The sequence below is a fragment of the Mytilus trossulus genome, chromosome 2 (assembly GCF_036588685.1).
Source record: "Mytilus trossulus isolate FHL-02 chromosome 2, PNRI_Mtr1.1.1.hap1, whole genome shotgun sequence".
Taxonomy (NCBI): domain Eukaryota; kingdom Metazoa; phylum Mollusca; class Bivalvia; order Mytilida; family Mytilidae; genus Mytilus; species Mytilus trossulus.
In genome coordinates, this window is record NC_086374.1 from 3,816,425 (window position 1) to 3,875,380 (window position 58,956).

The window sequence follows — 58,956 nt, forward strand, 5'->3', positions numbered from 1 at the left end:
TACATTTATTTACAGTGTACTAGACTAAGTATGTGTAGAGATGTCACGAGTACCTGGTAGATACATTTTTAGTTAGACAAGAGACCAACAACCAATCCAATTTTTCATGAAATCCGATATATCATCCGATTTTACCTTTATTGAGAACCTGAGATCATCCTGGTGGGTTTTATTGAGTTAAGGGTTGATCATGATTTATCTCCCGCTCTTTGTTGACATTGGTTGTAATTGCTCTACTTCTGATTTTTAATTGTCTGCTTGGCATCTTATATATTTTTTAAAATCAAATATTAAAGATATATAACACTTGCCATATCTAGTGCCAGTATTTTGGTGTTAACCTTTATCAGGAATGCTTTGAGTAACATTGGGAACACAGATCAGTATAATTGTTAAGATATATTATTTATTCAAATGTTCTCTTATATCCTTGAGGCATCGTCCCCTGGTATCAACTGCATTCAAGTTACCTATGATGCTTCCTTGTTTGCTTTTGATACAGGTAGGAAAGAGACATTTACACACATTTTACATGCCTATGGCCCATAAGGTATCGCCCCCTGGTGTCAGCTGCCTTTAGGAAACCATAATGCTTTCCTATTTGCTGCTGACACAGGATGAGTCATGGACATGTTTAATTTCTACTTTCTTTTTGGCTAATTATTATATATTTAATTGATCCAACTTTTTGTGTACTATACATATGTGGATATCTATTTTTCTTTTTTTTCTTTTTGGGCTACTTGTTTGTTATCTATATCAACCACACTTGCAATAAAATGCATTAGTATTAAAAAAAAACATACTAGATTCTTTATCTGCGTATTCTTTAAGAACTTAAATAGTTCTCGTTAAACTTTTTTTTTTTTTTATCTCATTGTTTGTATTGTATTAATTATTGATGTTGTAATGTTTTATGCCCTTTGGGGCCCATAATTGGAAAATAAAATATCTTATCTTATCTTATAACCAAACAGACATCTACAGAATGCTGAAAATTCAGTAATAAATACCAAGATTTAATGGATAACAAGTTTACAACATATAATTCAGTATCCTGTTATTTGTATTTTCGAGCCTGAGGTTCAGGCTCATTTTGATGGTAAACTCTACAATGATTATTTTTATTTTACCAATAATTTGATCCTTCCACTAGATATTTTACATATTTTGTAGTAAATCTTTTCATTGGTACAAAAATGTAGCAATAGCTCAACTTTGTTTTTACATTGGTATCATTTTGTCAGTAGTTTTGACTATTTGACCTATAGCTGCTATACATTGTGTTGCCTATTCTGCTAATTGGAATCTGGTTCATTCAGTTAGAATCTTATTGTATTGTATTTCTCTGAGTGATCAGAACTTGAAATTCTGTTGACCATGCAGCTGAAAATAACCTATTACATATTCTCCCAATAGCTATTTTAACTGTTTGATCTTGTAGTTTAATGCATTTCCAGTAAACTATATACAGTGTAACCTGCCTAATTCGACACCTTAGTATTCCAACATCCTGCTTTAACCGACACATTTTCATGGTCCCAAAATAGGCCTATCCCTACAGAGAAACCTGAGTATTCCAACACCTTGCTCAATCTGACATTTTTTTCTGGTCCCCAGTGTGTCAGATTAGACAAGTTCCACTGTACAGATAAATAAACCAAACAAAACATTATAAAACAGTGATTTATTGTCTTTGCATCAAATAACAATATTTAACAAGATCACATTTTTTTTTAAAGTCAGTGGATGGAATTTAATGCAGACAAATCTATCCATGTTCTTTACTTTATGGTAAATTGCACAACTGAAACCAGATGCTTCGCAGGGCGTAGCTTTATACGACCGCAGAGGTTGAACCCTGAACGGTTGGGGCAAGTATGGACACAACATTCAAGCTGGATTCAGCTCTAAATTTGGATTGTGATTAAATAGTTGACACAGCATAGGTTTCTGACACAGAATGAATGTGTTCTAATGAACTTAAAATTTTTGTTTTCTCTTAGAGCAATTCACTATGCTGTTCAATATTAATCCTCTCAAAATAATGTTTGAAGAAATTTTCTTTTTATTTATGAAATTTCAAATGAGAAAAATTGAACCCAATTTTTTAATCACATCCCCTTTCCCTTATTCCAAAACTAATCTCAATTAAAATATTCTAATGGAGTTTGCAACAATAACTACTCATTTAAATACATCATAAAATAAACTGTAAATAAAATGTAAAAAAACTGCTTGTTATCACTGAATGGTAAAGATTATTTAAATTTATCAGTTGGTAGTAAAAAGTGAATATACATTGTATATTGTATATAACAAAGATTTAAGTTGATTCTGGACAAAGAAAGATAACTCCAATTAAAAAAAAATCTTGCAATAAGATATTTCTTGCTTACTATTTTGGACAAAGAAAGATAACTCTAATTAAAAAAATAAATTGCTATTTCACAATATTGTGAAATTAGATATTTCTTGCCATTGCACAATACTGTGCAATTGAAAAGACTTGCTATTCCACAATACTTAATATAATAATTTTAGATCCTGATTTGGACCAACTTGAAAACTGGGCCCATAATCAAAAATCTAAGTACATGTTTAGATTCAGCATATCAAAGAGGCCTAAGAATTTAATTTTTGTTAAAATCAAACTTAGTTTAATTTTGGACTCTTTGGACCTTAATGTAGGCCAATTTGAAAACGGGACCAAAAATGAAGAATCTACATACACAGTTAGATTTGGCATATCAAAGAACCCCATTTATTCAATTTTTGATGAAATCAAAAAAGTTTAATTTTGGACCCCGATTAGGGCCAACTTGAAAACTGGGCCAATAATAAAAAATCTAAGTTCATTTTTAGATTCAGCATATCAAAGAACCCCAAGGATTCAATTTTTGTTAAAATCAAACTAAGTTTAATTTTGGACCCTCTGGACCTTAATGTAGACCAATTTGAAAACGGGACCAAAAGTTAAGAATCTACATAAACAGTTAGATTCGGCATATCAAAGAACCCCAATTATTCAATTTTGATGAAATCAAACAAAGTTTAATTTTGGACCCTTTGGGCCCCTTTTTCCTAAACTGTTGGGACCAAAACTCCCAAAATCAATACCAACTTTCCTTTTATGGTCATTAACCTTGTGTTTAAATTTCATAGATTTCTATTTACTTATACTAACGTTATGGTGCGAAAACCAAGAAAAATGCTTATTTGGGTCCCTTTTTGGCCCCTAATTCCTAAACTGTTGGGACCTAAACTCCCAAAATCAATACCAATCTTCCTTTTGTGGTCATAAACATTATGTTTAAATTTCATTGATTTCTATTTACTTAAACTAAAGTTATTGTGCGAAAACCCAGAATAATGCTTATTTGGGCCCTTTTTTGGCCCCTAATTCCTTAACTGTTAAAACCAAAACTCCCAAAATCAATCCCAACCTTTCTTTTGTGGTCATCAACCTTGTGTCAAAATTTCATAGATTTCTATTAACTTAAACTAAAGTTGTAGTGCGAAAACCAAGAAAATGCTTATTTGGGCCCTTTTTGGCCCCTAATTCCTAAAATGTTGGGACCAAAACTCCCAAAATCAATACCAACCTTCCTTTTATGGTCATAAACCTTGTGTTAAAATTTCATAGATTTCTATTCACTTTTACTAAAGTTAGAGTGCGAAAACTAAAAGTATTCGGACGACGACGACGACGACAACGACGACGACGACGCCAACGTGATAGCAATATACGACGAAAATTTTTTCAAAATTTGCGGTCGTATAAAAAATGTATAAAAACTTCTTGATTCTGTGACTAAGTGACTGAGAAATGAGTTACGTTTCTTATAAAGGTAAGGAGTTATGGTATGATTAATTCCAGAGGACAACGGATGAGCATGATAACAACATAAGGTCTATGATTTCTTTGTAGCAAATTTCCTTTGGGGACACAAAATTGTCAAAAGTACTATTAGGTGAGCAAAAACTTACAGAAAAATAAATAACAGCATCATCAAATTATCTTTACAGTAGACCTCAACTAACTTTGGAGCAAGTGTACACATGGACTAAATAAGGAAAAGCACAACACCCTGTATTTTCAGAAGGCAACATTTGAAACCATCATATCTTTCCAATAACTTTACAGTTAATATATTAATTTTTAAAGGGTTCCAAACCAAGCTTAAAAGCAGAAAATAGTTTGAGATTGCTTAATTTTAAGCTATCTAAAAACATAAACTTGATTTAAAAAAAAAAGCTCAACAAGAGTAAAAGGGCATTGGGATAAATGTCAATAAGATATGAACCAAACAACAACAAAAACCAACAACAGACATCAAGAAATCAGGATTATTTAAATACAGTTTTACACCACTTTTTGTGTATTTTTTTCCAAATTAAAGGGTTTCATTCTTTTATTGTCTTGTATCTGGTAGAGTGGGGATAAAAAAACAATGATACAATAATAATGAAAAAGTCATAAACAAGAATGTGTCCATAGTACACGGATGCCCCACTTGCACTATCATTTTCTATGTTCAGTGGACCGTGAAAATTGGGATCAAAACTTTAATTTGGAATTAAAATTAATAAAATCATATCATACGGAACATGTGTACTAAGTTTCAAGCTGATGTAACTTTAACTTCATGAAAAACTACCTTGACCAAAAACTTTAACCTGAACTTTGCACTATCATTTTCTATGTTCAGTGGACCATGAAATTGGGGTCAAAACTATAACTTGGCATGAAAATTAGAAATATCATATCATGGGGAACATGTGTAATAAGTTTCAAGTAGATTGGACTTCAACTTCTTCAAAAACTACCTTGACCAAAAACTTTAACCTGAAGCGAACGGACCTACAGACAGACGGACAGACAGACGGACGAACGAACGAATGGATGCACAGACCAGAAAACATAATGCCCCTCTACTATCGTAGGTGGGGCATTAAATACACAACATATTTGAAAGATAATCATAAACTTGAAGTATTTGTTATAAATTAGAAGTCAGATTACTTTAGATCAGTTAGCACTTATTAGAAATCATTTTTTAAAGTAAACACTGATGCATGTCTAGTAAGATGGCTAAAACTATGAGTAATTAGAATATTTACAGTTCACACTGTGTGGCTACTAAAATTAAGCAAATAACTAATTATAATTTGCTTAAACCCATATCACAGATTACAGTAAACAACACAGTTGGGTGTAAATGTCTAATTCAATGGCTGTCCAACATTTGGACCATGAATTTGATTAAAGATTGAAAAAAATGTTGAAATCAGGTTGTATGGACAAAATGTAGTATCAATGAACTTATAACAATACTTATCAATGTTATGAGAGCTTTGTTCAATGCAATTATGCAATGAAATATTTTGACAAACACATTTATCTAATCACTGATATAAAGAGTCAACACATAAGTTAAATTAAGATATTCACACAACCATTTTTAAAGATGATTTTTTTTTAAATTGTTTCCATGAAATGTTCAATATTATGCTAAGCAAATAAGTGCACATTGTCTAAGTTAATGCCATTACAAAGAATGAATTTGAATACTTCATGTAAAAATATCATGACATATAACATTGTTAAGTAATACATGTATAAACTGTCTAATGAAATAATTAAATTCACAGAGTCTCACATGTCTTCCATCTTGCCAGTTACATATCTGATTTAATTGTCAATATTTTATCCAACCTTCAGTTCATAAATTATCTGTTTTTTAATCATAGAGGTGCCATAACTTATATAAAGATAAACATCAATGCAAGAAAGTCTTAATCAAGTTAAAATCTCCAATAACCAGATTTGGCTTTAAAAATGCAAACACTACAGAAATTATCATAAAGAACATTTTTTCCTGAGTTCATTGATGTCTTCTTTGCTGGCCATATCTCCTACATATTCTACTTTCTTCAATACTGTCTCTATATCTAAAAAGAACAAAGGTTATATGTAAAAGTTTAACACTGAAACTCTGCCCTAAAATGCTTTATCCAGAAATGATAATATAAAAAAATCTGGCACATTGGATTTATTAATATTATGAAAATGGGCAGAGACAACAAAGTGGTGATGGCAGGACTGACATGACAAAAATTTTATACCTTCTGCAAATTCCTTGTGTGCGAAATAATATATTATAGCAGTCAATGCACCCACTGACTACTGTGTTAATATCACATTCAGTAAAAGAACATTTTCATAGCATCACAGATCTAGTAAATTACCTTTCTTTTCTTCTTTAGACATGAACATGGCAATTGTATCAAATCTTGGAACCTTGCTCACGTTCATCAAAATCTGATAACTTGTTGACAGGTCATCTACAAAAGATTCAAAAACATTACGTTAAAATTATCAAACTTGCAAATTAAACATATATTTAATTATTTAACGCTGCCTTAGTATACTATGCCTAACAATTTATTTATGACTTTTACATTGTTAAAATTAATGGATTTCTATGAGGCTTATTCTATATAAATTATAAATTCTTTGACAAATTATAGCTTTCTTTCTGAAAAAGAGAAACCAACACAATGGCTAGGCTGTTGGAAAATGTCTCCAGTTCTGTATAAATAAGAACATTAAGTGTGTCACTGTGTAACAATGTGTCACTGTGTAACAGTTTGTCACTGTGGTACAAAAGTAAATATATGGTAAAAAACAAATATTCCCATAACAAAATGGTGGTAAAATGCAGTCAATTAAATATGATGGAAAACAATCCCACCAAATATTAGAGATTTCTGTAAAATTGTTTTCACAAGGTTATGCCTCACAATACTCCTAAAAAAAGTATGGTAGTCAAAGTCCCTTAACTCCAGTAAATTTGGTAAACTCAAAATTATTGTATGATTTTGGTTGACTAAAAATGATAGCAAACAATCCTAGCGTGAAGTGTGAGAGCTTAAGAGTTTACAAATAGATTTGAACAGTTTGCCTACCTGTTTTCTCCAAACTCCCCATTTCTGACACATAAAGAGTCACAACGATGGCTCACACTTATTATTTACTTCTAGTTAAAGAAATCAATATCACCCATTATTTCCTGACTCTCTACAATATATCTCTATTCTTACCTTCCCCAGTAAACTTTTCAGCCGCACATTTTGCTATTTTGCTCAGCATTCCTCCATCTAATTTGTTGCTGATCACTGAAAGACAATGAAATCATTGCTGAATTACAAATTGTGCTAGAAATATGTTGTGTATTTTCAAACATAAACCTGTGTGTTAACTTTTATTTGTAGGAAGTGTCAATGGTTATGGCTGTAGGACCCTCAAACATCCTATGTGATGAAACATTAAAATTGGGGTGCACATCTTTACTTCCAATAGAGAAGACAGTTTCAAGTCTGGTTGAGTTCTGGTTTAACAAAATAAAATAAAAATTGATAACTGTTTAGAAAGAAAATATTTGATACCTTTAGGGAGTTCTGTTGGTGGAATCTGTCTCAAAAGATCAGCATATGGCTGTAAATCTGTCGACTGTTTTAATGAATTCCAGGCTGTTATGAATTCATATGGTGTTGCTTTCTCTAGCTTAGGAACAGACTGTGGCAATCCAAAGCTTGTTGGCTTGATTGTGGATGACTTTGTCCTACTAGAAGGCTGTGTTGATTTCTTATCCTTTTGTTTCTCTTTCAACTTTTCTGAATCTGTTTTTGTCCCTTGTGACTTTGTTTCATGAGGCTTTTTTTGTTCCTGTTTTGAGGAAGACCCCTGTTTTTCTGGCTGTTTTTGTTCCTGCTTTGAGGAAGACCCCTGTTTATCTGGCTGTTTTTGTTCCTGTTTAGAAGAAGACCCTTGTTTATCTGGCTGTTTTTCAACCTTTGTGTCTACCTTCGTGGAACTACTAGTTGATTTGGATACTTTAGGCTGCTCTGTTGGACCTGAAAGACAAGAACAATAAATAAATTGTATAAATATTTATATTCTATAATTAATGTAATTTGATTAATTAACTGTTGCCACCAAGATATGACCTATTTTTTTGTATAGAAATCCACAAATCACTCATATTAAAATGCAAAACAGCAGATATACAGCTTCAAGACCTATAAAATAATATGCTGAAATCTGTCAAGCCATTTTAAGTTGGATGCTGTTTGGCAACACAATAAATCTACAGATTGATATAATAAATGATTCTTTTATGCTTCATAGTCTGTTCATATCAAGGTAGCTGTGATCCTTTTGAGCGGATGCGACTGTTCATATAAAGGTCGCTGTGATCCTTTTTGAGCTGATGCGACAATCACCAACTAATCAATCATCAGTCTTGCCTTTTACAAACAAAGATAATTTACCTTTAATTGAGAATTTAAAAATGTCTTTAAAATCATCTTTATACTAATGCTAATAATAATAATTCAATATCTTATTTACGTCTCACCTTATGTATAAAATTACAGAATACATTTATAGAAGATACATTTTGTATACATATGCAAATCTGTACAGATTTATGAGAGACGATAATCAATTAAAACAATCGGTTTGTAGATAATAAATATTAAATGATATGTGAATAGACGTATTAATCTAACCCTCCTCCTCAGATTCTGAGTCTGTCTCCTCAATAACTATCCTCTTCCTTGGCTTGTTTTCTGCAGGTTTTCCCATCTCTTTCTTTAAGGAATTAAGTTCCTATAAGTTAAAAATAAGGGTTTAACAAATTTATCACAAAGTATCTCTTAAATATCATTTTGCAAGCTATTCATTTTTCCTTTAAGTCTTAAATCATAATTTATGTATTTTCTTCATTGCTTTCATCTCCTAAATATCTAAGCTATCAGTATTACTTTGCATGCGTGTCTACCAAAAAATTTCATCGCTAAAATATCATTCATGTTGTATAGTTTTTCCAAATATTTGCATCAATTTCCCTGTAATGACTGAATAATGCATTCAAAATTCCTTTAGCCCAGACAATGTTTGTGAATGTTGATCAGATTTTAGAAATCTGTTTTTATTCATTCATCTCTTTCCTGTTCTCAATAGAATTTTGATTCAATATAGTTTTAGCTTCTGTCATGAATATGTAGTATCTACCTCTCTCCATAAAGCCTTCACTAAATCCATTTCTTTTTTAGCTGCTGAATTTTTAGGATCTACTTTTAACAGCTGATTTAAATCTTCTAAACTGGCTTTGTGGGTCTTCAACATCTGAAATATATTTGATATATAAATTCCTATTATATGGAAACTTTTAATAACTGATTCATACCTACACAGGTTTTTACTACTTAATTTTGTTCTTGAAATGCATTTTTTATGATTCTTTTTTTAAATTGGTCCTTTATAGCTTCTATAGATATAGGAAGATGTGGTGTGAGTGCCAATGAGACAACTCTCCATCCAAATAACAATTTAAAAATTAAACCATTATAGGTTAAAGTACGGCCTTCAACACAGAGCCTTGGCTCACACCGAACAACAAGCTATAAAGGGCCCCAAAATTACTAGTGTAAAACCATTCAAACCGGAAAACCAACGGTCTAATGTCTTTATTAAATCTAAATAATTAAAACTTTGATTTAGAACATCTGAATCATACTACATGTATAAGCAACTGTCAATGTCTAATAGATTTCTGTACATTATTTGGAAAGTTTACTGATCCTATAGTTCTCAAATCTGGATTTTTTTTCTGTAATTTTCAAATATACATAAAACATTTACTAAATTTTATCATTAGTATAAGGACATCATTTGTAAATATAGCTCAACATGCAGACTTCTTATACGTTCAGGTATTTCACACCCACAAAGGTGTCAGTACTCACCTCAAAAACTAACAAAACCTTTGAATAGACTTATTAAGAAGGGATATAGTTACGATGCTGTTGTCAGGTCATTAAAGATTGCATTTTTTGGCGTTAATATTGATTCACTTATAGGGTCTTTGCATCAGAACTAAACACATTTATTAAAAAAACAGTTGTTGGCATGACACGGGTTATGTTCTTCTCAGATATGTTATGATGGTATGATACTAAACCCCTAACGGGAAGGATTGTGCCTGATGTTCATATGATGAAATCATAATCTTTCAGTCAGTTTAATTGAAGTCTGGAGCTGGCATGTCAGTTAACTGCCAGTGGTCTGTTGTTATTTATATATTATTGTCATTTTCTTTATTTTCTTTGATTACATCTTCTTTCATCAGGCATTGACCTCTCTTGAACTGAATTTTAATGTGCGTATTGTTATGCGTTTACTTTTCTACATTGGCTAGAGGTATAGGGGGAGGTTTGAGATCTCACAAACATGTTTAACCCCGCCACATTTTTGCGCCTGTCCCAAGTCAGGAGCCTCTGGCCTTTGTTAGTCTTGTATTATTTTAATTTTAGTTTCTTGTGTACAATTTGGAAATTAGTATGGAGTTCATTATCACTGAACTAGTATATTTTTGTTTAGGGGCCAGCAGAAGGACGCCTCCGGGTGCGGGAATTTCTCTTTACATTGAAGACCTGTTGGTGACCTTCTGCTGTTGTTTTTTCTATGGTCAGGTTGTTGTCTCTTTGGCACATTCCCCATTTCCATTCTCAATTTTATATTCCATTAGGGATCACTCTTTCATAGTTTCAATCATTTAACATTGAGATGCAAGTTCTCAATGCATACAACATTTTATAAAAAACACATATACTTTCTAAAATTAAGATTCTTGTTAGCTACTTTCTGGTAATCCTACCTTTCTAGCCTGAGCTCTCCTAAACAAAACTTTCACATTATCTTTATCAAGTGTAATCGTACCTTTCTAGCCTGAGCTCTTCTAAACAAAGCTTTCACATTATCTTTATCAAGTGACAATGCTGTTGTACAATCTGTTTCTGCTTCTGTTGGCTAAAAAACATAAATATTGTATCAGTAATCTATTTCTGCTTCTGTTGGCTAAAAAATAAATATCTTATCAGTGTAAAGCTACCAATTAAAACTCAACTTTGAATAACAAAAAAGATAAAGGTTAGGTTAACCCTATTAGATAGCTGTACATTTAAAAGAATATTCTTCAGAGCAAATAATTCTTGCCTTATTGATAACCACTGCCCAAGTAAAGGCTATGACGAGTCTGTATTGTTATATCTAAAGGCATTTGTATGAAGCAAAACTGATCATTCCCTTCCATAGAAAAGTTATTCCTAGAACAGTGAGTGTTTTAAAATTTCCAACCATTGGCAAACAGGAAGTGGCTGTGTAGCTGATATAAATATTGCTTACATACTACAGCTCAATATTATCAAGCTCCATACCAATATAAAATCATTCCCTTCCATAGAAGATAAGGTCTAACTGAAGATTTCTACATATAAGGTCTTACAGATTGGAGAATAGACTGAATATAGCAGTAACTAGACCTGCTTTTGCCATTGGAGTCACAGATAAAAAATACTTTAAATTTTAATAGCTTAAATTCATCTCCTTTATGTTAATTTTTATGTTTTCTTATAATATTAATTTTAACGTATATATCCTCATAAAGGTTTGCAATTTTCAATTTTCAATTGGACTAACAATCACCTTTAAAACCTACCTTTTGAAGTTTTAAATAACACAGAGATCTGTTTGTAAAACTGACAACCTTTTTTGGTAAAATCTCAATACATTTTGTATAACATGGCACAGCTTTCTGGTATTCACCCTTGAAAACAATACAAATGTTAATAATCTGTTATTGTTTAAGCTATATGTTAGTTTTAATGGAATTAACATCAATAAGCTTGAACTAATGAAATAGCTAACATCGGCATCTAGCATAGGAGTAAAGATCTATTTTCGGAGGAAACACATGAGTGAAATATCAGTATTTTGTTTAATGAACATGTATGCCCATTTTTCATCAGTTGACTTGAACCAGATATTTATTTATACATATAATGCTCCTGCTGACCAAATATACATCTTGATTTATTTAGTGTATTTGTATTCATTTGCTTAATATTTATTTGACTTTTAGGTGAATCTCATACTGGTATCTTAAAAATAAAATCTTTGTATAAAAATACCTTTTGGACATATAAATTACCCTCCGTCTTAAATTCTTCAAATTTCTCTTCTGGTGTTTTATCTTTCACCTTTTCTGTTGTTTTAACACTTTGAGATGAAGATGGAACACTGTTGTTGATTGGCTGACTAGATGCTGATGTTGTGACAGATGTTTTGATAGGTTGAGAGGATATAGTGATTGGTACTGAACTGTCTATTATTTCTGGAATTTCCCATGATTGAACAGAAGAAACCCTGGGTAATTTTTCTCTCCATTTTGAACCATCAACTTCTATCAAATGTTTTGAACACCTTCATCAATAAAATAAGTTATCCAAGAAATTGCAAACAATACTTATTTGATATAATAATATAGATAAAATTGAGAAAGGAAATGGTGAATGTGTCAAAGCGACAACAACCCGACCATAGAGCAGGATTTTGTCCCAAGTAGAATTTTATATTGCATGAGCTTGTGAGTTCAATATATGATCTACGAGGGACAATATTCATGCAATAACCCATTTATTGTATAGCAATATAATATTTTAAAGTAAAAATTTGTTTAAACTAAGATTTTGTCATTGATGACGTCATGAATTTTGAATATTTATTGCACGCTAATTTTTGGTTACTCTCTGTAGGAAATATTATATTGCTATGCAATACTATCATTTATTGCTCAGAACATTCTCATAATAAAATTTACATATTATCATTTATTCAAGCAAAACTAAGACAAATTTTTGGATGAAATGGTGTAGTGTTCAAATTCAATCTGGATACAGCATGTCAATTTTGGAGTGCTGATGTGTAATTAAAAGGACATGTGAACACATATATTTAGGAGATAACTGTATTGTATTTTAAGCTTGGCCTTCATAAAACATAGATTTTACTGTCAAAAATTGAGTTTACCTAGTGACGCGGAGTGGAGATAGGTAAATGGATATTTGCGACAGTAAAATCAAGTTTTACGAAGGCCAAGCTTAAAATACAATACAGTTATCTCTTTTCTAATGCCACATATTAAAATTAATGTCATTTAATAAATATTTTGGCTTAAAAATGGCATAAATGAAAAAGTCTGCGAAACTGTTGCATTGTCTTTAGCATCTAAACAATGTGACGACATGTGTTTACTCTGGATGTCAAACATGAATACTAAATGTATTTTTACTTTTCGTACGCTTCAGAATGGTTTCAATAAAGACAAAAAGAAGATTGTGAGGCTCAAAATGTGAATATCTTCTTTATTTTTTGAGAAATAACATATCACCAAAAAAATCAGATTTCAAAATGGTGGCTTTCTTAGATACGTACTCGTAGAACCTAAACCCTCAAAATATTTATCAATGTCCAATGAAAATTATTGTTACAAACTGATTGCATTAGAATGGACCATTGTATGTATACCTCGTGTATTATGATACTTCTCCACTTTAGACAGTTAGAAATTCCAATTAATAAAATGTCAATAGGAGGGGAAATATTATATTGAACCAGATTCAGTTGTGCAATCTTTTTCTGAAATGATTTCTAGACAATACAAACACAATTTTTCACTTTCTATTTCAATGAGATGTGTTCTTTATGTGTGACGCTATCAAGCATGCTCATCATTATCATGATGTTATAATAGAAAATTCAAAGAATAGCAAGAAAAATTATATGTCATAATTGAAATTGAGATTAAACAAAACCCACATTATAGATACCAAAATAATCAATGGGCCAACAAAGTATGATGTATCGTCTAAAAATGAGAGAAAAATAATATGCTTTAAGCATATTCTCGCACATTGGAAATCTTTAAAGATAAAAAGATCTGCCGATAATTTTTCCCAAAATAGAACATTCTGTGTTTCCTAGGTGACACCAAAATTTGACTTTTATTATTCAGTACTGATTGTATACTAAACTGATCAACAAAAGGTGCAACATACCTGGCAGACCCCTGAAGTGCCATGTCCACTGAAGAGTCTATACTAAGAACATGTTTATAATCAGCATAAGCTAGTCGATATCTACAAAACAAACATATAACATGAATTTAAATAATGTTACACTATGTTGCATAGAAAACATATAGTTTGCTTCTGAGGCTTACTCCTTGAAAAAAAAGACTTGGTCTTGGGGACACATATGTCCCAGCTATAGCTTTGCTCTTGTCCAAGTTAAAAAGGGGTAAAACTCTTGTACAGTAAAGGCCTCACTGTCGAAATTCTAACTCTGTGTTCTTATCATTATGCATGAGTTTCATAAAATTTAGATGAGAAAAAACTTACAAGAATACAGAAACAAAATGAGGCTGACAGACAGAGGGAAGGACAGTCAAGTGATGTTTAACAAAAACACTTAACTTTTTTTTTACATTGAATTCAAATGGATTTGCAATAAATTTCAGGAGAAAAATCTAAAACAATTTACTATTCCTGTCAAGCCCTTTTATGGCATTGATGATAGTGTAATATTAAATAAAAGCCATTTATGGCTAAGTTAACTTGTTAAAATAACATTATTTCTCAGGAAAGATGTCAATACCTAAAATCAGAGGACAAAAAATGTTTCATTACTGTTATTACGAGAAGCTTTTTTCTTGAAATTATTTTTTGCTAATTAATAGATTTTTTTTAAAAGCAGAAAACAGGTTATACTGGTTTACCTTTCCAAAACTTCATATGCATTGGCTCTTCTAAGCAAAGGTTTGATTGAGTGAGGCACCAGATCTAATGCTGTTGTACAATCTCTAATAGCATGTGGGCAATCCCCTGTCTTCAAATAACAAGCTGCTCTGTTACTGTATATGAGAGAGATGTTAACTCTCTGATCAGTCTTCTCTGAAATTGGAAAAATAAGTTCTTAAGTCATTTTAAAGAGCGTGTATTCAAATGAACTTGAGAAATCATAGTCCGATAAATCATTTGGGCACTGAATAATTTTTGTTGTTGTCCTGAATGCTGTAAGACATATATTGTGCCCAAATGTGTTTTGAAAGGAAACAGTTGATTCTGGACAAAGTGAAATACACATTCATGGAAAAAAATTCTCTTGACAATGTGAACACATATTTTATGCTTACAACTTTGTAGTAATTATTAAAACAAAACAGCTTGAAAACTGCTGGAGATAAATATACATTGGTATTTCAAGAATTTAACAAAAGTTTAAATACTTCTTATGCATGCTTTCAATCATAAAGCAAATTAAAAGTAGACAGGGCACACATACCAGCAGAAAATTTGTATAGTGTTATCATTTTATATGATGTTTCTTTTGTTGATAAAATAAGGTTTTAACACAAAATATTTAAGATTAAATTTTTTAGACATGGTATTTTAAAATAGGATAGTTTATATTTCAAGAGTCATCTTTGAATCCAACACAAACCACATCTGTTAAACTTTTAAGCAGCAAAGTCTCTATGATATGGAAATATCACCTTTGAGTTCACTTATTGGTAGGGGAAACAAAATTAAACACTCTATTTTCTTATAAAATATCAAATTTTCCTATCACAAATATCTGAAAACCCCTGCTATATGCACATTTAATAACAGATTTGCTGAGTCATAACTGTATCAAATGAACAGATTCTTTAACTTCCTTGCTTAAAGCCATTTAAACTGGATGACATTTAAAACCATGTAAGGTAAAAAAAAATGTTGCCATCTTTTTCTTCAAATACTAAAATATCCCAAAACCTTGGAAGTTAGAAACATATGATTGTTGCATCTCAATATGCCTGGAACATATTAAACAGTTCTATAAAGAGACTTCACAGAAACATAAATTTAGTATGATTGCTAGTTTAGTTTTCATAATATCAGTCCAAGGGCAGTAACCATTACAAATGTTTAAATCTGTAAGGTCACAGTTCTTACCTTTTTCCATTTTTTGAATGGCCACATTGTATTTAAGAATAGCATCACCATATTGACCTGCACGGAAAAATGTATTTCCTGACTCCCTCAATTCTGCCACACCTTTGGATAAAGGTCCTTGTACAAATTTAGGTCTTTCTGTAATTACGTGTCCATTAGTTTCTTCTGTTTTAACAGTTTCTGAATTCCTATTTTTCCCACTGTTACTGGATTCTTTTTCCTTTTCCTTAGTCTCTCCCATTTCTGATTTACTTTCACTGCTATCAGCTGTGCTTTCTGTCTGTGTTAGGGGAAAATCCACTTTATTTTCAGTTTGAGTATTACTTCCTTGTCTGGTATTTTTAGGAAGTCTACTTTCATTTTGACTTTTATTTGTTTCAGACACAGCTGAAGTTTCTACAATATCTTCTTCTTTCCAAATATTTTTATCATTATTTTTAACAGATGCACTTTCTTTACTCTTGTTGTGTCCATTTTCAACACCTTTACCATGTTTGCTAACATCTTGCTTACTTTCACTTTTGATGCTTTTTTCACTGTCTACTAATTTCATATTGTCTGACTTTTCTTTTATAATTTCTGTTGTTTTTGGCTTTTGACCACCATCAAAATGACCATTTACAATTTTTTGGCCCTCTTTTGGTTTCTTATCAACAACAATTTCATCATCAGATTCTTCATCAACTTCTTCTATCACCATTCTTCTTCCCTGTTCCTTTCGTTTCCTCTTTTCTTCCTTATGTTTCTCTTCTTCAATAGCTAAATCTTCAATAAGATCCTGTCACAAAAGCAAATGATTGTTATCTAAATAAAATGATACTTCTAATTGATAATTTCTGTATTTTATTTTAGGAAAGCTGATATTGGAATAAGGGCATATGATACAGTGGCAGTAGCAGATTTTTACTCTCATACATTGCATTGGCAAGATCTCCAATAATATGAAGCTGAAATACCAAGAAAACCTTATAAATGATGTTATCAATTCAGATGCAAACTGGCTTTAAAATAAAATACATTTTACATTCACCATATAAAAGAATAAAGATAATTTAATTTTCAATGAATTCAAACAAAGTAAAATTTTGGACCTCAACATTGACCAATTTATAAACAGGGCCCAAAATCTTATATACAAAAATACCATTAGATTCAGCATATGAAAAAAAACAAGTATTCAAGGCTTTGAATTAAACCCCATTGAAATTGGTCAAGAAAAATTTGTAAGGGTACTGCAGAACCGAGTGTCTCAACTATTTTTGCTGTTAATCGCAGGCTCAACAAAAATGTGGGAAAAAATCAATAAAAATATTCCTCTTGATACTATCTTTTGATTGTAAAAAGCTTCTGTTCAAGTTTGGAAAAAATCCAGGATAGTTTATGAATCAAATAAATGTTTTAAATACTTTAACTGCAGACTGTATGTTATGTTAACTGGAAGATAAACTAAGTCTATTTATAAGTAAAATACAGATAAACAGGTACAAAATATTAACAAAATTTCCTTCTAGATACTAGCTTTTGTCCAAGTTTGGTACAGATTTAAAATAGTATAAGAAGGGTATTAATTTTTTTTTAAATTTAACCACAAAGTAAATGTGTTATTTCCTGGCAGAAATTCTAAGTCCATTTATAAGTAAAATACGGGAAAAATGGATTATTTTTTTTACAAAATTTACTTCTGGATACTATCTTATGATCATAAGCAAGCTTTTGTCCAAGTTTGGTACAAACCCAGGATAGATTAAGAAAGTTATTAAAATTTTAAAAACTTTAATCACAGAGTGAATATTTGTGGACGATGCCATCGATTGAATGTAGGATCGCGAAGACTCAATAAGGTATAAGAAATTAATGATTTTGACCTCTTTTTCTTAAACAGTTAACCCTATTCCCCAAAATCAATCCCAAAACCCTTCCTTTTTTGTTACGAAACTTTGTGGTACAACTTTAAAGAGATCCATACACTATTACTCAAGTTAATGTTTGAAACCAATGTCTTCAGATGACAGCAACGATGATGACACCACTGACAACATTGTAAAAAAAAACCACCGCAAAATTTGTATAATTTTTTTTCTCATTTATTTGTGTATAATTGGGAAATCCGGTCGTTCCGGCCCCAAGTCAATCCGGCCCCAAGTCGATCCGGCCCAAGTCGATCCGTTCATAATATACAGATAAGTGCTAAAAATATTCATGTGAACCTTTGATACCTTTTCTGAAATTCTCCAGTCATTAAATCTTTTACAAAATTCATTGATTACAAAAAAAAAAGAAGATGTGGTATGATTGCCATGTTGAAACAACTCTCCACAAGAGACCAATATGACACAGATATTTACAACTATAGGTTACTGTACGACCTTCAACGACGAGCAAAGCCCATACCACATACTCAGCTTTAAAAGGCCCTGAACTGACAATGTCAAACAATTCAAACCAGAAAACTAGCGGCCTTATTTATGTACAAAAAAATGCACGAAAAACAAATATGTAACACATAAACAAACAACAACCACTGAATTACAGCTGAGGCTCCTTACTTGAATGTTCATAACACACTAAATGTATGTTCATATTGAAATTGATAGAAAACCAAAAAATGGGAATATTGGAAATAAAGGTGGAGGGATAAAAAAAAAAGCATTTACCTATGACTTATGATACTTTTACTGAAATTCTCCAGTCATACTTTTGCTGAAATTCTCCAGTCATTCAATATTTTACAAAATTCTTCCAACAACACTTTACATACTTTAAACTACACTCTGGAAGCCCGCAATTTCGCGGGTGTGTTCTAGTTATAATTATACTTGATAATCTTGAAAACTTGTAGTAAAAACATAATCAATCTAGTTGTTGTTTTATACTCATCTGAAGAATTTTTTTTTAACCGTACACCTATTACATTATAATAAAAATCATATACATTTATGAATTACATCATTAATATATCTTTATTTCTGTTCCCTATAAATATATTTTTTATTGGGGCCGGATCGACTTTACATATGGGCTGGATCGACATGGGGCCGGATCGACGTGGAACAGATCGACTTGGGCCGGATCGACGTGGGACAGATCGACTTGGGCCGGATCGATGTGGGACAGATCGACTTGGGCCGGATCGATGTGGGACAGATCGACTTGGGCTGGATTGACGTGGGGCCAGATCGACCCGAAAGTGTATAATTGTACGAAAAACAAAAAGTTCTGTAAGACATTGCTCACTTATTAAAACCTTCTTCAATGTTGTTGACTGTCTTGAATAGTATGAAAATTCTGGAATCAATCAAATTTTAGGAAGAAAAAAAGAGGAAAAGCCTTCAGAAAGTTGTGAAGACTATCATTAAGAGGATTGAAATCTATGAGATGTACAGCAAACAGGCAGTACATCATTGAAGAATATTTTGCACATGGTATGACATAACTGATAAAGCTATGGAAAACAGTTGCTGAGAAATATGTCATGAAAGTTCATTTATGTGCATGACATTTCAAATCTTCATCAAACAGGAGGTAGATCGTTAACGGAACTAAAAAATTGTCCTAATAGCATAACATGGTTCAAGCTTTGTGCTATATATATCAAAAGAATATGTATCTTATTAAGATTATGCAAAAAACATGTTATCTTCCCAAAATTAGTTGTAAAATGCAATGTGTTTCCTTCTAAAAATATTAAGTATTGACATTTATATACTTACAGGGAAAAAAATTAACGGTCGCCCAGTCCCCAATGGCGACCAGAAATTGGCCCTGGGCGATCTTTTTACTCAGTTGTAGTAGCCCAGGTGGCAAATTGTAAACAAGTACTTGAATGACTGAAATCCGCCATTTACATGACTCCAAGTACTGGCTACTTCACGGACAAAAATTTAAATTTAAGAAGAAAAATCTTTTTAAAATGTATTGCATCAAAGTCGAGGTTGAGATAAAAGGGGATGTCAAATCAGTGTTTACCTTTGACTAAATATATTTCACGTTAATTCAGGTCACTGATTGGTCGTCTATTTAAAGTCGGAATGTATCCTATGTGTGCAAGGATAACAAGAGAGGTGTTCCGATGGTTATTAACAATACGAAGCAATCATGGTTTTGGCTTCAAGAAAGCAAAGAAAATCAGGGAAGATGACAATAGCATGTCCACAGTGATATTGTTTGCCTTAAATTAATAGAGAATAAAGTTTTTTTCCCCTGGAGAAGAATCCTAATTTGAAAAAAAATGGCTTAAACTTATTCCCAAACAGAGCAGTTTTTCAGTAGTAATTTTGCATGAACTCAAACTGAAAAACACTCATTTATACATTTTTTATGCCTTAAATTACTATTTGTGTAGATTTGAGGGTCTTATTATGTGTCATCACTGACAAAAGGGGTCTTATTTCAAAGCAGGGTTTGTAAACTGAAGTTTTAGTCAAATTCATGGTTTATTCTAAATTTCCCAATTTGATGAACATGACGCATATTTTCCCAATAAACATGATAAAAAAGGGTAGAGGTAGTTTTGAAAAAAGCCAACAATATGATCACTGGTCCATAAAGTAATATCAGTCAAATAAAAGAAAGTTTGATATAGAATGTTGTTAGGAATCTGGAAAACGGTACCTTTTGTAGTTACCTTTTCAAAGCCCACATGGTGTACAGAGAATGAAGGTAAAAATCGAAAGTAGAATATTGTTCATCACAATAAATAACATTTATTGTTAAAATAATTCAAGTTCCTTACTAACTGATCAGGTAACAACAAAAAAAAGAACATCAGAGAAGATATCAAATTCATGACAACGCTTTTGAAATATGTGAAAAAGTCATGAGAAAAAAGGGGGGTCATTTGTTTACAAATGTACGTAGTTTAATACGCAAAATGAATCGACCAAGGTATTTAATTAATTAGATTATTATAGAAATAAATATTTCATCTATCATCTATATGTATTCCAGAACAGAGAATTCTTTAGTTGTCTTTTTAAAAAAGATATGTACAGGGCATGAAGATTCTCATTTTGCAAATGATTTTTTTTTAAATGAAACTTGATTGAAGTCAACAACAAAAATAAGAAAAAAAAAACATTTTCTCAGACATCTAAATCAACTCCAGGTATGCTCAGAATGCAGGATTTTGAGTCTAAAATTTCAAAATTTTCTTGGGGGAGGGGCATACCCCCAACCCCCCATGGAAGTTCAGCCTGCTTCGCAGGCTTCACCAGTGATAGTAAAATTATGTGGGCTACTGACTTTTGGTCTGGGCTTACTTATTTTCAAGTCTAGTAGCCCAGCTGACTACTGGCCTTTTTAAGTTAATTTTAACCCCTGATTTATGTTCTATTCCAATTACCTGGGATCTTTTATTCTCTAGTTCTACTTGTAAAACTTGTTTATAATCTTGTAAAGATTTACTAAACTCCAATTACCTGGGCTCTTTTATTCTCGGGTTCTAATTGTAAAACTTGTTTATAATCTTGTAAAGATTTACTGAACTCTTTGATTCCTTTGTAGGCGGTTCCTCGTCTTAGAAGAGCTGAAATAAATACAAACATTATTTAAAAAATGGAAAACAACACGTTTTATAATTTATTGCGTCCGAAGCGCTTTTCTGGATTTACCTTCATCAGGAACGCTCAAAGCCAAACATTTGAAATCCGAAGATCTATAAGTACCGAAAATCGTTGAAGAGCTATATGTCAAATCTTTAATCCATTAATTAAAATAAGAAAACAAAACAGTGAGCAGAGCTTACAAATTCATTTCCCTAACCTTTTGTAACGATAATACAAATATCTTTTATGTTTCTGTGTGAACCCCCAAAATGCATAACAATAAAACAAGTTGAACAGTGAGCTGTATGTACATACATCCAAACAGTAAACCCGGCATTTATCTCAATTTTCAAAAATTGAATCAAACTAGTGGGATTTCAGTTAAAAATATGCTAAAAGGTGAAACTAAATACAATCATAAAGATGGATTCAGGAGAAACAAGGATGAACAATCATATATGCTTTCAAACCAACACTCATAATTAAGGTATTGGAAAACAGAAAGTAGGTGTCCGACAGATCCCAAAAATCTTCATACATTACCACATGCTTTACACCCTTGTGGAATGTGGAAGACATAAACTTGTCTCATTGATTTATTTTTTGTACATCATGAAGGAAAAACACTCAAGACCCAACAACATTTACTTTTTACTCTTAGTAGAATTGAACTTGAATCAACGACTAAAGGAGTTACCTACCTTTGATATTATCTGGTTCCAAATCTAGGACACGATTACAGTCCTCTGCTGCATTTGTCCACCCTGATATTTTCAAATCTAAATAAGAAGTCAAGATAAGAAATTATAGTCATTGGAAATAACATGTCTACCTTTTCAACAACTAAAGAGCCTTTAAGAGAAAATGTATACAATTTACAAAATATAATTATGTTTAATTATGTGTAGGTCAAACTTTATCAATTATCTCAGAAGGGATTGGTATGGATAAGCTAACAAATATAATAACTACAACTTTAGTCTAAGTTGAAAATTTTCTTTGAATTTATATTCTTATTTATAAAATTGTAAGACTTTATCTAATCACATTTAATACTACTATGAAAGAACATTCAGTAATCGTATATCCTCCTTTTTTCATCATTCAATGTAAGCCTAGATAAGGCTGTCAAAATTTTAAATGAATGTTAACACATTCATAATTACACTACCAACAATTTTCCCAACACTTTAAGACTGCCATAAGAATGAAAATTTATTTGTAAATGACAAACTTCTTTATCAATATGGTATATAAAATCTACAAGATTTCAAAATAAATGACTTCTGAAAAAGCATACCAGTAAATTTCATTCAGAGATATTAAGACTTTGACCAACAGTGTTTTAGTACATAGATTATTTGAGATGATTAACAAAAAAATAGTTCAAAAGGCAAAAATAAATAAAATTTACATGAGTTATTTCCCTTCTGCAATTTAAAAAGTAAAATAACAAAAATACTGAACTCCAACAAAAATTCAAATCAGAAAGTTCTGTATGAAATGCTGTAATTTTGTCTTGCCATAAATGTTGTTTTGTATAACTTCTTTCAAATATAATCCAAAACAAATGGTTTCTACATTAGAGGTCAAAACACTTTTAATGTCATTTAAAAATATCTGGACATAAAATCTTAACTGAATGAAAATTGCATCCTTGAGTAAACTAGTGTAGGTTCCTAATGGAGTACCTTACACAGTTAAATGCTATAGACCTATTATTGTATGAGGCAGCTGTTGAGGGCAGTTTTATACTACATTTGTACAAGTAAATTTGAGAAAGGAAATGGTGAATGTGTCAAAGCGACAACCACCCGACCATAGAGCAAACAGCCGAAGGCCACTAATGGGTCTTCAATGAAGCAAGAATTCCCGCACCCGTAGGTTTCCTTCAGCTGGCCCCTAAAAAATGCATACTAATACAGTGATAATGGACGTCATACTCAACTCCGAAATATACACAAAAAACTAAAATTAAAAATCATACAAGAATTACAAAGACCAGAGGCTCCTGACTTGGGACAGGCACAAAATTACAACGGGGTTTGACATGTTTATGAGATATTTTTATATATTTATGAGTGTAGATTTATAATGAAGTACTGTACACACTTACTTGCTATAGCCCTGTTATTGTATGAGGCAGCTGTTGAGTGTAGTTTTATACCACGAGTGTAGGTTTATAATGGAGTACTGTACACACTTACTTGCTATAGCCCTGTTATTGTATGAGGCAGCTGTTGAGTGTAGTTTTATACTACGAGTGTAGGTTTATAATGAAGTAATGTACACACTTACGTGCTATAGCCCTGTTATTGTATGAGGCAGCTGTTGAGTGTAGTTTTATACTACGAGTGTAGGTTTATAATGAAGTATTGTACACACTTATGTGCTATAGCCCTGTTATTGTAAGAAGCAGCTGTTGAGTGTAGTTTTATACTATGAGTGTAGGTTTATAATGAAGTACTGTACACACTTACGTGCTATAGCCCTGTTATTGTAGGAGGCAACTGTTGAGTGTAGTTTTATACTACGAGTGTAGGTTTATAATGAAGTACTGTACACATTTACGTGCTATAGCCCTGTTATTGTATGAGGCAGCTGTTGAGTGTAGTTTTATACTAAGAGTGTAGGTTTATAATGAAGTATTGTACACACTTACTTGCTATAGCCCTGTTATTGTATGAGGCAGCTGTTGAGTGTAGTTTTATACCACGAGTGTAGGTTTATAATGAAGTATTGTAGACACTTACGTGCTATAGCCCTGTTATTGTATGAGGCAGGTGTTGAGTGTAGTTTTATACTAAGAGTGTTGGTTTATAATGAAGTATTGTACACACTTACGTGCTATAGCCCTGTTATTGTATGAGGCAGCTGTTGAGTGTAGTTTTATACTACGAGTGTAGGTTTATAATGAAGTACTGTACACACTTACGTGCTATAGCCCTGTTATTGTACGAGGCAGCTGTTGAGTGTAGTTTTATACTACAAGAGTAGGTTTATAATGAAGTACTGTACACACTTATGTGCTATAGCCCTGTTATTGTATGAGGCAGGTGTTGAGTGTAGTTCTATACTATGAGTGTAGGTTTATAATGAAGTACTGTACACACTTACGTGCTATGGCCCTGTTATTGTATGAGGAAGCTTGTTGAGTGTAGTTCTATACTACAAGTGTAGGTTTATAATGAAGTACTGTACACACTTACTTGCTATAGCCCTGTTATTGTACGAGGCAGCTGTTGAGTGTAGTTTTATACTACGAGTGTAGGTTTATAATGAAGTACTGTACACACTTACGTGCTATAGCCCTGTTATTGTATGAGGCAGCTGTTGAGTGTAGTTTTATACTACGGGTGTAGGTTTATAATGAAGTACTGTACACTTACGTGCTATAGCCCTGTTATTGTATGAGACAGCTGTTGAGTGTAGTTTTATACTACGAGTGTAGGTTTAGAATGAAGTATTGTACACACTTACGTGCTATAGCCCTGTTATTGTATGAGGCAGGTGTTGAGTGTAGTTTTATACTACGAGTGTAGGTTTATAATGAAATATTGTACACACTTATGTACTATAGCCCTGTTATTGTACGAGGCAGCTGTTGAGTGTAGTTTTATACTACGAGTGTAGGTTTATAATGAAGTATTGTAGACACTTACATGCTATAGCCCTGTTATTGTATGAGGCAGCTGTTGAGTGTAGTTTTATACTACGAGTGTAGGTTTATAATGAAGTACTGTACACACTTACGTGCTATAGCCCTGTTATTGTATGAGGCAGCTGTTGAGTGTAGTTTTATACTACGAGTGTAGGTTTATAATGAAGTATTGTAGACACTTACATGCTATAGCCCTGTTATTGTATGAGGCAGCTGTTGAGTGTAGTTTTATACTACGAGTGTAGGTTTATAATGAAGTACTGTACACACTTACGTGCTATAGCCCTGTTATTGTATGAGGCAGCTGTTGAGTGTAGTTTTATACTACGAGTGTAGGTTTATAATGAAGTACTGTACACACTTACATGCTATAGCCCTGTTATTGTATGAGGCAGCTGTTGAGTGTAGTTTTATACCACGAGTGTAGGTTTATAATGAAGTATTGTACACACTTACGTGCTATAGCCCTGTTATTGTATGAGGCAGCTGTTGCGTGTAGTTTTATACTATGAGTGTAGGTTTATAATGAAGTACTGTACACCCTTACGTGCTATAGCCCTGTTATTGTACGAGGCAGCTGTTGAGTGTAGTTTTATACTACGAGTGTAGGTTTATAATGAAGTACTGTACACACTTATGTGCTATAGCCCTGTTATTGTATGAGTCAGCTGTTGACTGAAGTTTTATACTACAAGTGTAGGTTTATAATGAAGTATTGTACACACTTACGGGCTATAGCCCTGTTATTGTACGAGGCGGCTGTTGAGTGTAGTTTTATACTACGAGTGTAGGTTTATAATGAAGTATTGTACACACTTACATGCTATAGCCCTGTTATTGTACGAGGCAGCTGTTGAGTGTAGTTTTATACTACGAGTGTAGGTTTATAATGAAGTACTGTACACACTTACGTGCTATAGCCCTGTTATTGTATGAGTCAGCTGTTGACTGAAGTTTTATACTACGAGTGTAGGTTTATAATGAAGTACTGTACACACTTACGTGCTATAGCCCTGTTATTGTATGAGTCAGCTGTTGAGTGTAGTTTTATACTACGAGTGTAGGTTTATAATGAAGTACTGTACACACTTACGTGCTATAGCCCTGTTATTGTAAGAGGCAGCTGTTGAGTGTAGTTTTATACTACGAGTGTAGGTTTATAATGAAGTACTGTACACCCTTACGTGCTATAGCCCTGTTATTGTACGAGGCAGCTGTTGAGTGTAGTTTTATACTACGAGTGTAGGTTTATAATGAAGTACTGTACACACTTACGTGCTATAGTCCTGTTATTGTATGAGTCAGCTGTTGACTGAAGTTTTATACTACAAGTGTAGGTTTATAATGAAGTATTGTACACACTTACGGGCTATAGCCCTGTTATTGTACGAGGCAGCTGTTGAGTGTAGTTTTATACTACGAGTGTAGGTTTATAATGAAGTACTGTTCACACTTACATGCTATAGCCCTGTTATTGTATGAGGCAGCTGTTGAGTGTAGTTTTATACTACAAGTGTAGGTTTATAATGAAGTACTGTACACACTTACGTGCTATAGCCATGTTATTGTATGAAGCAGCTGTTGAGTGTAGTTTTATACTACGAGTGTAGGTTTATAATGAAGTATTGTACACACTTACGTGTTATAGCCCTGGTATTGTATGAGGCAGCTGTTGGTATAGTTTTATACTATGAGTGTAGGTTTATAATGAAGTATTGTACACACTTACGTGTTATAGCCATGTTATTGTATGAGGCAGCTGTTGAGTGTAGTTTTATATTACGAGTGTAGGTTTATAATGAAGTACTGTACACACTTACGTCCTATAGCCCTGTTATTGTATGAGGCACCTGTTGAGTGTAGTTTTATACTACAAGTGTAGGTTTATAATGAAGTATTGTACACACTTACGTGCTATAGCCCTGTTATTGTATGAGGCAGGTGTTGAGTGTAGTTCTATACTACGAGTGTAGGTTTATAATGAAGTATTGTACACACTTACGTGTTATAGCCCTGGTATTGTATGAGGCAGCTGTTGGTATAGTTTTATACTATGAGTGTAGGTTTATAATGAAGTATTGTACACACTTACGTGTTATAGCCATGTTATTGTATGAGGCAGCTGTTGAGTGTAGTTTTATATTACGAGTGTAGGTTTATAATGAAGTACTGTACACACTTACGTCCTATAGCCCTGTTATTGTATGAGGCACCTGTTGAGTGTAGTTTTATACTACAAGTGTAGGTTTATAATGAAGTATTGTACACACTTACGTGCTATAGCCCTGTTATTGTATGAGGCAGGTGTTGAGTGTAGTTCTTTACTATGAGTGTAGGTTTATAATGAAGTACTGTACACACTTACATGCTATAGCCCTGTTATTGTATGAAGCAGCTGTTGACTGAAGTTTTATACTACGGGTGTAGGTTTATAATGAAGTACTGTACACTTACGTGCTATAGCCCTGTTATTGTATGAGGCAGCTGTTGACTGAAGTTTTATACTACAAGTGTAGGTTTATAATGAAGTACTGTACACACTTACGTGCTATAGCCCTGTTATTGTATGAGGCAGGTGTTGACTGAAGTTTTATACTACAAGTGTAGGTTTATAATGAAGAACTGTACACACTTACATGCTATAGCCCTGTTATTGTATGAGGCAGCTGTTGAGTGTAGTTTTATACTACGAGTGTAGGTTTATAATGAAGTACTGTACACACTTACATGCTATAGCCCTGTTTTTGTATGAGGCAGCTGCTAAGTGTAGTTTTATACTACGAGAGTAGGTTTATAATGAAGTACTGTACACACTTACGTGCTATAGCCCTGTTATTGTATGAGGCAGCTGTTGAGTGTAGTTTTATACTACGAGAGTAGGTTTATAATGAAGTACTGTACACACTTACCTGCTATAGCCCTGTTATTGTACGAGGCAGCTGTTGAGTGTAGTTTTATACTACGAGTGTAGGTTTATAATGAAGTACTGTACACCCTTAGGTGCTATAGCCCTGTTATTGTACGAGGCAGCTGTTGAGTGTAGTTTTATACTACAAGTGTAGGTTTATAATGAAGTACTGTACACACTTACGTGCTATAGCCCTGTTATTGTATGAGGCAGCTGTTGAGTGTAGTTTTATACTACGAGTGTAGGTTTATAATGAAGTATTGTACACACTTATGTGCTATAGCCCTGTTATTGTACGATGCAGCTGTTGAGTGTAGTTTTATACTACGAGTGTAGGTTTATAATGAAATACTGTACACACTTACGTGCTATAGCCCTGTTATTGTACGAGGCAGCTGTTGAGTGTAGTTTTATACTACAAGTGTAGGTTTATAATGAAGTACTGTACACTTACGTGCTATAGCCCTGTTATTGTATGAGGCAGCTGTTGAGTGTAGTTTTATACTAAGAGTGTAGGTTTATAATGAAGTACTGTACACACTTACGTCCTATAGCCCTGTTATTGTACGAGGCAGCTGTTGAGTGTAGTTTTATACTACAAGTGTAGGTTTATAATGAAGTACGGTACACACTTACATGCTATAGCCCTGTTATTGTATGAGGCAGGTGTTGAGTGTAGTTTTATACTACGAGTGTAGGTTTATAATGAAGTACTGTACACTTACGTGCTATAGCCCTGTTATTGTACGAGGCAGCTGTTGAGTGTAGTTTTATACTACGAGTGTAGGTTTATAATGAAGTATTGTACACACTTACGTGTTATAGCCCTGTTATTGTATGAGGCAGGTGTTGAGTGTAGTTTTATACTACGAGTGTAGGTTTATAATGAAGTACTGTACACACTTACGTCCTATAGCCCTGTTATTGTACGAGGCAGCTGTTGAGTGTAGTTTTATACTACAAGTGTAGGTTTATAATGAAGTACTGTACACACTTACGTCCTATAGCCCTGTTATTGTAAGAGGCAGCTGTTGAGTGTAGTTTTATACTACAAGTGTAGGTTTATAATGAAGTACTGTACACACTTACGTCCTATAGCCCTGTTATTGTACGAGGCAGCTGTTGAGTGTAGTTTTATACTACAAGTGTAGGTTTATAATGAAGTACGGTACACACTTACATGCTATAGCCCTGTTATTGTATGAGGCAGCTGTTGAGTGTAGTTTTATACTACGAGTGTAGGTTTATAATGAAGTACTGTACACACTTACGTCCTATAGCCCTGTTATTGTACGAGGCAGCTGTTGAGTGTAGTTTTATACTACAAGTGTAGGTTTATAATGAAGTACGGTACACACTTACGTCCTATAGCCCTGTTATTGTACGAGGCAGCTGTTGAGTGTAGTTTTATACTACAAGTGTAGGTTTATAATGAAGTACGGTACACACTTACATGCTATAGCCCTGTTATTGTATGAGGCAGCTGTTGAGTGTAGTTTTATACTACGAGTGTAGGTTTATAATGAAGTACTGTACACACTTACGTGCTATAGCCCTGTTATTGTATGAGGCAGGTGTTGAGTGTAGTTTTATACTATGAGTGTAGGTTTATAATGAAGTACTGTACACACTTACGTGCTATAGCCCTGTTATTGTACGAGGCAGCTGTTGAGTGTAGTTTTATACTACAAGTGTAGGTTTATAATGAAGTACTGTACACTTACGTGCTATAGCCCTGTTATTGTATGAGGCAGCTGTTGAGTGTAGTTTTATACTAAGAGTGTAGGTTTATAATGAAGTACTGTACACACTTACGTCCTATAGCCCTGTTATTGTACGATGCAGCTGTTGAGTGTAGTTTTATACTACAAGTGTAGGTTTATAATGAAGTACTGTACACACTTACGTGCTATAGCCCTGTTATTGTATGAGGCAGCTGTTGACTGAAGTTTTATACTACAAGTGTAGGTTTATAATGAAGTATTGTACACACTTACGGGCTATAGCCCTGTTATTGTACGAGGCGGCTGTTGAGTGTAGTTTTATACTACAAGTGTAGGTTTATAATGAAGTACTGTACACACTTACGTCCTATAGCCCTGTTATTGTACGAGGCAGCTGTTGAGTGTAGTTTTATACTACAAGTGTAGGTTTATAATGAAGTACTGTACACACTTACGTGCTATAGCCCTGTTATTGTAAGAAGCAGCTGTTGAGTGTAGTTTTATACTACGAGTGTAGTATGCTATTGACTCCTCGTAGTCTCCTGCTCTGAATGCCTGAATGAAAAAAAATCATACTTACAATAAAAACCAAATCAGTATATCAAAATGTGTTCCAATTAGTCATGCAAGCTTATGACATGTGATAAAGTATTCATTATACTATTTAATATCTAATTTGATCCTATGAAGGAAATCAATAGAAATCAATGTAATATCCTCACAGTAAAACAAAATAGCTGTCGTTGCCAACTTTGAAATTTTAGAATCATACCAGTTCAATTCAAACATATTTTAGATATATGAATATGCAGTCTCTATTTGAAAATTTTGAATTATACCAGGTCAAATCATACAGTGCTATTCATTAACGATGTATACCTCCCCAATCTATGTTATAATAACTTAACTTTCATCACCTATGAAATTTTAGAAATGTACTAGCTCAAATTGCACTAAACTATTTTTGTTGGATGAATATCTATGCTGTCTCTGTTTTAAATACTTAACTTGTATCAACATTGAAATATTTGAATAATACAAGCTTGATTCAGTTTTCAACCTAAATAACATTAAAGTTAGTTTTAATTAAATCAAAACAAATTGATATGATTCATTTTACATCACCATTACCATACTGATTAAGGATATCTATTATCCAAAATATTCAGAGAAACTTATTCCTTTTTTAATATTGGTGTTGTTATATATATAATTTGTGGGCAAATACAAAATTTATCTATCTATCTAAGAAAGATCAGTGACTTCTAACTAGACATTTTATAGATATATTTATACTTCTGCTACATGACAGTTGAGAAAAAAAGTTTACTTCATTTCCTTTGTCCTTTTCCTTTCCTGCTCTCATCATCTTTTCCTCATCTGTCATTCCTAAAAAAAATAATGAAAAGTATTAGGTACCAACAAGGCTATTTTTTTTAATAAATAAGGCCGTCAGTTTTCTTGTTTGAATTGTTTTACATTGTCTTATCGGGGCCTTTTATAGCTGACTATGCAGTATGGGCTTTGCTCATTGTTGAAGGCAGTACAGTGACCTGTAGTTGTTAATGTTTGTGTCATTTTGGTCTTTTGTGGATAGTTGTCTCATTGGCAATCATACCACATCTTCTTTTTTATATGCTCTGAACTTAAGTTTCAGTTTTGTTAGGTTTGATGCTGGGCAATGTCCATGAATTTCAGATACAAATATTTTAAATTTGATTCTAATTTTTTATCAACTAAATAGTATACTTTTGTGCAAAATAGAGCAAGCTATGATAAACTTAGCATCCTTATAAAATGTTAATTTCTTATCACACTTAAAACCACTGATTACAGAACTATCTATAACATTAATCTTAAATATCTATTATTTCAATGTTTTAAAGTGCATTGACTATTGAATGTATAGAATATCCATCATTCAAATGATTACATTATTTGTGTATACAAGGAGAAAATGATTTAAAAAGATGACATAGAAAAAACAGTACTAAAAATAAAGCTGATTTTCTTTTGAAATAAAGCTGATTTTCTTTTGTCTAAAGATCGTATTTCAAGCATTTTCAGAAAAGTCAGAGTCACTTCTTTAAATTGAACGTTAGTTTTTTAATATTCTATGAGGACTTACAAATTAAAACTTTTTCTAAACACCTGTTTCTCATTTTACATTTACAAAATGTTTACAAATTGGTCATGCCATCAGTCGAGAATTTTTCATTTGACATAAGAAATTTATTTGTTATGAAATTTAGATACAGATAATTGAACTGTATTGAGATATATAGTTTGTACCAGCAGTATTAATGTTAGTATCAATTTGTGGAACAACTGTTGATGATTTGGTAGGTTTCTTTTCTTTCTTCTTATCCTTCTTGTCTACATCATCTAATTCTTTATCAATATCAAATCTATAAAAGTAAGCAATTGTATATGTTAGTTCTGTATTTATTCTAGTGTCTATAAATTTCTCAAAGTGAATACATTAAATAAAGGGATTACACTGGAACTGAAAAACTGGCTACAATAAAATCTCCAAACTAAAGATTTTGTCAGATATTCAAATATTGGAGCACTGACTATGTAATTTAAAGTCATATGAAACAAGTGACTGGTTAAAAATACTGTTTATCTAATTCCTGAACCAATGTATGTATATATCATAAACTTAGTCTTCTGTACACGATTTTATCATTTTTTGTGCAAACATATCAAATAATTGTTAATTTTTTTTTCTCTCTGTGTCTGTTATGACTTTAAAGATTACAATCAGATATAAAAGTATATGAGTTATCCATTAAATCTTAAATCCTAAAGATTTGCTTTATATATATTTTTTTTATATATCTAAGCTATCTTTAAAAGTCTTATGTAAATGATGTTCATTAAACTTACTTGTCCCATTCCTTATAATCTCTTGGTGTAACTCTTTTACTTTTCTTTCCTGCATCTGCCTCATTACCGGTACTCTAAATTATAAAAAAAAACCACAAATATAAAGTTTAGACAAATATCTACATGATTTGACACTCACAAGTCAGCAAGTAAACATGTGTTGCTCCTGGTTAGGACTATACTTGCTCTAGCAAATTTTCTCAAACATTGTAGTCTAACTATTTTGTTCATGAAAAGCAGCACTTTAAATCAACAATTGTAATGAAAAATTAAAGTAAATTAAATAAAAGGAGTATTGAGGTGCACATCATTGAAATATTAACCAAATGATACCCAAAAAATACTAGTTTTACCCCAAAAAGACACTTAGATGTCAAGAAATGTATGATCTTCATCAATAGATAAGAATCATGTGAGAATTGTTGAGCCATGCCCTTCACTGGCACAATGCTGTTTATTGACACCTTGACATTTCACGCTGGATCCCTGTCAAGCTATTAATGTCACTCCCTTATGTTTAATGATTACAATTCAGAAATAAATAAATATATTTAAGTTACCTGATTACTTGTGCCATTCATAAATCCTGATCTAATGGGAGGTAACTCTGGATCATCAAAACTATCAGTGTATCTTTTCTTTGAGGATTCTGTAGTTTTCATATCCATCTCCCACGTCTGCAAGATAAATTTTTATTAGAAAAATCAAATTTAATATGATTACTTTACATGGAAATTAATTTCTGTAAAATGAATTAGTGTATGTTTATCTAATAATTATGCAATCCATGACATGCAAAGGCTTTTTCAAGGAGATTGACAATTTGACTTTAAATATCCTAGTTTATAAGACATGAGGTAAAAATTGTTTATACGCAAGTATGTCATGAATGACAATGACAGAAGGGATCCCAGGTGACACATATTTGTTCTTTTCCTTTGAAATTCTTTACTTTTCATCAGACCTAAGCAATGCAGTGATGTTAATTTGTCTAGAATGCCATTGTTTTCCTGTTTACACATGAATAAAAGGAGATGTGGGGTATATTTTAATGAGACAGCATCCATACCTTCAAATCAGTATCTATTTTATTCCATTCATCTTTTGCAAGATCTCCAGGTCTGCCAAGTGGCACTTCTTTCCTCAATACACGACTGAAGATAGAGAATAAAATGTTTATATGTGATATGGTGGCAGACTATTAATTATTCTCAGTTTCTAACTCTTTAGCATAGCTACTGTTATTGTTTTGATGTAAATTCAAACACGTTTGTACAATATTAAATCTGTATTTAAAGTTCAGGTATATTCTGAAAGCCATTAGTCTGAAATTTAGCTTAACGTTAAAGTTGACTTCGTAGAAAATAAAATTTATGTTATTAGAAATATTTATCATCTCACTGAAAAGAAGTTAAACATTATTAGATTTAAATCAAAATGTATTATTAGCCAGGAATGATATACGCAAACTTACAGTTAATGAACAGCAATTACTTAGTGAAGGCAAAGGTATGTAGGAAATATCATTTCAAAGCCTGCTATTTGTACAATTTTCAATACAAAAATTACAGAAAATAAAAAAAATAAAATGAGTGTTATTATTAAACCATATAAGTATACCTCTTGGGATTTAGTTTCTCAATCCTTTCTTCACAAAAAGTCTCTAAATCTGGATAAAATCCTTCATCACCTGATCTGTTGAAGACACATGAAAAAGTAAATTTTGGTGTATATATCATATGTATATGGAACGGGAAAATGTAGTTTGATCAAAATCTTGTATATACTCATTTGCATACTTTAATACTACTAAATTTGGTCACGTATATTCTGCTGGTTTTCTTTATTATCAATTTCAGATTGTCAGAAAGGGTGTGAATTATGCTGTACTACAAGCAAGAAATGAAAGAAAATTTTTATTTTACATTGTTAACATTTGCTGCCATGTTGGGTGTTTTTTTCAGGACAAAGAAGAGGTTGTACTAATTTCTTTTCAAATTTCAAAGGATTAGATTCTACGTTCTACCAATCCTTAACTAATAAAGCCACCATTTTGAATTCTGATTTTTTGGGGCAGGCAAGTTCTCCAAAAAAATAAACAAGAAAGACCTGTTTTGTGAGTCAAAATCATCATTTTGTCAATATTGATTAAATTTAATTATATGTAATCTGATTTGAGGCTGATAAGTTTACAATGATTACTTGTAAAATTGATTAATGATTACAATTACAATTTACCAGTGTTTACCCCAAGGTCTGAAATGATCCTGGTTAATGATCTTTTAATTTTTCGTAATAAGGTAAAATCTAAATGAGTTAAAGAAATACCTAAGGATTCTAAGTATTCTCTCGAGTTCTTTGGTGTCTGTACATTTCTCTATGTATGGATAATCTAGATGAGTGAGAGGAATATCATACTTCCTTGTAGTCTCTGACTGGAACAACACATTATCACTCACTGTTGACATGCTGCCAATATCTATAAATAGAAATGCTTGGTGATATTTCACTGTCAATACCATAAAAAAGAAATGCTTGGTGATATTTCACTGAAAATACCATAAAAAAGAAATGATTGGTGATATTTCACTGTCAATACCTTCAAATATAAATGTTTGGTGAAATTTCACTGTCAATACAATGTACCTTCAAATATAAATACTTGGTGATATTTCACTGTCAATACCTGAAAATAGAAATGATTGGTGATTTTTCACTGTCAATACCTTCAAATGTAAATGCTTGGTGATATTTCACTGACAATATACGTACCTATTATCGGGTTATCTGCATGTTGATATCGTAAAATATCAGCTGTGAGACATAATATGAAGTTTTTTGTCGAGTGAGCGTAGCGAACGAGATCAAAAAGCCTTCATATTATGTCGAGCAGCTGATATTTTACAATATCAATATACAGATAATCTGATAATCGATTTATCGGGCTATATTTGCGCGCTTCAGAAGTGTTTTCTTTGTTTCACCAGCACACAAAAGATGACTTGATAAGTCCGGGTCAAAGTTATTAACGTCAGTTCAAACATTGTGACGTCGCTGATATGTCTGGGTCAAAGTTATTAAGGCCGGGTCAATGTATCTGACGTCACAAAGACATGATACGGAATAATATTAAGAGCTGAACAGAGTGATATAGACAGTGGGACGACGGATAACTTCAAATATAAATGCTTGGTGATTTTCCACTGTCAATACCTTCAAATATAAATGCTTGTTGATACTAACTTCAATGACAATACCTTCAAATATAAATGCTTGATGAAATTAGTCAATACAATGTACCTTCAAATATAAATGCTTGGTGATATTTCAATGTCAATACCTTAAAATATAAATGATTGGTGATATTACATTGTCAATACCTTAAAATTGAATGATTGGTGATATTTCACAGTCAATATCTTAAAATATAAATGCTTGGTGATATTCCACTGTCAATACCTTGAAGTAGAAATGCTTGGTGATATTTCACTGCCAATGCCTTTAAATAGGAATGTACTTTATCACTATTTAAAAAAAACCTTTGATCTATCTGACATAATTTCCTTTCTCAGCACAGAAGAGTGATATCAAAATTTTTCTCTAGAAACTAAATTAAATTTTAAAGAATTTGGAAAAAGAACTTTTTGAAAACTTGTGTATGAAAATAAAACCCAGAAAATCAGATTTAAAAAATAAATTGTATTAAGCCAAATGTGGTTTAAATGTTCTGCCTAACAGGAAAACTGAGTCTAAACTAGTGTAATAGTTTTTTAAAGGTAGTTTTGAACAAATTGTTCCAATAATTTGTAAGTTTTAAATGTCTTCCTCACATAAATATATCACACCCTTCCATTTTAAGAAAAGTAATAAACTGAAAAAAAAACTGTTCACTAACTATATAATTATATATAGAACTTCTGAGTAGTAATCAATTTATTCACCAATTACGATAATTCATGCGTATATTTCATGTCTAATTGCAGATCCAATGTCATCATGGTCATTTTGGAAGTGGGGCAGCTTAAGCCTATGAAAGCCAATTTGTCAGACTACTTGTCCCCTCATGCTGGGTTGCACAGACACTGCCAAAAAATAACATTAAACCAAGAAGCACCAAATGAGGTCATGAGATGAAACTTGCCAGACAGTCATTTACACCTTACAATAACTCCATCATGTCCATAAACCAAATATTATTGACAAAATGCAAAGAGTATTCAAGTGGAGACTTAACTAAATAAAACACATTACAATAACTTAGAAATGGCTTCAAAAGAAACTTCTGTCAAAACGATACAATTAATCGCAATTTGAAAATCTGTCCTGCATGACCTGAGAATGTGACCCACTTGAACTTTTGACATCAAACAACAATCACCTTAACCATTTTCGTGTCTGATTTTTAGTATTATAATGTCAAAATCTTTTGCAATGACCGTCACTCTGTTAGGAATTCTAGTTAAATCGGCACTGTGTTACCTGAGTGGACCATATCAGGGTAAACTCAACTGTTTGTTTATTTTATCATCTTCTGCACAGAAGAAAAAAAGTATACAGGAAAAACCAGTTAAATTATGAATTTTGTAAATCATACAATGCATTTGAATTCTATTTTATCTACAGCATGCTATGCCTTAAAATTTTTCCAGATGCACAGGCTTGCCTGTACTCAGAGAAAATTTTGAGGTGAAAATACAGCCATAGGGTCCACATGAACCTTAATTGAAAAGAAAACTTATCAAAACATCAGTCATAGAATGTTGGGAAAACTTCAAATTATTCACTTGATGCTTTTTAACGATGAAAAGCATAAAACCAACCCCCAAATTGGATCATAAATTTATACATTTTTTAGAATTATTAATACATGTATATTATATCAAATATTATTGGACTTTAAATATGTGCCGATTTGACTAGATGCCAATTTAACCAGGTGATGATTTGAATTTTGGTAAGGGTGCCGATTTAACCAGGTGCCGATTTGACTTGTACCCTCGATAAGGTGTATACACCTTATCGCTATTTATCGCCATTACTGGATATCACACAGGTTCCCATAAAATTTTGACGTCATAAAACAAAATATTTGACGTCACAATGGAACTATGATTGTTGAATGCGTCAAAAGTTAAAGCAGCTGGGATTAGCGATAAGATGTATTTACGCAAATATATATGTTCACAAAATTCAGTGTGACCGAATAGACTCTGGTTGAACTACCATAGCCAAACTGGTACTGTGACAGCAACAAGTCTGGACAAACTGGTACTGTGGCTGAATTTAACTGTGGACCAAATGGTTGTATGACAGAAACGTCTAGAAATCATTGAAACAGTTATTGAGTTAAAGAGTGAAAGAGCAAAAAAATCAATCTCTATAGTCTAGAGGAAACTCATATTTCTTTTTAAGTTTGATATCTCAGACTCTAACAGAGAATGTTGGTATTTCTTTTGTATGGGAGTCTATATGTTTTTACCTGAAAGTAAATTTTAAAAGGACACTAACGTTTTAGAAGTGTATCCAGCAAGTTCTAAGCTGCTAAGGAAGCCTTTCAGTATATCTTTCGGAATCAGATGATTCATAACAAACGAACTTATAAAATATTTACGATTACATCTTACTGATATTTGTACAAAGACAATTTAATTTTGTATAAAGCAATTAATTTAAATATTCTAAATGTCTGGGACTGTAACTTATTCTTTGAAATGAGTGTATACGCTAAGTTTGGAAAATTCTTTTCTTTATTTTGTAAACAAATATATGCAAATAATTTTCCCCACGTGACAGAAAATGGCGACCTCCTGTTCATCGCAATCAGTGAAATAAAAAGTTGACAAAACTTCACCTATAACTGTTACCCGACTCTTAAAACAAATCACAGGTTGAACAATGTGTTATATATTTATCTTAAAACTATTTATTTTAATCTTATCGTCCAGCAGTATTCATAAATATTGTTATAATGGTATCACAGTATCCTGATTAATTTAGCGGAATTTTTATTTTGCCAGCTAAATTATGTCAATAATGAACCCATCAAATAAGAATCAACAATCTAATTGTATTGCTCATTTTAGAGACCAAATGAACCCCATCCCAGTCCCCAAATTGTTACAATAAAGTTCATGTTTGTCACATTTTTTTCTTCAAATTACTTGACTAATTTTGCTGATACAACCTCGAAAAGGTGGATAGTTCAAGGGGGGTCTCATTGGAGGGTTTCGATCCCAGATCACGCTTACTGTTTTGTCAGATTCCTGTATCCCACTTACTGTTTTGTCATCATAAAGTAATCATTAACCAGTTGATGTTTTTCTGTATATTAAGTAGAAGTCAGCATATTCCTGAATCCCGCTTTCACTATGTACGTAAGCAATTCTCATTTTTTGTCATTTCCCTAGTCCTGCTAGACTTTATTCCCTTTCATGGCACAATAATTTGACAGGTAATGCTTACAAAAAGTCGTTAATCCCGCTTCTCGCTGAGATCCACTTCAAGATATTAAAAATACACCGTATCCCTTTTTTGCTGCCATTAATTACTGGATGTCACACAGTTTCCTGTAAAATTTTGACATCATGTCAGCCAGGAATAGTGATAATGTGTATGTAACAATGTGTAATGAGGATGTTTAAAGGGGGGAGGGGGCTTTAACATAAAAACATGCAAAATCGTTGCTCAGAATATAAAAATTGGAAAAAAACGAAGCATGAGAAATAAAATTGTATATATCAAGGGAAAAAGTAATAAAAGTTATTACTCAGTCTCTGAGATCGTGCTATCATTATTAATTTACATGAGGACCCTGCAGTCGCCTTTTAGTATACGCTAGTTTCAACTGATTTGAAAGAAAAATAATATTCTCAACTACAATATATATAGCAATTAATATCCGTGGAACACATAGTTTAAAATGATCTCCAGTCTGACTTTGAAATGAGTACCTGTTTACTCGTTACCTGTTTGACCTATCTAGTGTTTGACCTATCTAGTGTTTGACCTATCTAGTGTTTGACCTATCTAGTGTTTGACCCTAACATCTGTTTGTCCTTTGTCTTGTTGTATAATCATGATATAATGATATGATTTATTAATTGAGTATGCATTGCCTAAAGTTATTGTGTGTTGAAATAACAATAAACAGTACTTACAAAATTAATATTGAACATTCTTGATGAAATCTGTTAAATTTATGTTTAATAATTGTCTGAAAATTCTTGATGAATAAGTATAAGTATTGAAAATTCTTCTGTTTTTTGTTCTGTTTGTAGTATGTTTGCATGGTTTGACACATTCCCCGTTTCTTCCATTTTCTATTCTACTGAAGTAATCTGTTATATAAAAATAAGAAAATGTTGCATGTTTGTCAATGAGACCACTCTCTGACAGAGACCAAATGATGCAGATGGAATGCGATTAACATAATTAAGGGCTGTGCATTGATCGGCTCATTCCAAGCAGACTAGTTTACTTCATAAAATTGTCACTTTCATAAGTTAACCACAAAAGACAGTTAGACACAGCATTGAACAATTAGTGACATCAAAGATTGTATATAAAAGTTAATCCATTACTCATGCTAAGTATTTTCTTTTGATATACACATAGTATATTTGCATGCTAAATGTGATACACTGCACATGTACAGTGGTAATCAGATTACCTGGAATTGTGCTGTTATAGTCTACATGTAATGTCTAGGCTAGAAATATAGAGGGAAACTATTAAATTTTGACGGCACATATTATGGTACACACATGTCCAGAGTCTGTCTGTCTGTCCCACGTAAACTTGTCGCACCGTAACTTTGAGAACAACTTATCTAAATTTCATGAAACTTAATATAGTTGTTTCTTCTGATGGTCAAATGATCTGTATACTTTTTGGTGAAAATAAGATTAAAACTTTTTGAGTTATAGGACTTTATAAGTAAAACAGGGTGGGTTTTTTTCACATGTCACGCCATATTTCAAAAATGATGTATTATTATTGCTTAAAACTTTACACACTTCTTTATTATATTAATCTTAAGATCTGTATACTTTTTGGTTTTGATTCAAAATTTTAATTTAGAGTTTTTTGTCACAAAAGTTTTTTTTATATCATGCTGTATCTCAGAAACTATTGGTGATTATTGCATAAATCTTACACACAAGAAGACAGGTGTATCATGCACTTATGGCGCAGCTGTTTATTGTAAACCTACTACTAAAATTAATGTTAACAGAATGTCATTCCGTATGATAACTTAACCAAATCTTTATGTATTTCAGGGAGATGTCGTTAAAACCAAGAAAAGTAGACTTTGATACAACATGGTGTGTACTCCTGGAGACGGTCAAAAGTGTTATTACCTGTGCTAAGGTTAACAGAACAACTTGGAATGATAGATTTTCATATCCTTTTAGTTTTATTTGGTCAAATTGAAACATTTAAATAAGGTCATGACTGATAAAGGGTGAGTGTTCATGGTTTCCTGTTTGACCCTAAATTGGATGTACTTATATATAAGGCAGAATAAAACCTTAAGAGTGTCTTTGATCCTGATATAGTAATCCATATATTTTGAGAAATCTGCTTGTTTGTTACTTTGCAAGGATAGAACTCCCTAAATACTTTAAAACTGTTTAATGTTCTATAGGACTCCTTAACAATGTGTACAGATGTCTATGCATTGTGTGTAGCTTGTCCAGAACCACTTAGTGACAGACTTTATGTAGAAACAAAACAATTCTTAGAAAACCATGTACAAGAACTTTACCAGGTATGTAGGAAAAAATATCAGTGTTCAAGATGTTGCTTTGCTAATCAATCCCTCTCTTTACATGCTTACATGGACATTAAATGAAAAACCAAATTACTTGAGAATAAGAAAAAATACATGATAAAATTAAACAACATGTTAAACATGTATAAATTTAATGATGACCAGCTTGACCCACATCAAATCTGGCTCCAACCATAGTTTTGGGATGCCAAACTTATACATAAGCCTTATACTTCAAGAATCAAATTTTGTAAGCTAACAGAATAATAATTTCCTCTCTCTTATAAGAAAAAAAATTGTAAGTTTTAACTGAAATAATGTAATCTTGAAATTAAAAAAACAACATATCTGGAGAAAATACTGATTCCTAGAAAGGTACCTTTTCTTATGTCATTAACCAATACATCATATAAACATTCTTTTTTCTTTCTTTCCTTTTCAGAATGTTATTCAACATGGTGATGAAAGTTATTTAAGCCAATACCATAAATACTGGGAGGAGTATAGTAGAGGCTCAAGTTTCCTAAATCTTTTGTATGGGTAAGTCGACTTACTGAGGTTCAACTGCATACCGATGTAGTGGTTAAGGCATCATATTACATACTCAAAGGCTCCTGGTTCTATCCCGGTTTTGGAGAGAAAATTTCAGGGTCTGAATTTTCAGCTCTTCCTTGACACAATTTGCGAGTATGGTCTTGAGAAGCCATGATAGTCGGAAGGGGAAGATAAATTGATGACCCGTGTTTATAGAGAGCCATATCACTTATACCTAAATGACACCCTTGTAGATTTTTGCAGAAAAGAGCTGGCTAATGGTGTTACAAAGCAGAACTTGCACCCGCAACGGGAAAAGGGATTAATATAAGTTGCAATAACTTGTTTCCCAATCCACTATAAATAAAGATGTTTATAAACTTAACGGCAAACTGATACAAAATTGTCTGTGGATGTGCTATATTAGAAAAATCTTAAAGATGTAAAAAAAGCTTTAAATAAAATTAATTTTTATCAATGAAAATATGCATTTATTGCAGATATTCCTTTATTCTGCATTTTTTGTGGAAGTAAAAATCTGCATTTAGCAAAGTAATAGTGATTGTAAATTGTTTAATTTTCTGTTTATTCATTAGAGAAACTGTATTATAGCCCCAGACAGTTGACTCTCAGTAACTATAAAGTTGCCTTGTCTGAGTGATATAGCATCACTAGGTTTCAAGTATAGTTTCATTTATTCTTAATTATCATTTACATTTACATATTATTCATTTTCTTTGAAAACCATTGTAGATATTTGAATACTACATTTATAAAGAAACAGAAATATAGTGAAGCAGATCTCAGTTATGGAGGATTCTCTGTAGAGTCAGCTGATCAGAAGTTAGAAATAGGAGAGGTAAGTTCTGATTAGAGGTTAGACTTGGAAGATTTTTATGCAGACATTAAGCCATTTGTATACTTGACTGTTCATAACATATAAAAATGGATGATTAGATCCTTTATATTGTATTATTTTGTTACTAGGTTGACAAATTAAAATTGAAATTTATACCTAATTTTCTAGAGCCAATGAATCTTCATATGAGTTTTGATAAGTGATTAGGCAGGGTTTCTTTAAAACGTAGCAACTGTTTTTGCTTGTGACATAGATATATTTTCAGTAAGATAGCAAGTCATAGTAAAAAGATTAGAATTGCTTTTCAAATGAAATTATAAAGAATTATTTTGAGTTCTATTGTATGAATGAGGTGGACCATTTGATACAATGTCAATCATTAAAAATTGTTTCATCAAGCAGTTGTCTCATACTGTGGTTTAACTACAACATAATCATTGTGACATCAGAAAAAAATACCGGGAAATGGATGAATGTGAAAGTCGTCTATATGACATTTAATTTTAAAATACATATATAAAATTAAAGACACATGTTACTTTATTATAGACTTTTAAAAGTTAATAATGTGGAGAAAAGTAGTTGAAATTGAATAAAAATAATAAGTTATATCTTGCTTGTTTCAGCTTGCCCTAGATACCTGGAAAAGATTTATGGTAGAGCCTCTGAAGGACCCAATAGTGAAACTTTTGTTAGCAGACATTAAAAACGACAGATTGAGCAGTACTGTTCATCAAACAGTTCTCCATGGTGTTATAAATTCATTTGTCAATGTGGAGGAATATAAAAAGAAACATCCATTACAACTTTATGAAGAAGTGTTTGAAGCTCCATTCAAGTTAGAAACTGGAGATTTTTACAGAGTAGAGGCAGCTAAACTCAAAGATGAATGCAACTGTTCAGAATTCATGGAAAAGGTTAAATTAATAAAATGTTCCTTTCTGACACTTTTGAATAAATGATTTACAAGTCCTTTTAAAATTCATACATCATACATGATGGATGGAAGAAGAACTTTTTAAGTAAATTAGCTTATATTATGATTTTCAATTATATTAAAATTGAGTGTGAAACTTCGCTTCAATTCAATTAGATAAAAAAATTAGTCATAGTGATGGAAACCATGTAATATTTTTTTTATTTATTGAAGTTTGATATTTTATTGCACAAAAATAAAGCAATACAAAAGTTAAAAATAATTAACATCTTGCTGATTGAATTTCAGGTTATTATAAAATTAGACAATGAAGATTTTAGGAGTAGGAAATTTTTACATCCCAGCTCGTACAGCAAAGTAACACATGAATGTCAACAGAGAATGGTGGCTGATCATCTACAGTTCTTACATGGAGAGTGTCGAGAAATGGTCAGGGTAGAAAAAAGAAAAGGTTGGTAAACTATTTAAAATAATAGGACTTTATTTGTAACCACATATTTCAGTTTAAAAATAATGTAAATCATAAATTTAATCTTCTGTTATCCAATCTTTTACATTGTTGGCACACCCTTTTAATGTATGTTGGAGGAATTCAAGAAAAAAAGTTGTTGGCACTTGTTGAAAACATCAAGTGAAACCTTGGTGATTTCAAATTGTGTGTGATTTTTTGCGATATTTTCATGGAAAACCTGTTTTCCATCATCATGTAGAAAGTGAAATGCTTGTAAATGCTATTTGATAACACTTGACAGTATTTACTATAAAGCTATTCTTTATGTCAATACATGAACAGAATAATTAAATAAAAAGATTTTTTCTGTTATGCCATGTTTGATTTTAGTGTTATATATAATGATTTTGCTTGACAGATTTATCAAACATGTACCAATTGTTGAAACCAATACATGGAGGCCTTGGTGTACTGATACAAGAGATAGAAACACATATCAAAAACACAGGCTTAGAGGCTGTTAAAAATCTTAAGGGAGATAATGTAAGTACATTATAAGGATAAGTGTACCAAAATCTGGACGATATAATGATTATAGCAGTGAGCTTGTGTCGCACTTAAGATATTTGTAAAACAATCTAAGACAACATTATTTCACACAAGATAGGAGGCATGTAAATACAAAGAGAGAATGGGACCAAAGGATATTATTTGAAATAGTATAAGTACCATCCTGTCAAAAATCCCAGGGAAGCTGATAAGGTAACTCTCAATAAAAGGGCTGTCAAAAGTATATAGGCTCTAAGGGAGATAAAGCATGGTATTCAACTGCAAGAAATTTATATAAGAGCTTGTACAAATAAAAGAAGGTATGTGTCAATGAGGCAGCAACCCAATGACAACAATAATTTCAAGATAACTTGAAGTCAGCGTTACAATCTTCAACAATAGACAGATGTCTTTATCATATGCCAAGCTCTCTTTTGCTCTGAATATGAAATAGAGGTGAATAAAGTCATAGTCTATATATGTGATATAGAAGCTGTCAAAATACTACCATCAACACAAAATTTTCAGATAACAAAAAATCATTAAATCATTAAGCTATAACAATGGACACCTAAAAATGAGGTTTCTGTCTTCGGACAGCACATGTTCACCATAACAAAACTCCATTGTAGGAGACCTTTTTTGATTGCTTGAACAAAGTGCTTCAGTCTATTTGTTATGATAAGGGAATTTCACTATATTTCTAGTTAATCTGAAATTTAATGAAAAATCTGAATAATTTTAAACATTCTACTATTGTACATATATGTTACTTAGTTTTGACAAAGCAAAACAAGCATTCTATATAATTATTTATATTGAATGGTTTTTGTCGAGCCTGCAACTTGTTGCAGAAAGCTCGACATAGGGATAGTGATCCAGCGGCGGCGTTAGCTCACTTCTCACTTCTCACAACCCGAGTTGACATTCCTACTTATAAGCAAGAATGATTGTATGGTATACATTGTCTGACATGTTCTTCTGACCTTTACCGGATTATCATGAGTCAATACTCTTAAGTACATGTAGCTTTTGTCAAGCCTGCTACTTTTGTTGCAGAAAGCTTGACATAGGGATAGTGATCTGGCGGTACCTCAGTGTTAACTTTACTTCTTAAAAGCTTTATATTTTAGAAGGTAGAAGACCTGGATGCTTCATACTTTGTATATAGAGGCCCCATGTTACGAAGTTTCCGTCAGTCACATGTCCAATGTCATTGACTTCATTTTTATGGTTCAGTGATTGATTGAAAAAAAAGTTCAGAATTTTTGTAATGTTGAATTCTCTCTTATTATAAGTAATAGGATAAGTAAATTTGGTATGTGCGTACCTAGCAAGGTCCTCATGCCCGTCAGACAGTTTTCACTTGACCTCGACCACATTTCATGGATCAGTGAACAAGGTTAAGTTTTGGTGGTCAAGTCCATATCTCAGATACTATATGCAATAGGGCTAGTATATTCGGTGTATGGAAGGACTGTAAGGTGTACATGTCCAACTGGCAGGTGTCATCTGACTTTGACCTCATTTTCATTGTTCAGTGGTTATAGTTAGATTTTTGTGTTTTGGTCTGTTTTTCTCATACTATATGCAATAGGTCTGCTATAATTGTTGCATGGAATGATTGGAAGTGTGCATGTCTAGCGGGCAGATGTCATCTGACCTTGACCTCATTTTCATGGATCAGTGAACAAGGTTAAGTTTTGGTGGTCAAGTCCATATCTCAGATACTATAAGCAATAGGGCTAGTATATTCGGTGTATGGAAGGACTGTAAGGTGTACATGCCCAACTGGCAGGTGTCATCTGACTTTGACCTCATTTTCATTGTTCAGTGGTTATAGTTAGATTTTTGTGTTTTGGTCTGTTTTTCTCATACTATATGCAATAGGTCTGCTATAATTGTTGTATGGAATGATTGGAAGTGTGCATGTCTAGCGGGCAGATGTCATCTGACCTTGACCTCATTTTCATGGTTCAGTGGTCAAAGTAAAGTTTTTCAGATTTGGTGTTTTTCTCTTATACTATATGCCATAAATCAACTATATTTGGTGTATGGAAATATTTTATGATCTATATGTCAGTAGCGCAGATTTTATATTACCTTGACCTCATTTTCAAGGTTCATTGCTCAGTGTTGACTTTTTGTGTTTTGGTTTGTTTTTCTTAAACTATAAGCAATAGGTCAACTGTATTTGCTGTATGGAAAAATTGTTAGCTGTTCATGTCTGCCTGCCATGGTTCATCTGACCTTGACCTCATTTTCATGGTTCATTGGTATATGTTTAGTTATCTTGGTTCATGTTAAGTTTATGTGAGTTTTAATGAGGCTTTATATTTAGGACTATCAACATAATATCAATGTATAATAAAGAAGGCAAGACATTTCAGTGTGTGCACTCTTGTATTTTACAGATACCAGGACAATTTGTAGAGTCTATTTTAGAAGTCCATGGTAAATATACAGAACTCATCAAAGTTGTCTTTCATGCAGACCAGCAATTTGTTGGTGCTTTAGATAAGGTGTGTTACAATCTCTTTTAATTATATTATATAGAAATAAGAAGATGTGTTATAGTTGCCAATGAGACAATGCTCCACAAGCGACCAAATGACACAGAAATTAACAAGCATGTGTCATGATATAGGTTTGAAAAATGAGTAAAACCCATATTGAATAGACTGCTTTAAAATGCCCCAAAATGACAAATGTAAAACAATTCAAACAAGAAAACTAACTACCAAATGTATGCACAAAATAATGAACAACAAACAAATATGAAACACAGCAACAAAAGACAACTATTGAATTACAGGCTCCTGACTTGGGACAGACACATACAGAATAGGAAAGTGGTTTAACAGTACAACATAAGAACAAACTATAAACATCAGTTGAAAATTGCTTAATTCATCAGATCATGAGATGGATACAAAGCAGAAATAAATCCTAACAAAAACATTGCACCTGGACGTGGCAGGGTACTTATGCATCCCTGAACAAAAAATACACTAAATACAAATCTGAGAGTACTCAGTTACTGAAAGCTTGTTAAAAGGCAAAACAAAAAAACAGGACAGTTTTATAAAGCTATCAGCAAGATAACTAATAATTTGATCAAGAATATGTATTCAGTGACAGGGTAAATGAATAATAGGGAAAATAGGAAGTGTTTGTGTCTGACACATTATTTACTTCTTTTTTTATTGTATTTTCAGGCTTGTGCTGCTGCTATTAATTATAAACAGAATCCTAGACATGGTTGTAAATCCCCAGAGCTGGTAAGTGGATATTAAAGAACATGCTATTTTAAAACGACATAATTTAAATTAGTGTAGATAGAAACATTTTAAGTAATATATTTCATTAACATAACAGTTTCAGTTAGTGCTATGAACAACAGGATTTATATGATAGACAAATGAATAGACAGCTTTAAAATGCCCCAAAATGACAAATGTAAAACAATTCAAACAAGAAAACTAACTACCAAATGTATGCACAAAATAATGAACAACAAACAAATATGAAACACAGCAACAAAAGACAACTATTGAATTACAGGCTCCTGACTTGGGACAGACACATACAGAATAGGAAAGTGGTTTAACAGTACAACATAAGAACCTGTTGTTTTTTTATTTGGTCGGGTTGTTGTCTCTTTGACACATTCCCCATTTCCATTCTCAATTTTTCTTGAAATTTAGATGAACACATAAAAGATTTCATTGGTAGTATTTGTATTTACTGCTTCTCAACCAAGAATGCAACATTTAGAATTAAAAGCAAATATTGGTGTTTATTTTTGGTAGTTTAAATGCAATGACAAGTCTTCCTGCAGACAGTTATTTTGCAAGCTAGATCATTTAAACTCTGCATGAAAGTTTAGCTCCAAGAAGAGTAAATTAATACCAGTACCTTGCTGTCTTCTGAAAATTCGGCCAGTAGGCATATTTTTGAATTATGTGTATTGAATTTTATAATTATGTTATTATAGCTTTCAAGATACTGTGATAATTTACTAAAGAAAAGTTCTAAAGGTATATCAGAGAATGAATTAGACGACAAACTAGCCAATTGTATAACTGTGTTCAAATATCTGGATGATAAAGATGTTTTCCAAAGGGTAAGCATTTGAATGAATATTGTCTTTCAATTTATCTGACTAAAATTTATACCTAACATCCATGATACTAATATTAAAAGTCATATTAAATGGTATTTTATTAGATATTAAATGATCATGTATGTTGTTCAGTACACATGCTAAATATTGATATTTTTCTTTTCTTTTTTGTCGAGCCTTCGACTTTAGTCGAAAAAGCAAGACTTAGCGATCCTTCATTCCGTCGTCGGCAGCGGCGTCCACAAATATTCACTCTGTGTTTAAAGTTTTTGAAAATTTAATAACTTTCTTAAACTATTCTGGATTTCTACCAAACTTGGACAGAAGCTTGTTTATGATCAAAAGCTAGTATCTAGAAAGGAATTTTTTGTTAATATTGGTACCTGTGTTTCTGTATTTTACTTATAAATGGACTTAGTTTTTCTTTCAGTTAACATTACATACAGTCTGCAGTTAAAGTTTTTAAAACATTTATTCGATTCATAAACTATCCTGACATTTTTACCAAACTTGGACAGAAGCTTCTTACAATCAAATGATAGTATCAAGAGGAATATTTTTATTTATTGTTTTCCTCATTTTTGTTGAGCCTGGGAGTTACAGCAAAAGTAGGCGAGACACTGGGTTCCGCGGAACACTTACAAATTTTTTGAAAAAATATTGTTATTGCAATATGTCAGATTTTGTAATGATGCAATATGTGTTCAATCATATACTATTTATTTAACATACTTTTGATACAAACAATGATCAGATTTCCCTGCACATTTAAAAGCTATATACAAATCATGCACCTGAATGTTGCGATTACTTTATTTTCTGTTTTGAATTGTTTCAGTTTTATTCTAAAATGTTGGCCAAACGTTTGATATATACACAATCAGCATCAATGGATGCAGAGGAAGCAATGATAAATAAACTAAAGGTAAGAATACTAGCTGGTACAATAAAAACAGAAAGAAAAAGCACAAAAAATCCTGATATTCCAACAAAAAAATGCAAATAATTAGTAATTTTCATTTAAAATATTGTGAAAAATACCACACGATGTCCCATGAATACTTTCATGCATTTTTCTCAGGAACTACTTCACAAGGATTTCTGAAATTTGGTTTCAGAGTTTATAGAAGTCAGCTATGCCGTGTGATGGATTTTCAGATTCATCATTCAACACCTTTCTCTTAACCAAAATATTTCGGCTGGGGTATCATTTGTGGGCAGTAGCTCACAGTTTGACTTGTGTTTGTCCTTTGATAATACTTTTTGAACCCTCCTCCTCTCTCTCCTAGTCTCTACTGAATAATTGTCTCATCAGCAATCATACAACAACTACTTATATTTGTTACCATCACTTAATAAAAAAAATTTGTAGTATATATTGTGATTTTTTCTAAAAATTTGTTTTTATTGAATCAAAAGCATTAGATGAACGATTTTTGTTGTAAAAGATTGTTTTTACTAGTTTGTTGGTACATATCCTTGTAGTGAATACTGTTGTCAAACATACTATCAATGAGACCAATAAAGTGACTACATTTAACTATGATATAGCAATCTTATTTAATTTTACAATTATAATATTTTCAGCAAGCCTGTGGTTATGAATTTACAAACAAACTCCATAGGATGTTTACAGATATGAATATAAGTACTGGTTTGAATAATGACTTCAGTGATTTCCTTAAAAAGCAGAATGTATCAGAACTGGGAGTTAACTTTTCTATATCAGTGTTACAGGTAAATACAACTCTCATGTTAATGTCAGCCAGACTATTAAAAAGTTGAAAGCTTTTTAAACAGAGACAAAGAAATAATAAGACTCAAGATCACTAAATATAAAGCTAATAAAAAGTGTGTTTATCTGACTTTTAATTCATGCATCATTGTCTGATACTAAAAAAGGCAATTAATTTATTAGATTGAGACTAAAAGACACATATTTTATTTCAAGATTTATTTTAAAATTATAATTGACTAGTATCTTTAGTAAAAAGAGATAATTTAGAGAGCAGTTGCAGGTAGTGTACCATTCACGTTTTAATAAATGTGAAGTATATTTATATATATTTTCTAGGCTGGAGCATGGCCAATTGGACAGAGTAATTTACCAACATTTGCAATACCTCAAGAGTTAGAAAAGAGTGTTAGAATGGTAATGTTATATCACACAGTCGATAACTTGCAGTAAAATCAATTATATTAAAGTGTATTAAAGTAAGGACTGGGAGAGACTCTCATGAACAGTCATTTTGTAACACCCCAGTAGTAGTAATAGCAGTAGTACTGTGGATTCATTATTATTCGTTGGATAGCAATTTTCGTGGACTTCGTGGGAACAGTTGAACCACGAAATTAAATGTTCAACGAATGACAAATTTTATCATGGCTTGTATGCAGAATTTGGCGAAGCCACGAAATCAAATATCCACGAACATGTAAGTTTTCATCAATCCACGAAAATTGGTACCCACGAAAATAAATGAATCCACAGTAGTAGTTTATTTGTTGATTGTTATTTCACATTCTTATCTTTAAATCTTCGACAGTTTGAGCAGACATTTTACCTGAAGTGTGTTAACTGTGTATTTGAATTCACACGCAACTAATTCTGGACACAACTGAAACTCATTTTGAAAACACATAAAGAATAAGAAGTAAAAATGTTTATTTTGTTAAGATTTGTTTTGTCAGAGTTTTATTCTTGGATCACTTCGAATGCATACTAACCTAAAAGACTGATTCTTTTTTCAGTTTGAAACATTTTATAGTGGGAAATTCAGTGGTAGAAAACTCACCTGGTTGCACAGTTTTTGTAATGGTGAGTCTATAAACTTTATAATATGGAAACATGTACCTAGCCTTGACCCAATAATCAGTTTAGAGAATTCAAAGTGAAAAACCAAACATTACACATGAATCTTCTTGGTTTATTGAATGCTTGTGTATGTCAATTATGCTAGCCTACCACAATTGTTCTTTTGTGTTGATATTTTTATGTAAATAGTACTTTACCTGAAATGTTTTGTAAGCAAAAGATCATGTTAATATTTTGGTATTTTATGATTAAATGTATTATGGAAATGAAAGATGTAGTTAATGCTTCATTGTATAAATCTGGTATTCATTGAATAGAATCTTGTAATTTATGAAAAAAAAATCTCATTTAATTATATACTGGTAAATTTAAGTAAATGAAAATAAAAGTTTACATTTAAGTTGTAATTTCATGCTTTTGGCACACTGTTTAGAGGAAAAGCTGCCACCTTATTCCAATATTGTATTTCTTATTGAATGATATGCCTACAGTCATAATAGGTTTTACCAACAACAAAAAATACAACAGACCACACTCACAACTAACACACCACTAGGCTGACAGTATAGTCTGACTTAGATATCATTATAGACTAAATTTCACTCGTTAATATTATGAAGAAAAATTAAATATAGTTATGAATTCTACAACTGCTCCAGTGGTTTCATATTTAAAGAGATAAATGAAATTTACAATTATGTCAATATCTGGATTAATTGTTCCCTTGAAAAAACTAGTGGCCTGTTAGCTGAATTAGCAGAATAGTAGCATATTGAAGATTTAATATGGCATCACAACATTGTTGAATGTGCTGAAATGCTATTCAAACTTATGAGTAATATATCTAGTTACTTGCCTGAATTGTAATATATTTGGCTCTGTTTTTATATGTTGCAACCATTGCTTTTTGCAGATAGATGGTTATCTAAATATATATATATTTTGTTTCAGGTGAATTGAAGTTTAATCATTTAAAAAGACCTTATTTTGTGTCAATGGGGACATTTCAAATGGCTATCTTACTGTTATTTAATTCATCAGACTCTTTAAAACTTAGTGATATAATGGAACACACCAAAATGTCAGAGGCCGAGCTCAAAAAACAATTACAAACCTTAACAGAAACCAAAATCGTAGTTTTAGAGGTAAGTCATTGTAAGAATAATAATCTAAATATAGAACTAATTCAAAATTAATAGAACAGCATTAAAATACCTTAATTTATAAAGTAAATTCAAAAAATTATTACGCACATTTATTTATTGCGATTTTGTCATTTCAGACTATTTTAATTTAAAATTTGCAAATTTGAGAAAACCTTTTAATTCATACAGCAAATTGTGAGTTTAGATTTTTTTCTATTATAATCTTATCTCATTTTTTGCAATAATTTCTGGATTTACAGTTAACTGATAAAAAATAAGGAGAAGTGGTATGATTGTCAATGAGACAACTGTTCTCAAAGGACCAAATGATAAAAGTATATATATAGTAGATATAGTCTTAATCATAAGAAATCCAATGAACAAAGTATAATTTGCAGTTGTCACTACACACAGGCAGACATATACATATAATTATTGACAGTGATTGTATGCTTCTAAAAATAGATTAGCATCCTGTAATTATACTGGAGAGATGAGTAGATGTTCATTTGTGTACACTAAAAATAAATACTTTGTGTATTGTATCAGATATCCTTGTTTAATTCCTACAAGAAGGTAACACCTCCCGAAACAGAAGCTTATTTTTATAAGCTAGAGTAAGAGGAGGGGATAAGGTCTCTGCGCAATGCTAGGCAGTGTTGTGGTAGAAGTTAAAAAAAAGTTCCAGCCCCCGCCCCAGGTGTTTGCAGATGAAAAGAAATGGTGCATATTATAACATTAATGTATAATAATTATACAAAAATTTTGGTATTTGCAAATATGACATTACTTATAAAATGATTTAAATAAAGCATAGTAAAGTTTCACTGATTACATATTACCAAACATATCTGCAGTATAAATTTAAAAGAATTAGAATTGTAAGATTTGTTAATTTTCACCATTAATATTTTAATTCATATTTTAACAGGATGATGCCTCTCTTGATAGTGCACTAACTTTGAATTTAAATTATAACAATAAACGTACGAAGTTCAAGATAACTTCTGCATCACAGAAAGAAACACCGCAGGAAATAGAACAGACACATAATGCAGTAGATGAAGACAGGAAAATGTATCTACAGGCAGCCATTGTTAGAATCATGAAGGCACGAAAAATATTAAAACACACCATGTTAATACAAGAGGTATGTTACTGTTAAGTTTTTTTACTCCCCTTTCCTTTTAAATCCATCAAAAAAGTTGTATACAATTGCAGAATGTTTTATTTATATCATAATTGTAATACATTTTGCTTTTTCTCTGTGAGATGTGCATGCAATGACTGAGTTATGAAGTCAAGATTTATAGCCTATTTTAGGGTTTACAAATTCATTGTCTGTATGGTGATTGACTACGGAAGTGTCGTATAAAAAGAAGCATTTTAATTTCAATGCAAGTATGTTTTAAATTTTGAGCTTGAACAATTAGAACAACTTACTCTTAATTGAGAGAATACAACCTTAGGGGATCATAATAAACATTGTCACAGATATAAGAAGATGTGGAATAAGTTCAAATGAGACAACTCTCCTTCCAGTCACAATTTATAAAAGTAAACCATTATAGGTCAAAGTATAGTCTTCAACATGGTGCCTTGGATCACACCAAACAGCAAGCCTCAAAAATTACTAGTGCACAGCCATTTAAACGGATGTACATATTAATTTGGATTTGACACATTCCAATGCTAAAATTTGTTTATACACCAAAGTTATATGTCCTACAAAAAACTTGATATGATTATCATTGGGCGTATGACATTTGCGCCGATTTTGAAAATTTTCATTCTTTCATTTGCGCCGATTTCATTTTTTCATTTGCACCGATTTTATCTTTTTTCCTAATTGGATTTACAGGTTAGTTCATACTTTTAATTGGCCTAGCACAGAGTATAAAGACAAATCAAGTGACATTGCAATTGGTAAATGGCTATCCCAATGTTTCAGGTTACCATTCCTTTCCCTAAATGAAATAGATGACTTCTTCACATTTGACATTGTCTGACGCTCCGCTCCTCCTGATGACAAATTTCATAAATTCGTAGACAACGTACAAATACACATTCCATAACGGTCAACCAATTCGTGATGGCGTCCATAAAATTAACGAAGGGATGATTTCAACTTCACCATGTGGAACTCTTGGTTTAATAGCTCCCTTGTGAGAAAATGCAAACTCTAGAAATGCCCCAACCAGTACGTACATGTATGCCAGACAAAGAAAAGATGGCCTTCTTTATCGACAATTACGCCAAATATAGAAGAGACTTATAGAGTGATTTAAAACAGGAGACAACAGTAATAAACATGTTATGATTGACAATTCATAACATACAATGTATGTACAACTGGCTGACGGAAGAGGTCTTTAATGATAAATGAAAATAACATTACTGGGATGGAGAGTTGTCTCATTGGCACTCATACCACATCTTTAGTATAATTTACCTGTTATTTACCTGTAAAAAAATCGGCGCAAATGAAATGCAGATCGGCGCAAATACAAAACGCCGTTATCATTATATATATGTAGGCTCTTAACTTTATTTTAGTTAATTATTGAAGACCCTTGTCTAAATGTATCACAATCTAACCTTTGTGATATTTTATTATATTTATAGTAATTACTATTCATTTATATTTCAGGTAATCAGTCAAGCCCGAGCCAGATTTTCTCCTAATATACCCATGATCAAAAAGTGTATAGAAGCATTAATTGACAAACAGTATTTAGAAAGAACTAGCAATTCTACAGATGAATATAGTTATGTAGCATAGCAGGTCTTGTGAAGACATCGTTTGATTGTCAGCTGATTCAAAATAGTGATATTACAAGGGGGAATAACTGGACAAAATGAAAGCTAGTGTTTCAATGCAGCCACAGTGAATCTAGTATCTATGGTCCGCTGTATAAAAGTATTGTGTCAGCTGCAGTTTATTTTAATATGATTTTTTGTTACAACATTTGATAATTATGAATATAACAGGAATATCTTTTGATTAGTCATTATTTATATCCTTCAGATAATGGAGCCTTCATAAAAACATTGAAAACAGTATGATCTGAAAATTACAAGCTTGTGGCATAATCCTTTAATATTAAGTGGTAATTTTTCTATTAAGTATAAGTTATCTGGTAGATAACAGAATGACCTAGGTCGAACAAAAACTTATCTTGTAATATGTTTAATAATTTTAACCCTTTGTGGTCAGCAATTCTGATTAAATTTAGATAAATATGATTTTGTGAATGTGATTATAGTTTATTATTATGTGAAGTAAGAACTGACTATGCTGAGTCAAATCATTTGCAGGGGTGTGGAAATGCTATGCCCGACTCGCCTGACTCGTACATTTGAACAACCGGACAAGTAATTATTTTTGTCTTGGTTGCCCGTGGACAAGTAAAAAAGATACACAAGACAAAGTTCAAATTCAACAAAAACATAAAATTAATTTCAAAACGTATAGAGATGTTTAATTTATGTAAGAGAAACCAATGTTCAGCAAGTAAAAACATCAATGTTCATGACGATAAATATTACATGATACCGGAAATAGATCGATTACCAAAATAAATAAAAATAAGTATGCGAACCCGAGTCGCGTAACATTGCATTGGCTTTGTCCATTGACCCGGGATCGTCGATTAGGTTTTATCCGTCATTTGCCGGAAGTGTCATTTCTTATAATTTTGTATCGAGATTCAGATTGATAAATACTAAATAAAAAGCTGGGCAAGCAAGACAAAAAGAGTCATGAGTCGAGTAGAAAACCTTAAATGCAGGACACAGAGTATTTAAAAAATAAAAACGGAAGCGAGAATTTCAGACATCGTGGATATCAGATTGCCCCTGGCTATCTATGGAAATTCGGAAAATAAATTAAGTTTTTGTCTTATTTTATAATAGATGAAAGGTCAACATTATTTGTTGTCAAAGTGGTAAAAAGAAGGGACGCTTTAATTGCCCATCAAGACAATAATGAATAATCAAGAAAAAAACAAGTGTGTCAGTTGAGAGAAACACCACAAAATCAATAGTTTTATCCATTATTTATAGTTTACATTTCTTCAAATTATCAGTCACTCTCCTCAAATTTAGTATATGTACCTACTGGCTACAATTTTTATCAAAACTGCTTACATGTCATTTCATTGGTTGGTTTGCTGTTAGGTTTCTGTCCCATTGATGTTAACCCATTTCCTACTTTCCTATTTTTTTTTACACATATAAACAAATGGATGATGCACAACAGTGCGGAGTAAGAATCATATATTAGCTAACAAGAAATACTTCAATATTTATTGAGATCATCAGGGCAAGTAAATATTTTTCCGGACAAGTAAAATGTTAGGTTTCACTTGCCCGGGGACAAGTGCTCACAACAAATATTTCCACACCCCTGATTTGTTTTGATACCTATAATGTACATTGTGAGCAGAAATTACACAACATTTTCACAGTCATTACACATGTTAATACACACAAATGTGGGATATACATAAATTACTGTGGTTGTTTACTTTTTGAATTTTTTGTTTTTGTTTATTTAGTTATCAAAGATTTTGAACAATAGATCATAGACCTTTTCCAAAACTTGTATTAATTACTGGTATGTATGGGTTCAAAGACTTCAGTATTAGCTGTTTCCTTTTGAAGGATTAAGGTTTTAGACCTATTGATAATGATGGATTTAGATTAATGTGTTATATAAGGATCTTCCTACAAACTATTGCCTTACAACCATGTAAACTATCTAACCCAATCTGTTACAAAGCAGGGATGATACGTTTGTGATATATGTACCTGGATGTCATCAATCAATTGTGCATACTCTGGATTAATTATTATTTGTTGGATATCAGTACAAATTTTCGTGGATTTTGTGGGTACAGGTGAACCACGAATTTAAATGTTTAATGAAATACAAATGTATTTAAATTTGTATCCAGACTTTGGCAGAACTACAAAATCACATATCCCTGAACGGCAAGGTTTCCGCGATCCACGAAAATTTGTTCCCATGAAAAAAATGACTCCACAATAACTGTATAATGCAGTGAAGACCTGACTTTAAAAGAACCTGTTAAAATCAACAGTTTGTAAATGTATCACTTATTGACTACTTACAAGGACTCATAATAGCCTATATTATAAATCAATATCAAATAAACCGGTTTAGACAATTACATTGTCTGTCAGACATACACCTCTCATATGAAGAATACTATTTACTATATTACAAATGTATAGCTGACAAATGGCTGAAGTGATAATATTAACTTAAAAGGTTGTCATAGTAAATGATTTTGTTATGTAGATAGTTTGTAAACTCCGCTATTATGATTTGTATATTGTGATATACCTCATTAAGTTAATTCACTTCCTCGAATTGAACTGTTAAAAAGTTGTGTATTTAAAAAGTAAATAAAATGACACAAAAAAATCATTAAAACACCATAATAGTACTTTCTGAGAATCTTCATTTCAAGAAATTCAAATATGAACATAATATCAGTTTAATTTTGGAACTTTAGTATAGCAGAGTTGAAATTTCCCCCTTTCAAGTAAGTACTGTCACATTTTTGAAATGAGAAATTAAGGTAAATGAAAAGTAGGGGGTAGAAATAATTCATTTGCAGGGTTATTTGTATGTTTTTATGGAAATTTTCCCTACCTTTAGAACACCTGTGAGAGGAAATCATCTATAAATGATTAAGGTTTTATTTTAAAAGAGCTAGTGGTCTAGCCATCATGAAATTTACTGTTACATAATTTATGAACATTTATAACAATTTTATCACCTTTAATAAAAAAACAAAATTGCTTGAATATCAATGAATAAAAGGCACAGATGTGTTTTGTTCTTTTACCCTTTTACTCAGAACAAGGACATGTGCAGATAAATTGAACTCAATTTAAAGGAAAACTTACTAGATTATAAAAACAAAACATATAAAATGTACCAAGCTAAAAAAAAAAAACAGCAGTTACAACAAATATTTGCCAACATCCATGTTTGAAAGATAGAAAAACAAATCCCAACTGATCTGCTTTGAATTGCTGCATCTAAAATCTTTTCATTATATTCAAATGTAGACAGTTGCAGTATATAGAGCTTATATTTTCA

At 32.0% G+C, this 58,956-nt stretch overlaps 2 protein-coding genes across 3 annotated transcripts; one reads left to right on the forward strand and one right to left on the reverse strand.

Annotated features, from left to right (window-relative positions):
* Positions 1–5,437: 5,437 nt before the first annotated feature.
* On the reverse strand, positions 5,438–38,249 carry LOC134706294 (sperm-associated antigen 1-like). Of its 2 annotated transcripts, none has more exons than XM_063565087.1 (23): positions 38,140–38,249; positions 34,960–35,110; positions 34,252–34,326; positions 33,701–33,785; positions 33,192–33,308; positions 32,632–32,705; positions 32,032–32,147; positions 31,070–31,128; positions 30,195–30,294; positions 22,148–22,225; positions 21,321–21,427; positions 15,904–16,681; positions 14,685–14,859; positions 13,966–14,046; positions 12,040–12,331; positions 11,568–11,675; positions 10,790–10,879; positions 9,083–9,196; positions 8,578–8,677; positions 7,453–7,920; positions 7,108–7,182; positions 6,253–6,348; positions 5,438–5,955 (listed from the first exon to the last, which is right to left on the reverse strand). In XM_063565087.1, exons 2-23 carry the CDS (start codon positions 35,097–35,099, stop codon positions 5,864–5,866), a joined length of 3,420 nt encoding a protein of 1,139 aa, XP_063421157.1. In that variant the 5' UTR covers positions 35,100–35,110; positions 38,140–38,249; the 3' UTR covers positions 5,438–5,863. The 2 variants fall into 2 exon arrangements, with proteins under 2 accessions (XP_063421157.1, XP_063421159.1); XM_063565089.1 differs by having other exon boundaries at positions 38,111–38,207.
* A 164-nt stretch (positions 38,250–38,413) lies between these two features.
* Positions 38,414–56,129, forward strand: LOC134706295 (cullin-2-like). The gene is made up of 18 exons (XM_063565090.1): positions 38,414–38,518; positions 40,911–41,032; positions 41,298–41,401; positions 41,847–41,944; positions 42,692–42,797; positions 43,424–43,714; positions 44,023–44,185; positions 44,604–44,728; positions 47,149–47,256; positions 47,953–48,015; positions 48,732–48,860; positions 49,699–49,785; positions 50,448–50,597; positions 50,935–51,012; positions 51,612–51,678; positions 52,627–52,820; positions 53,752–53,970; positions 55,471–56,129. The coding sequence occupies exons 2-18, from the start codon at positions 40,915–40,917 to the stop codon at positions 55,600–55,602; spliced, it is 2,232 nt and encodes a 743-aa protein (XP_063421160.1). The 5' UTR covers positions 38,414–38,518; positions 40,911–40,914; the 3' UTR covers positions 55,603–56,129.
* The last annotated feature ends 2,827 nt before the right edge of the window (positions 56,130–58,956 follow it).

Coding starts and splice junctions, on each gene's coding strand:
- LOC134706295 (XM_063565090.1), top strand. CDS start 40,915: ATGTCGTTAAAACCAAGAAAAGTAGACTTTGATACAACATGGTGTGTA. Junction 44,729..47,148: donor AAAATCTTAAGGGAGATAAT/GTAAGTACATTA, acceptor TGTATTTTACAG/ATACCAGGACAATTTGTAGA. Junction 49,786..50,447: donor CAATGATAAATAAACTAAAG/GTAAGAATACTA, acceptor TAATATTTTCAG/CAAGCCTGTGGTTATGAATT.
- LOC134706294 (XM_063565087.1), bottom strand. CDS start 35,099: ATGTCAACAGTGAGTGATAATGTGTTGTTCCAGTCAGAGACTACAAGG. Junction 33,786..34,251: donor GAGAAACTAAATCCCAAGAG/GTATACTTATAT, acceptor CTCTATCTTCAG/TCGTGTATTGAGGAAAGAAG. Junction 7,183..7,452: donor ACCAACAGAACTCCCTAAAG/GTATCAAATATT, acceptor ATTGTCTTTCAG/TGATCAGCAACAAATTAGAT.